General features: G+C 47.2%; 4 protein-coding genes and 2 long non-coding RNA genes across 9 annotated transcripts; 1 reads left to right on the forward strand and 5 right to left on the reverse strand.

Annotated features, from left to right (window-relative positions):
• Positions 1–435: 435 nt before the first annotated feature.
• On the reverse strand, positions 436–1105 carry LOC127339037 (uncharacterized). The gene has a single exon (XM_051364941.2). The coding sequence runs from the start codon at positions 1055–1057 to the stop codon at positions 518–520; it is 540 nt and encodes a 179-aa protein (XP_051220901.1). The 5' UTR covers positions 1058–1105; the 3' UTR covers positions 436–517.
• A 7620-nt stretch (positions 1106–8725) lies between these two features.
• On the reverse strand, positions 8726–10474 carry LOC127338025 (probable E3 ubiquitin-protein ligase ARI7). The gene has a single exon (XM_051364310.2). It carries the CDS (start codon positions 10316–10318, stop codon positions 8858–8860), a length of 1461 nt encoding a protein of 486 aa, XP_051220270.1. The 5' UTR covers positions 10319–10474; the 3' UTR covers positions 8726–8857.
• Positions 10475–33218: 22744 nt separating this feature from the next.
• LOC127340665 (metallothionein-like protein 2) lies at positions 33219–34058 on the reverse strand. Its single transcript, XM_051366400.2, has 2 exons — positions 33902–34058; positions 33219–33613 (listed from the first exon to the last, which is right to left on the reverse strand). The coding sequence occupies exons 1-2, from the start codon at positions 33964–33966 to the stop codon at positions 33442–33444; spliced, it is 237 nt and encodes a 78-aa protein (XP_051222360.1). The 5' UTR covers positions 33967–34058; the 3' UTR covers positions 33219–33441.
• A 7132-nt stretch (positions 34059–41190) lies between these two features.
• On the forward strand, positions 41191–49263 carry LOC127339036 (probable ribose-5-phosphate isomerase 1). Its single transcript, XM_051364940.2, has 2 exons — positions 41191–41280; positions 48659–49263. The coding sequence occupies exons 1-2, from the start codon at positions 41191–41193 to the stop codon at positions 49133–49135; spliced, it is 567 nt and encodes a 188-aa protein (XP_051220900.1). The 3' UTR covers positions 49136–49263.
• A 3192-nt stretch (positions 49264–52455) lies between these two features.
• LOC127340663 (uncharacterized) lies at positions 52456–56384 on the reverse strand. Of its 4 annotated transcripts, none has more exons than XR_007874704.2 (4): positions 55933–56384; positions 55440–55828; positions 53916–55241; positions 52456–53579 (listed from the first exon to the last, which is right to left on the reverse strand). It is a non-coding gene; the product is annotated as an uncharacterized lncRNA (long non-coding RNA). The 4 variants fall into 4 exon arrangements; XR_007874702.2 differs by having other exon boundaries at positions 52456–52772; positions 53522–55241; XR_011754772.1 differs by having other exon boundaries at positions 52456–53296; positions 53522–55241.
• Positions 56385–65906: 9522 nt separating this feature from the next.
• Positions 65907–67322, reverse strand: LOC127340662 (uncharacterized). Its single transcript, XR_007874701.2, has 3 exons — positions 67103–67322; positions 66348–66462; positions 65907–66245 (listed from the first exon to the last, which is right to left on the reverse strand). It is a non-coding gene; the product is annotated as an uncharacterized lncRNA (long non-coding RNA).
• Between the last annotated feature and the right edge of the window lie 4201 nt (positions 67323–71523).

Consider the following 71523-nt stretch of genomic DNA (forward strand, 5'->3'; position numbering starts at 1 on the left):
TAGAAGATGTGGAAGCTTAGTCTAGGTTTGCTCAACTGATCTTGGGATACTTTGCGATTTAAAAACAAAGGGAACACGGTGGATTCATCCATGTAAAAAAAGGATTTTCATTATCCTTTTTCATGTAAACATATTTTTCTTTTATCCTTTTTCTATTTATTTTTTATATTTGAGGGTTGAAATATACTAAAAAAATACGGCAACTTTCATGGTTTTTTAGAAGTCGTCAACATAAACATATTTATACCTATATTGAGTAAGGGCTAAAAATGAAATATGAGGTATCTTTTAAATGTGGTGACGTGGCAACGCACGGGTTTTGTACTAGTAATAACTAAATATTATTTGTCGCAACTAGTCTCTCTGATCTCTAACAAATATCGTGATTTTACTTTAAATTTAAACTAATTTAAATTGAAACCAGGACACTTATTACAAATTGGAGGTAGTAGAAGAAATCGACTCCCTAGGTAGCTACCCATTCGGTTCAAGTTCTATATCTTCACAATGTGTATGATCATCTCGCCTTTTTCTTGGCGATGAGCTCGATGATGTCGTTGGCCATGCCGGACAGCAGCTGGTTGCTGAAGTTCTCCTCCCACACCGGGTCCTTGCCCGTCTTACTCTGATCCATCGCCAGCTCGCAGAAATTCGGCCTGTACGCGGCGTCCTTGAGCTTGGGCCACGCCGCGTCTGTGCGGCCGGCGCGGAGGTCGTCGAGCGCGCCGGCCACCGACCCGTTCATCATCCTGTACATGGTGATGCAGTGCTGGAGGGCGTCGACGAGGTTGGTGAGGACGTGGATCGTCGTCGTGACGTTCTTGGCGGTGATGTTGGCCGCGGCTGCGCCGAGTCCGCGCGCGTCGGTGGCAGCGGCGGCGGCCGGGATGGCGGAGAGGGTGCGCACGCAGTAGTCGTAGGGAGTGAACCACGTGGAATTGGTCGCCGCCGTGCACGTCGAGTTGATGAGCGGGGTAGTGGCGAGGCCATTCGATCCAGTGGCTGGTAGGAGGAAGGTGAGGAGGAGAAGGGAGATGTGCTGGTGCTGGATCGCCATTGTTCAGTTGCTTCTGTCTGTCGCACTCGCACAGTCCAGACGAAGCCTTTATTGATGAGATGCCGTTCTAAACATTTAGTGGAAAATTGGTCGAATCTAATGGCGCTAATGGCGTTACACCAGCCACCTCGCGCTAAGATATAACGCCGGGTCTGGACTGGCCCAACTTCCACGGCCACGTCCGTTGCAGGAAGCCGTCTTCACTAACCACTGTGCGGCGCTTATTCCCTTTGATCCGTCCGCTCCGGACCTAGTGTGCTCTGATGATTATTTATTACTAGGAAATATACCCGTGCGTTGCAACGGGAGAGAAAAACACGGATAAAGTACAAATTTATCTTACATCCTTCATAAAATGTTTCTGTTTATTTGTTAAAATAAACTCTCCTTTAAAACAAAAAAGTGAGGAAATGACACAATAACTTGAAACAAACATAACACAGTTTGATGAAATAATCCATAAAAGATATGAAGAGTATTTATTCAAACTATGTAGCTTCAAGCTAGATTGCATATATTCAATTATTCATCGAACAAAATCTAGGTAGAAACTACTCAATCTACAAAATCAAGAGAAGTACGAAAAAACCTGCCAATATTTTTAACAGAGTAAAAGTATGAACTTACAAAGACCTAATTAGCGTAACTCAGCGAAACAAAAAGCTAGTACCTACATGTTGATATTTCCTGAATATTTTGTTATCTCGCCGATCAGTATCATAGCTTCTGCATGGTTAGGAACACTCGCTCGATGTTCCAAGCAGCAGCCAAAAATGATTTCTCTGTCTAGTACATTCTCAACAATTAGAGCCTTTTTACTCATAAAAAGCTGCATTGAAATTGATCTTTATTGGTGTGCTTGATATCTGTGAATATTGTGTCCAATGGCTTTTTTTCCCATTAAAATGATCTTGCCTTTGCTCAATTCATCAATAGTGAGATGGCGCTCCCTTTATTTGGTTTCCACCAGCACCATAGAAACAAGTCAAACAGCGGAGAGGGTTTGCACAGGCCATAAACTCCATCCTGACTTATTTATGCCCCATGGCTCTCCATCTCTTCTATACTTCAGAGCACCACAGATGTACCGTGCACATTGATGATACTACTGGTGATTGTACGCATCGCCCCTTGCAAGTCTGAATAGAAAATAAAAGAAGACAGCTAGAATTTTCTGCTTGCGATAAATGATGAAGCCGGCCAGGTCGCAGACAGCCCGTCAGAGGCACAAGAGAAAGTCAGCAGAGCTACGTGTGTGACATGTACGGCGAGCTTGGCGGAGCGGCACGCCGGTTCAGGATCCAGTCGACAGGTAGTTGGGGATTTACGGTGAGCAGCAGGGCGCGTCTACTCCTCTCATACCCCTCCCGTCTGGATCCGTCCCGTTGAGACCATCAGCAGCAAGCAATGGTGTGTGTGAGCAGGCTGATGGACGATATTTATATGCAGACAAAACAAATCCCTAGCATCATCTGCAACTTGTCCTCGTCCACCTTGCGATCACAGAGCCGATGATGATCTTGTGGATTTCGTCCTTGGTCACGCGCTCTTGACCGCTCGACCCCCAGACCGCAGCCTCACCTCCAGTCCTCCACCGCCCATCGTCCTTGCCGTAACCCGAGTTCGACCACGACGTCCCATGGCGGCGCTTGCCTGGACGACCCCCACCGCAGACCCGACCTCAGCCGTCTAGAGGTAATTGGCGCTAGTCAACGGGCACCGATGGATGATGTACGACGAAAAACAAAACAAACTCGCGGACGGATGTATCGCACCCGCTGCTGCATCCGCCTAGTTGACGATCGGTGGCCTCAAGGCGACGTAGGACATCATGGGGAGTAGGAAGGCGGGGTGCGGCGCCTTTCGGTGAGGCGGCGCACCCGACGACGATGTGCTGGCGCTTTTCACGGTAGCTATGGTGTGGCTTAGGATGACGTGCGTGCAGCGGAGATTTCTGGTTTGTTCGAGGGTCGGTCGATCGATCTCGTATCCTTGGTTTCACGTTGTGGTCGCCATATATAACGGGGGTTGCTCGTTAGGAAGGAAAAGCGCCACCTATTGGTTCATCGTGGAGTTGTTCTCCTCCACGGATCACGGTAGCCTAAACCGACAAAAACAAGGAAAATACTGCTGTTCCCCCGGGGGATCGGTCGTTCCTATCGTCCGGTTCCTTCCAGCGCGCTGCTCCGCGGGCCTCCGCGTGGACGCACACAGCTGTATACCACACATGCACATGCGTGGACCCCACCAGACTGGCCTCCAGACCTTATCTCTTCTACCTTGGTCATTCTCCGCATGCAGCTCCAACCCATGCCCCAATTCCCCTGATACTCGTCGCTTGGAGAGCTCGACGCGCCGCCGCCGTTTGCGGGTCCACCCACCACCTAGATTCTTCCCCAGGCCACCACCGCCGACATGTTCCCCGTTCATCAAGCCGCCGGCCACACCAAAAACCAAGCGCCATAGCTGGGCGTGGTGGCCCATCCCCTGGCCAGACGAGGTCCGCCGACAAACCCTTATGCTACTGCACCGCCGCTCGCCCGCTCGAGCTCCTCCACTCCAGCATCACATCGTCGTGGTCCCTGCTGCTGCCGGCAGTGCTACAAAGAGAAAACAGTGCTGCTGCCAAGCTTGACGACCGGAGCTACATGCCGTTGGCGGCGCTGCTGCGACCGCTGGCCGTCGGTGCTACGCAAGCCTGGAGGCGCTGCTGCCATGGTTGACCACCGGTGCTACGAGCGGCCAGCGTTGGGTGCGATTTCTGCTAAGCTTGACCACCGGCACTACATGCCGATGGCGGCGCTGCTGCGACCGCTGGCCGCCGGTGCTACATAAGCGTGGCGGCGATGCTTCCATGGTTGACCACCGGTGCTACGAGCGGCCGGCGGCAGGTGGGATTGCTGCTAAGCTTGACCACCGGTGCTACATGCCGCTGGCGGCGCTGCTGCGACCGCTGGCCGCCGGTGCTACATAAGCCTGGCGGCGCTGCCGCACCACTGACCGCTGGTGCTACAAGCGGTGGGTGAGATTGCGGCCAAGGTTAACCACCGCTGCTACAAACGGTGGGCAATGCTGCTGCGACCTCTCGACGGCGGTGCTACATACCACTAGCAGCGGTGCTGCGAAGCGAGTCGCCGGAGATGGGTGCGAGCTGGTAGCCGGAGATGGAGGCGGGGGCGACGTGCGGTGGCAGCTTGAGATGGGCGCGGGATGGGGTGTGCCGGCCGCCGGAGCTGGGGGCGGGGCGGAGCGCACGCACGGCTGGAGATAGTGGTGGGACGGAGCACGCCCACGGCCAGAGATGGAGGCAGGATTAGCGCGTGGGGTAGTGTACTTGGGGAAGGACGACTGGGTTAGAGGGCCAGATCAGACGGTCCACCCGTGTTGATCGTACGGTAGAGGACCCGGGGGATCGGGGGATTTGATCCCCCGGGGGACGCTCAGCGTTGTCCCAAAAACAATGCATTGTACGAGTAGAACCGATCGGTTTCCTCCTTAACTTTCTAGCGAGCGCGGCGGACGAAGGCGGTAATAGAGTTGGACGAAAGCACACTCGACGGACCAAACCAAGGAAACGTTAGCTCCTTTATTATTAGGTATAGATTTACTTTTACCCGAAAATAGTCTGATATTGAGAGCTTACACCAAGTCAAGTATCCACGCTTAATCCTTTAAAATGAAAATAGTGCCACAACTTGGTGCTGCAGGGCGAGAATGTCATCCGTCCGATGACTCCGATCAGAGTAGCAATTTTGTGTAATATTTTTTTCAGAATGCAATTTTTTTTGTAAATTTGTAAAACTTTAAAATATTTTGCAACATTTCAAACATGTCCATGTGGCCAAAACTAACATATGTTACAAATCCTCATTTGTTTGGAGGGAAATCCAAAAATCGTGTCGTAGCCTGCAACAAAAAAACCACATCCAAAAGACCAAAACCAATAAATCCAACAATTGTGCCTAATTCATACAACATTAAAGGAACACTTATGTAACATTGGAGCAATGTATCTATAGCATATGCACAGAAATCATCGTAGCACTTTGCACATGCTTACACAACAAAAATGATGCACACATCAAGTTACAAACACCGTATTATGTGACATCCAGAAAATCCAGAATAATGACTTTCACCAACAACCATGGAGGCACCATGGCCCATGAAGCTTGCCGCCACAAATTCCCATCAATGGAGGCCGAAGCGATAAAACCCTGACTAATCTGTGCATGAATGCTGTCTTCTCCGGGTCCAACGACGTTTGGCAAGGGTGTCATCCATGGTTAGCTCAACGCCCTCCTTCACCCGAAGATGATGTTGTCTTCAAATTTAGGCGTAGAGGTCGGTGAAAGGGTACAACGCAACATTCGGAGAGTAGGAGGATCAACGGCCGGCGAGCATCGGAAGGAGCAGTGACCATCGTGTGTGGCGGACGAGCGACATGCATAGCGGGAGGGGGGAGGCGATCATCATGGATCAGCGAGAGCGGTGAAGAGGTGGGAAGGGACTACGTCTGCCGCGGAGGAGCAGTGGCCGCCATGTGCCAGATAGCAACAATGTGAAATTATATAGAACCAATACGTGTTAAGGAACAAATGCGGTCTAGGGTTCCCGCCCGCCTTGTCGGTGATGCTGTCGGTTCGCTCAGCGTCTAGTGGCGTATGGCGGATCACTGACCCCTCGTCGCGGGAGGGTTCTCATTCTTTGTTTAGGTTGTTTTCGATGTCTTTTTCGAGATGGTGAGGCGGAGGCTACATCTTGAAGTCAGAGTAATGTCTACCCTGCCCTATCCTTGCTTCAGTTGGTGCGCCTAGCGCCGACGGAGGACGCGTGGAGTCATGTGCATGCAGATTTCCTTTTGGAATTTGATCGATCAATTTTTTTGTTCGTCTGTGTGATTTTGGGCCAGTCTCTTCCGATCTACGGTTATTGGAGATAGTTGTTGATGTAGTGCGCTGGTCCTTTGGAGTCTTAACATTACAACTTCCTTTCTATTTACTATGACAAGCTTGGCGGCGCTTCGGCAAAGGCTGCTCCCATATCGCGTTCAGGGGGCCTGGCTCGGGAACAATGGACGGCCTTACATGCTGAGCGTGGCATGAATGTTCGTAGCCGTCTTAAGCGTCGTTGTGGGTACCTTCTTCTCTATGTAGGGCTCCATGTGAAAACCCTTGACCGCTTTGGTCTCGACAATGGCGGCTCGTTGTGTTGTTAAATTCATGAGGACTTCGTTGTGGAGCTACGGTAAGCCTCAGCGTTCGTATATTTTTGGTGTCATGTTTTTTTTTGTTCTTACTTTTCTGATACGATGCAACACAATGGGCCAAATATGGTCGATTGTTAAAAGGGGCCTGCTGAGCGTCCCCCGGGGGATTAGTGCGCCTGATCCCCCGCCTCCTAAGCCGCACGATCGGTACACCTCGTCCGCTTGATTTGTTCTGGACTTCACGGTCATGCATCTGCACATGCCGTCTTCCCCCACGTGGGTGGGTCCCGCAGCCATGCCCAACCGAACCAAATCAAATAATCTGGAGAAAACAGCCTGTATTCTTCCTCGTCTTCGCAGTCCCCACCCGCTCTTCACCAAAAAGCACATCGCCTTTGCCCCCGTCGCAACGCCGACGTCTCCGACTCCCCGAGGATGAAGCTCGTCGCAGCACCACCGTTTCCGTGAACGAAGCTCGCCGCAGCATCGCTGTCCTCCATTTGCAGCTCTGGCGACCTGAGGAGCATGCCTGTATCTCCCTACCACCTACCCACCGCCCCTCGTCGAATGTTTCCGGTGAGAGACCTCGCCCGCGTTGACCACGCCTGTAGCACCGCCGCCGGCAGTTCGTAGCACCACCGCAGTACCTTTAGAGGCCGAGCGTAGTACCGAAGGCGGCCTCCTTGCAGCATCGATGTCCGGCTTGTAGCACAAGGCGCATGTAGCAGCCCCGTCGCCGCCGATTGTAGCAGCAGCCGCCACAGTATATATGTAGCAGCGGCCACCGCTGGCACCGATTGTAGCAGCCGCCGTAGTATGTAGCAGCGGCCGCCGCTGATTGTAGCAGCCGCCGCCGCCACATGTAGGCTGTAGCAGACTAGCAGCTGCCCATTGTAGTATGTAGCAGCCGCTGCCGCCACTAGAAGCAGTCGGCAGCGTCGATTGTAGCAGCAGCTGCAGCTGCTGATTTTAGCGGAGGCCACCGCCGGATGAGCAGATGCAGCCGCCGCTTGTAGCGGAGCCCCCCGCAGTATGTAGCAGGCGTTGCCGTCGCTTGTAGCAGAGGCCACCTCCGCATGTACCAAGCGTCGCCACCGCTTGTAGCGGAGCCCCCCGCAGTATGTAGCAGGCGTTGCCGTCGCTTGTAGCAGAGGCCACCTCCGCATGTAGCAGGCGTCGCCGCCGCATGTAGCAGGCACCAAGGACCGTCTTTTGCAGCCCGGCGACTGTTTGTAGCGGCGGCTCTGGGCATTTGCAGCAAGCAGTCAGGCGTCGTGGAATTCGCAGCACTCTTCTGTAAGTCTGTAACACTGGCGACTGGCTTTTGTAGCGGCGGCCCGTGGGCGTGTGCAGCACGCGGCGGACCTCTACAGCACCGGCGACCGTATTTTACACCAGCGACGGGAGATGGGGCATGGAGATTGGGAGGAAGCAGAGCTCAGGCGCAGCCGGAGGCGTTCGTGGAGGCGGCGGCGCGACGGGGCAGGGTGGAGGGGGACGAGGTCGCGTCTGTGCCGGCTCCGGCATGAGGACGGTGGCGGTAGAACCGGCGGGCTGCAAGCCTGCAACTCTGCATCTCCTCGGCGGCGGCTTGTGAGAACGGGGGATTTTATTTTTTGCCCCGCTTTACCTGAGGCTTCTACTATTTGCCCTCTTTTACTTTAGTCTCACCTTTTTGCCATCTTTTACTTTGACAATTAATAATTTGCCCCTTCACAAGCTGGGTCCAGACGTAAAGACCAGAATGCCCTGTACCTGTTATAGATCGAGTCAAGCTCGACTACCTCAAGTCCTCAACCATGTCGCCCCCGTCGCCGGTCGTCTCAGCCACCGCGAAAGCTGTTCTAGAGTGCAGCTGGTCCCTTCGATGGGGAGCTTTCGCGCGGACTGCTCGAGGTCGGGAAGCGCGTCCAGATCGGCGTAGTGCACGGCCGTCGCGGCGGCAAGGCGGTCGATCTGTCTGACGAGCGCATCGGAGAAAGAGGGCGCGAGGGCGAAAGCTGCAGCGGCGGAGCAGCAGCCGGCGAGGAGGCCCACGCGGAGCAGCGGCAACCGAGGCGCCCGACGACGGCGGCGACGCAGCTGAGCAAGTCGAACTCTATTCTCTCTGGCATATAGGTACGGGCCATTCTGGTCTTTTGGCATTGGTCCTGGCTGCTACGGGGCAAATCATCGATTGACAAAATAAAGAGTGGCAAAAAAGTAAGGCAAAAGTAATCGAGGGCAAATAGTAGAAGTTCAAGGTAAAGCAGGGCAAAAAGTAAAATTCCCCTGTGAGAACCAGGAGAGGAACGCGTGTGGGAGAAGGGATAAGGGAGGTGGTGGGCCCAGCAACTGTCGCTTTTTCTGGACGATAAGATGGGACACGTGTCTTGCAACCGAGGCGGAGGACGGGACGCGCTCGATCCCCCGGGGGAAAGCTAGCGTCAGATGCGTGATGAATAGAGATGGACCCTTAATTAACTTGATTGACTTCACACTTGACCAAAGTCCAACTACTCCAATTCGATTTGGAAAACGACACATAACAAAAATAAAAATGTACAGTAACAATTTCGAGAAATAAACTGAGGCAGACTTGACATGCAGCTCTATGCGAGATCGGTTTGGAAAGCTTCTGCCATGCTCTCGAAATAGTTGGCGGTCTGTTTGGTGAGCTTGGCGAGCGTCTTGAAGTAGGAGACGCCGCCGTCGAAGTCCATCTCGGCGGAGTTGCGCTCCAGCTCGGCGAAGCCGTGCAGGCGCTCGAGCGACGCCTCGGCTTCGCCCTGGAGGCACTCGAGCAGGGTGAGCTTGGCCCCCTCGGCGTAGAAGCCGTAGGCGTAGGTCCAGCGGAGCATCCGGCGGCCCTCGAGGATCTGCTTGTAGGCGTCCATGAGGAAGCCGATCTGCGCGTGAGCCTCGTCGGCGTTTTCGCCGCAGGCCTCCAGGGCGCTCTCGAGCTCGAACATGTCGTCGCGCGCCCTCTGGCGCGACAGCTCGTGCGCGGCCCAGCGCTCGTAGTAGTGCAGGTACCTGTCGAGGGACGCCTGGGCCTGCTCGCGCCGGTGGTCGGCGTCGTTGACGTCGACGTAGCGGTGGCACTTGTAGATTCCGGCCTCGTGGGTTCTCCAGTCGCCGAGGCAGAGCCAGCAGAACTGGTGGTGGCAGGGGCTGCTGCACGTCATGTGGTTGCAGCCGCTGCTCTTCTCAATGGGGCGGCGGCACTTGGGGCAGTGCTTGGCATTGACCAGCACCCAGTTGGTGGTCTCCGACTCCGAGCTGTTCTTGGCCATCCACTCGCGCACCGTGCCGCACGTCACCGGCCGGTGAGCCTCCTCGGCGCAGAGGATGCAGAAGCCGTGGCCGCACGTGCACACCACGTCGAGCGTCTCGCGGCACCGCTCCCCGTCCAGGTACTCCACGGCGAGGTCGCAGCCGCGGGGCGAGGGGCACCACCGCATCCTCTTGCTCTCCTCCACGAACGACCGGAGCGCGAACCGATCGTACCGGCCCCTGTCCTCCTCGTCGGCGACATCGTACAGGTCCCGGACCACGGGCGCCGAGCAGGACGGGTCCGGGCACCGCAGCGACAGGCACCGGGTCCCGTCCTCCACCGCCGCGTGGAGGTACCCGCGCCAGCACGCGCCGCAGTAGAAGTGGGCGCACCCCGCAGATCTCATCTGGCCGGGAGAGTACTCGTCGAAGCACAGGGCGCAGGTGATCGGCACGTCGTTGTGCTTGACGGCCACGGGGACGCCGCTCGAAGGCAGGCCGACGGCTTCCCGGACGCGCCTCTCATTCGAGAACCACTTGTCCTGGACCACCATTGAGCTCCAGTTGCAGTGCCGCAGAACAAGGGCCGCGAACGACGGCGGGACCTGGATCAGGTCGGCGACAGTGGCGATGCGGTCCTCCTGGATCTTGCGCACGGCGTCCTCGGTGAGCACTTGGTAGTTCTGCTTCACCGCCGGCGAGATTTCATCGTCAGAGTCTAGCTCGATCAGCGCATCCTCCTCGTCAAAATCGCTGTAGCCTTGGCCGTCGTCGTCGTCGTTGCTGCTCGACGCCATGGGTCGATCGGGTGAATCTTGGACGGCCAAGTTTCTTCTTTGTTATCGAGGGAGGAGCGATTCCTGGAGATCGATCGAGAGTTTTAGGGCTACACTTATACTAGCGGCAGTCGACTCCGATTAGGGTTCAATATATCTCCTCGTATGATACGCTTCCTAGATTAAAGCTCCTTTTCCTTTTTCAGAGGAGTCATTTACGCATCCAATCTCTTAACTGCACGGAGTCATAGATTGGAACGGTTGCGATTCCGACTCGTATACTGATTGATCTCAATTCTCTATCCACATTCGGGTTTATCTTTCTGACGTGACAGTGCGCCTGAACAAATTAATACGTGCCGGTCAGTGCGAGACACTCTGCGGCCGTGCGTGCTAAATTGCTAATACTTTAAAAAAAATGTAAATTGCTAATACTTGGTTGAACCTAAACCTTAATATTTTGGTGTCTAAGAGCATCTCCAACAGACACGCTAAAAAAATTATACAGCGCGAGTTATGCGGACGCGGCTAAAGCATTTTTAGAGGCCCAAAAAAAAAATAGTGTGCAGAAACATCGCTTTATTAGACGCGCTAAAATATAGCGCCAAAAAATAATAGTTTGCACACTATGCCATAGAAACGAGATCAAACATAGGGCCCTCCTGGGTGGCGCACCCACCTCAATTGGGCGCGCCACCTGGTCTCTTTTGGCCTTCCTAGCTCTTCTCGTGAGGTCCAAGTGCTCTAGATGTTTCTCTTGACGAAATATTGACATCCTCAGAATTCTAACTCCGTTTGACTTCGTTTAGGTCCCTGAAAGCTAAAAATACACAAAACAGGGCTTTCCTGTCCTCCAAGGTTATAACCAAAATAAAGGGATCATTGGTAAATTTCTAAAAATTAATATAAAACATGGATATAACATAATATATGTTGTAAAAATATGTAAAAATGTGTATCAACAAACTACAAAGTTCCTACATGCATTTTACATGCATGACCAGACAAGTGGGTCCTAGTCCACGTCAGCAAATTCACACTGTTGTGTCAATTCGAGATTAGGTACAATTAGTGTTTTTGGAGAAACCTTGGCAAAATGTGAAAGTTTTTTTTGCTTCCAAAACATAAAGTGGTACCAAACTTGAAATTTTCCATGAAATGTGGTGGTTTTATGTTAACAACTCCTTGCTAGTTGTACCCGAGAAATAGATGTCAGAAAATTATTATTGTTTTTGCGGCCATATCCTGCATTAGTGGATCCAGCCTAATTTGCTAGAATGAAGCATGCGTTATTTGGGTATGGCCTTTTAAACATTTTTATTCATTTATGTAGCTGATATAGGGGTTGTGCTAAATGTTAGGGCAGGCCCACCCTTACACCCCGCTGGAGCATGAGGGAAAGAAATGTTTTTTTAGAGAACACGAACACTTTATTGATCACATAACATTAATACAAAGAATTTACCGGATTTAATCTGGAGAAGAATTCGAAACAAAACCTCGACTAGATATATCACAAGTCCTAGCCAAAACATGCGCCGCCTCATTCAAAGATCGATAAACGTGCTTGAATCATAGCAGAGTCAAAACTCGCTAAGACTACTCACAATGGCAGTATCATAAGTAGTATCATGCACTACATGCATGCAAAATGCTGATGTGTCATATCAATTAATGATGAAAGGGATGATAGTGGTATCATAGGTAGATACCGTATCATAGCACGTAGAACTAGAAAAATTAATGCCAAACAAATCTTGTACATACTTTTGTATTGAGATTCTACAAATCATTAAATACATGTAACATATGATACTACTACATGATACTATGCATTGTGAAGATAATATCGTACACTAGTATTATATGCATGATACTACTATATGATACTCCCCATTGTGACTAGTCTAACAGCTGCTTGATGTCCATCACCACAGAGCCAACAGATGATCGGTCATGGCCCAAAGGATTGATACCCTGAATTAATGATAGACAATCTGAAGAGATAACCTTGCAATGTAGAGAGCTCACGCAAAAGCCACGTTCAGTGTGTCCGCTGCGTGCGTGAAAACTAGATCATGGAGATGCTTTTTGTATGAGCAGATAGAAATAAAACATATTGGCAGAAAAACAGAGAGCCCTTTGTAATTGTAAAATGGGCAAAAAGGAATAAGGACTTGTTCATGTGAATTATAATTATTATGTTGATTTTATAAAATCGCTAAACCAGGACATGTCGACCGTGACAGCCAGTTGGACTAGATGGACCAAAACATCTCGGACTAGTAATGCCATCACAGCAAAAGAAAAGGGTTTTAAAGATATGAGTCAATGTTAGATTTTCTACAAAATCTGGTGCAAAAGATCGCTTAGGAACAAATCCTATCCTATTCTCTATCGATAAAAAGGAAAAAGGTCCTAGTATTAAAAATAACAACGTACGGAAAGTTTCCATAGAATTAAATCCTATAATTTTTTTCCTATAGAATTAAATCCTACAATATTTCTATGCAATTTTTTTAATCAAACGGGCCTGTGTTGTTGAGCCGCTGGACAATGATTAACAAGATTATGTATGAAATCTTTACTATTATATGTGAGCCCCTACGTCGTCAAAAATATTTGATGTCAAAGATTGGAGACATCTTGACCGTCCAATCTTACTAAACGTCTCCCACTTGATATCTAGCCATCCATAACCAAAATGTCACGGAACCTTTCACTTCCAAAAATATCACGAGATTGCATCAATCTGTCTAGAAATATGGAAAGCAATCAGGACAGAACGCCGTTTACTGCCCAAATGTATCACGAGATCAAATCAATCTATCTAGAGAATATGGAAAGCAATACCACCGTTCACTTCCCAAGAATATCACAGGATCACATCAATATATCTAGAAAATATGGAAAGCAATAGCGCCGTTTACTTCCCAAAAATATCATGGGATCACATCAATCTGTCTAGAAAATATGGAGAGCAATACCGTCCTGATTGCCAACGCAAGGATTTGCCATAGTTCAAACAGAAAAAACCACCATCGTTCTGATTTCTCCCTAACCAGCTAGGGAGAAATGCGGTAACACGAATTGGTATGGTTAATTGTGCGCTGAGAAGAAAAAAAAACACCTAGAGATGCAGATAGCCCACCAACAATTTTTTGTGATGCTTTAAGCCTTGCAAATCAAGGTAATAACCATGTGGTGTTTTGGCTCATAGGTGTATATGAACCTATTATTGAAAATGCACAAACATTTTTTCTCAAAATTGTCGAAAAAATCTGAAACAAAATTCCACGTGTACACAAGGACATTCTTTGTTCCCGCACAAGTTTTTGGGGAAAACGAACATTTTACACGGCTTGTGTAAAAAAGATAAAAATCTTTACTATTATATGTGAGTTCGTACGTCGTCAAAAATATTTGATGTCAAAGATTGGAGACATCTTGACCGTCCAATCTTACTAAACGTCTCCCACTTGATATCTAGCCATCCATAACCAAAATGTCACGGTCATCGTTCACTTCCAAAAATATCACGAGATTGCATCAATCTGTCTAGAAATATGGAAAGCAATCAGGACAGAACACCGTTTACTGCCCAAATGTATCACGAGATCAAATCAATCTATCTAGAGAATATGGAAAGCAATACCACCGTTCACTTCCCAAGAATATCACAGGATCACATCAATATATCTAGAAAATATGGAAAGCAATAGCGCCGTTTACTTCCCAAAAATATCACGGGATCACATCAATCTGTCTAGAAAATATGGAGAGCAATACCGTCCTGATTGCCAACGCAAGGATTTGCCATAGTTCAAACAGAAAAAACCACCATCGTTCAGCTAGGGAGAAATGCGGTAACACGAATTGGTATGGTTAATTGTGCGCTGAGAAGAAAAAAAACACCTAGAGATGCGGATAGCCCACCAACAATTTTTTGTGATGCTTTAAGCCTTGCAAATCAAGGTAATAACCATGTGGTGTTTTGGCTCATAGGTGTATATGAACCTATTATTGAAAATGCACAAATATTTTTTCTCAAAACTGTCGAAAAAATCTGAAACAAAATTCCACGTGTACACAAGGACATTCTTTGTTCCCGCACAAGTTTTTGGGGAAAACGAACATTTTACACGGCTTGTGTAAAAAAGATAAAAAAATGTTCAGTGAATAGTCATGTTAAAGCATTGAAATTTGTCTTTTTTACATGGGACACAAAAAATGTTCTTTCTTTCCGAATATTTGTGTGTGAACGTGAAATGTCTAGATATACATGTGAAATTTTATTTCTAAATTTTTTGACATTTCAAATTGTGCTTTCACATAATGAGTTCATATGCACCTATGACCCAAATTGCATTTCCGTCTTATGCCTCTAAGTAAACGTAATTGTAGTGGGATGATCACTAAACATGCTCATTGCTAATTATCAGGAGCGCATACCACTTTCAAAAACCAGACAAACAATTTTAATGATGAAAATCAAGATCAGCAAAAGCATATTACAGCTCTAAGAGCATCTGTAGCAGAAGCGGCAAACCGCAAACCCCATATCGACCTATCCAGGGCACCCCAACGCTGTTTTGGGGATCGGCGAACATGCACGCAGAGCAGAAAACGGCAAATAGAACTGCATATTTTGAAAAAAATGGCACGCAAGATGGAATTGCATTGCATTTGGACAGTTCATGCATACATAGAGCTAAATTCAACTACATTACAGCAAAAGAAACTCGAATTTGCTAAATTGGAGCTAAAATCCGCCGCCACGGCAACCTAGAACTCAAAATCGGCTCTGGGATGCTCACCGGAGCCCTGTGCCGTGGCGGCGGCGCGTCGGCGGCCTCGTCTCACTCGCTGTCGCTGCCGAGATCGACGAAGACCCTGCCCTGCTCCTCCGCGACGCGCCGCCACTCCTCTGCCTTGTCCGTGTCGCGCTGGCTCAACCGCGAGACAAGGCCGACGACGGTGTCGAGGTTGTGTTCCTCGACGAAGTCGCCGGGCGCGAGCCCTGCGTTCACGCCGAGCTTCGGGAAGAGGCGCTCCAGCTCGGCATCGTCGAGGTAGTCGCCGGGAGTGAACATCGGCTGCGGGAGGCGCGGCGGCTCGGCGACTTCCTCCATCTTCACCACCCACGTCGTCGACGGGCGCTGGCGGGAGCTCGATGACAAGGATGCCGCGGAAGGGGAGGAGGCGCGGCGGCGGCGGTAGCGGTCGGCCTCCCGCTTGGCGAAGGCGGGCGGCTCCGCCACGCCGTAGTTGCGGTAGCGGTAGCTCCTGCGGATGCGCGCCGCATCGGAGCGGATCTTGTCAGCGTCTGTCTTCTCGCCGGCGGGAGGAGGGGTGGAGCTTCCGCCGCGCTCGGTTGAGCTTCCGCCGCGGCCAATCTGGCCGCCCCCACGCCCGCTGGAGCCATGCCCCGCCACCATCGTTGTCGGTGGGAGGTGGGGTTGCTTGATCTACGCGCGGCGGTGCCGATTGCTCGCTGGCGGGGCCGCGATTTGTCGTCGGCGGGAGGCGGAGAGGCGGAGGAGCGGATGGGGTTTGGCCCCCATCCGCCTCGCCGACCGCTATATATGCGGACTTTTGGAGGGTTTGTGTTGCGGCCTGGATCCATTTTCCAGGCCAGACCACCGATGCGGGGTCTGGTTTGGCCAAAAAAATGGCCAAAACCCCCATATCAGCCTGAAGTTGCGCTTCCAGGCCGATATGGGGGGTCTGCTAGAGATGCTCTAACCCACGGCAATTTTGATGCACCATAACAGATTGCAATGTCATGATTTATACTGTCCAGCTAACATTAATTCACTCATGTTGGCTCTTTACAAGAACAGTGTAACTGGTTTGTAAAAGCCACTTAGCCTCTTGCTAGAAGAATGATGTTTCACTGTTTTACAACTCTGAAGTGTGTACTGTGTAGAATGGCCAATTACCAGAAACAACTAATGTGGTGTCAAACTTCAAATATTCATGTGGCAAGTACGAAGAAAAATGACCGATTGTCCAAGCATGACTAACACGTACATGCTACGTACATTAGATGAAAAACAGGATGTCCATGTGGCAAATATGAAGAAGATTGTATACACATTTGATAGATTGAAATTCTGATTATACTTAACCTTGCTAAGACACTAGAAATGTTTGAATCACCTCAAGACAAATTGCGGCTTCTTGAGAACCAACCTAAGGTTGTGTGGCTAGGAGGGTGGTTGTATCCCAGCCCACAAGAGTTCAAATCCCAGGTTTGATATTTGTGTGTCTTATAAAGGCGGAATATTTTTTTTAGTGGGAGGCGACATTCCTGTCGACATCGAGACGTGTGTGGTGATTTCATCAATTTCAAGATCTAACTCACCGATTCAGTCTTCCGAAGGTGCTCATAGGGGTAGAGTGTGCGTGTGTGTTCATAGGGGTCAGTGTATGCGCGTGTATGTAAGTGTTTGCGTTTGTACTTTGTTTCTAAAAAAAATTTGTGGCTTCTTGTGGGAGTCAGTTGGCAGCTCGCTGCTATATTTTTCTCTCTCAGTTAAACTATCCGTCTCAGTAAAGCATGTAATCATAATTTTCAAACATGTTAGGCAATTCATGCGTCACGACATAAGTATAAATATATTTACCCTGCAACAAATAGAAGAATGTAAAGCTAAATATCGTGAATAAAAGTTCATGACCACACATGTGCAATTAATCGATTACTGAAAAAATCTCACAAGGATGATTTGAAGATCTATCTCCCAAGCTTTGTTAGCTTTTCCCATTCTTTTTCAGACTAATTGAATAGTATTAACTAGATTCACTACGTTTGAAATTGCATTCAAGTAGGAGACTTACTAATCAAGCAAATTCAGCAAGCGAAGATGCCAAATCAGCATAGGTGGAGGAGACAGGGGTGAAGTGGCGCGGGGCGGATAGTGTCGTTGCTTATTTGAGGGTACCTCGGAGGAGGGATCCTCACGAGGGGATGAAGGAGTAGGGGCCATTGGGCGGAGAGTCCTCGGGACGGTGGTATGCGAGTTACCTAACTTTGGAACACCTGCTCGAGGACAGGGCCCTTTGCTGCTTGTCTGGAATTATCTGGGCGCTTTCGCGTTGTTACAATGAGTTGTGGTTGTGCCTCTAGGGCTCCCGGGATCCGGCTTATAAAGACGTCCGGATCTAGGGTTTACACGGAGAGTCCTAGCCGGAATACAAGATGCCTAACTACGGAATATTACATTGCCGTGCACGTCAAGGATCCACCTTTCCTTATGCGCCGTATTGGATCCGGATACTTCATGGGCCTTCACAGATCCGACCATCTTCGCATGGCGGTTAAGATCCGGCTCCTGTTATCTGGGCTGGACTTCATCCATCTTGATCTACAGCAACTGGGCCGCCCGATGGGCCGCATGCCACCATCACCGTCTATGGGCCACCCGGGCTTGCCGGATCCAGGCCATGCTGTTGATATACCCATAAAGTATACCCACAACAGTAGCCCCCGAAGTTCTCCGAGATTCATCATTCCTCCGATTTCACTCATCTCGGATCCGAAGAGAATCTTGAAGAGCTTCCAAACATTCCTTGTTTCCGACTTCATTCAACCGGAAATCATCTGTTCTTCTATAACGGTAACTTAGCAGATTTTTCGCCCATGTTGCGCACAACTTTCTCTTTTCCCGCGCTAAATTTTCGGAGATGCGAATCTTCAGCCGGAATCACTGCACGGTTAGGTCACCACTGCGTCATTTTTACCGCTTTTAACCTAAGACACGTGGCGGCCATCCAACGGTGCGACCGTTCCGTTCCCACCGTTGGATCCGGCTCACGAATCTCCGCGCGGGGTCTATAAATACCCCACGCGACCGGTAACTTTCATTCTTTTCACCGCACCTTCACTTCGTCTTCTTCCTCGCAACTGCGCCGCCCCTTAGATCCAATCTCCGGCGAACTCCTCCCCGGGAAACTTCAACCACCACCGCTCCAAGGCTGCCCTCGACCCGAGCTTCGCACGGTTGATCGGGAATTTGCGTCCGCCGCCGATTCGTGGTCATCTGGAGCCGAACGCGCCAAGTCCGACGACTTCGACCTCGCCGGCGCAACGGGGAACCGCCACGCCATTGCTGGTAAGCTCGCCGGACCCGTCGAAGAAGACATAGCAAGCTTAGTTTAGTTCCGGCTACTCAGATCATTTCACCACATGCATGCAGCCGGAAGCATGTCCACTAATTCACCTAAGTGTACTGGTAGTACTCCGAATAGTCCAGAACCAAGCTCACCGGAAGCAATATGTCCGGAACCTTTAGCTTTCCTACCACCACATATTACCGACACTAGACTGGCTTAACCTTTCTCCGCATCTTCCAGCAACGCACTAGGCCGGATCCCAACCCTTCAAGAGATCCAAGAAGAACTCGAGGGTCAAGCAAGGATGGCCGCTAAAGTGCAAGAAGCGGAGCAGAAGAAGGGTTCCAAGGCCCGGAACCGTGAAGGTGAAAAGGGGCAGTGGTGGCCATGCGAGGTCAAAGACTCGGAGCTCAGAGACCTTCAGAATGAGGGCATGATTTCTCCGCATTGGAGTTTCATGAAAGACTCCGTCACCCCCAAGCCGGATGCGGACGAGCGCGTCCTTACGAAAGCCTGGGTGGAGCGCGGCCTGTCGCTCCCCTGTTCCGAATTTTTTCTCTCCGTCCTCACCACCTACGGCCTCCAGCCTCATAACATATGTCCCAACTCCTACCTCCTCCTCTCAAACTCTGTGACACTCTGCGAAGGACATCTCGGAATTCGCCCCGACATCCATCTGTGGCAATTCTTTTTTCGCGTCAAGATGGAGACGAAGGATAAGGCGATGGTAAACTGCGGAAGCATGACCTTCATGCTCCGCCCCGGAAGAAGGTATCTGCCTCACTCATCTCACGAGTCCGTCCGGTATTGGAACGCCGGATGGTTCTATGTAAAGAATATCCCAGTTCCGAACGTCCACGAGGGGCTTCCCAAGTTTATCAACAAGCCTCCGGAAGAACTAGACAGCTGGAGCCTGGTCCCCACCCTCGCACAATACCCGGAGCTGGATAAAGCAGCGCGGAGGATTTCCTGGTTAGTCCACGATGGGCTAACCGGAAGTGATTTGACTCTCAGTTGGTTCTCTCGCTGGATCCAACCCTTGAAGTACAACCCGCGACTGATCTGCGAGTACACCGGGGTGGAAGATCAACTCCGAGTCACCCGCGACAATCTGCCGGCTGATTCTCTGAAAAGGAGGATCAAGACACTTGTGAAGATTACCTGGGGCCAACCGGTCCCGGAGATTGTAAAAGACATCAAGACAAACAACCAGTGTCCTCCGGTATGTATTCGTATCTCAACATTTTAACTTCTCAAATTTGAAGTGTTTTTAACTTCTTCACTTTTACCTCTCCAGCTCGATACGTTGGCGGAGGAGGATTTTAGAGCTGTACTCCGAGTACCTACGAGCGCCGAAGGGGCGGAGGAGGATCCGGAGGACGACGACGAAGAGGAGGAGCAAGCTCCCAAGAAAGCTGCTCCCCGAACCACCAAGCGTCCTCGCGCCAAGGTTTCCGGCTCCGAAGCCGGTGCCAGCGGCGAGGCCTCCGCCAAAAAGGCCAAGATCAAGCCACCTCCGCTCGACTCAAAGAAGGCGGAGCGTGAACGCCTCAAACTGCTAGCAAACGCAGGGAAAGGATCACACCCCCTAATTCCCGGAGCTGCGTAAGTATCCGAGAGCATCTCACTTTTTACTGTGTAAGTTTGTTACTTATGTTTTTCCCTTTGCTTGTTACAGGAGCCAGAAAATCCCGGCTTCACGGGCTAACACCCAGAAGCCCATAACCAAATATTTGAGGACATCTTCGGTCGTGCCTCCGATAACCCCAACACCGCCAAGCACCTCCAACCAAGCTCCACCCCCGTCTCCGCCTGAAGCCCAGCCTTCCCCCGACCCAGCCGCCCAAACTCCGGAAGTCATTCCTGTGAGCAGCGAGAAGGTTGGCGGAAGCTATTCCGCTACGAAGCAGGCAGCTTCGGAAGGGCCTTAGGACAAGACCCCGGAGGAGGCTGAAGTAAACTCCCAAAATAAGGCTGAAGCTCCGGCTAATGATGCCGTAAGTTTTCCGGCCAACTTTGGGGATCCAACAAACCTGTACTCCACTCCGAAGGCTTATTCACATAAGTTCCTCCACAAGCTGATGGAGGCGGAGAAGTGGGAGCTGGAGCAGGACCTGCTGAACTGTATGATCAGCAATGCCTGGGGCAAGGCTGATGTTGAGTCTTCCGAGATTCAACTCCACAAGAAGTAAATCAGCGACTTCTTCGACCAGCTCCTCGTCAAGCGCAAGGTAATCCGATATTCCCAGTAGCCCCCAAGTATCTAGGCGGAAACTAGCAATAGTTAGCGCTTTGATACTTAGAGTAATATCAACTGAAATTTTTTAAAGTATCGTGGTAACCCCCAAGCGTCATGGCGGAAACTTTCCGGCAATGATGCTTCGAAAAATCTACACACAAAATATAAATATCTCCGGAATCTGATCCGAACTCTGACTTTTACAGGAACAACAGGCGCTGCATTATGAACTAAATAAGAACATCTCCCTGCAGTGCCGCGTCACCTTGAGCCAGGCGGAAGATATCCAGGTGGGCAAAGAAAGAATTGCAGAACTGGAAAAACAACTGGCGGAAGCCCAAGGTATGCCTCCGACCAGGCTTATCACTATTTCCAAGTTCCAACTTTGAATTGATCTTGATTTATTTGTAATAGGTGCGTCTTTCTCCCTCGCCACCGCATCCTCCGAGCTCGAGAGCCTGCGCTCCGCCTATCAAGATCTAGAGACCAAGTTTGCGGAGGCGGAATCAAAGCGGGAGCGCGCGGAAAAGCAGCTGGCGGAGAAGAAAACTGAGCTCCTTCAGAAAGAGGCGGATTTTGTGATGAAGCGCAAGGTTGATAGCGACACACTGCAGAAGCTTCAGAATGAAGTCCATGGGCTCCGAAACTACATGAATTCCGCGGAGAAAGGCTGGGACCTTCTCAACGCTGATGTCATGGGTAAGAATCCGGAAGTCAAAAGTCAAACTAATCCGCTAAACTCAAACTGATATTTGACTCCGACCGTTTTTGTGCAGAGCCCCTTGGTTATGATGAAGACCGGCGCAACCAGTTCCCTCGTGACGATCTGATCCGGCTTGCTGGAGACGATTGTAAAGATCTGATCTCCGCGAGCCGGAAAATCTGCCACAATCTGAACATTAAGGAGAGCAGAACCTGCGATGTCCGTGGCCTGATCAAAAGGGTGGACCTTCTCCTGGAGCTGGTTGTTGACCTTCAAGCCTCGTCTGCCAGGGGCGCCGCCCAAATGTCTCTGGCCATGTGCTTGGCACGCTCTCCCGATCTGGATATCGACCTCGCCACCACCGGAGTTCCTCCGAATGTGGATGTAGATGCACTACTAGATGCATGCAGTGGTTACGATACCTGGATCGCGTGCCGCATCCGCCACGACGAATTCTTCGAGAAGGTGGTGCTTCCTGCTGATGAAGTCCTCGAGGCAGAATATGCCAAGGAACGAGCAGCGGAGGCGCGACCCACCGGATCCGGCGACGAAGGCCAAATGACATGGACCAGCTCGAAGGATAAATCCAAGGATGGTGCCAATTCTCCGACTGAGGAAGCCGAGGATGATGATGAAGATGCTGTTTCTTCTCCGGCCAAGGAGGCGGAAGATGAAGCAGCGCAAACTGAAGATGGAACCTGCTCTTCTCCGGCTAAGGAGAAGTAGAAAACTTGATCCTGCGGAAAAACAATGCATCATTTTGGCCCCATCGAGGGTTTGTAATATATAACTTAAATTCTTAAGTAGCTAGGAACGAAACAATTGCATGGGCGGAAAACTTATCCTGCTATCCGTTTAATATATATGCATGTTTCGTTTGTTGGAAAAGTAAGTGCTAGTTTCTAAGTTTTCCGGCTTGCTCACTTGACCTTCCACGAGCCAGAAGACCTTTAGCCGGAAACGCTCTCCTGCGGCGACGAAGCCCAATGGCGATCCGTCAATAACCGCGGAAACAAGCCCCCAGCCGAGGTGCCGGAAGTCGCTACCAGGAATCCGTGAGTTCGCAACGAAAAACTTGTCTACCAGAAAACTTAAGCTCACGTCCTAAGGGACGATTTTAAAAATCACAACTTTCATACATGCTTAGGCGGAAATATCCAGTTCTGCGGTTTTAGTCGGAAAACATACACGATCCAAAAATGAAAAACTAAAGGAGGTAAAAGACTCAAAGAGTGAACCATATGCTTTATTTCATTGATCATGTATCATAAATATTACAAGATATGTAATATGGAAATTGCTAAGTGTAGAAAGGACGTAGCTGTGCTATATTCCAGGGATGATCTGTTTCATCATATATGTCATCTGGATCCTCCCGTTTGCGTTTCCCGTACCAATTGGCAGGTCTGTCCTTTAGCTCCCGGAAATCGACGAGGTAGTAAGATCCGTTGTGAAGCACTTTGCTGATGACGAAAGGTCCTTCCCATGGAGATTGCAACTTATGGTCTTTTACCTGTCGAAGGCGGAGGACCAAGTCACCTGCCATAAACGAGCGGTTCCGAACTCGACGACTATGATAGCGTCGGAGCTTCTGTTGGTAAATGGTGGAACGATGATCAGCTAAGTTCCGAGCTTCTTCAATCAGGTCCACAGATAGCTATCGAGCCTCGTCAGCAGTTTCTTCATTGTAGGCGGAAACTCGCGGTGAATCGTGGATGATGTCGGAGGGGAGCACAGCTTCGGATCCGTATACCAGGAAAAACAGAGTAAATACAGTTGACCTGTTAGGGGTAGTTCGCAAAATCCATAGAACAGAATCTAACTCCTCAGCGCAAGCTCCGGCTGCGCGCCGCAGCGGCTCTTCGAGGCGAGGTTTAATTCCGGCTAGTATGAGGCCATTGGCTCGTTCGACCTGACCATTGGATTGTGGATGCGCCACAGATGCAAGGTTAAGCCGGATTCCTACGTCATTGCAATAATCCTTGAGTTCTCCCTACGCAAAGTTCGTGCCATTATCTGTGATTATGCTGTGTGGGATGCCGAATCTCGTCACGAGGCTGCAAACAAATTTTAGTTCCATAGCACCATCGGCTTTTCTCATTGGCTTTGCCTCGATCCACTTACTGAACTTGTCAATAGCGACCAAGAGGTACTCAAAACTGCCAGGAGATGATTTCTTTAATTTCCCGACCATATCAAGCGCCCAGACCGCAAACGGCCAAGTAATAGGGATGGTCTTCAGCTCCTGAGCTGGAGCATTTGGTTGAGTAGCGTAGTACTGGCAACCTCGGCAAGTTTTCACCAGCTTATCAGCGTCTTCTTTAGCTGTGAGTCAGTAAAATCCTAGCCGGAAAGCTTTTGCAACGAGGGACCTGGGGGCGGCGTGATGCCCGCAATCCCCTGCATGGATCTCTCTGAGGATTTCAATGCCATCTTGACTTGAAACGCACTTTATAAACACCCCATTTGCACTTCTTTTGTAGAGCTGTCCATCAACAATTGTGTAGGATCTTGCTCGCCTGATGATCTGTCGTGCGAGGACTTCGTCCCCCGGCAACTTTCGATCGATAAGGTAATCCAGGAAAGGCTGCATCCAGGCCGGAATGATAGCCATTACCTCCTTAGCCGGAGACACTGCCATATCTGGGTTTTTCGGGTTAGCACCCTTCACCGAGGGTATCCGTAGGTACTCTAGGAAGATTCCAGGCGGAATTGGTTTTCGGCTGGATCCGAGCTTGCATAGCATGTCTGCCGCTGTGTTATCGTCTCTCCTGACGTACTTGACTTCATATCCGAGGAAGCTCTTGGCGATCTCGTTAACTTCGTCTCTATAAGCCGCCATAACGGAGTTTCTGGCGTTCCAGGTTCCGGCTACTTGTTGTGCCACCAGGTCGGAATCTCCGCAACATATGATGTGCTTGATCCCAATTTCCTCAGCGATGCGCAGACCGTGTAGTAGAGCCTCGTATTCTGCCATGTTGTTTGTAGCTTCGAAGTGAATCTGCATGACGTACTGCAATTCTTCTCAAGTTGGAGACTTCAGGGTAACTCCAGCCCCCGAGCCTTGATGTTGCTTGGATCCATCAAAGTGCATGATCCAGGGTTCAGGTTCCGGCTCAAGTGTGCCCTCCGGCGCTTCAGTCCAATCGACGAAAAAATCCACCAAAATCTGAGATTTGATTGAAGTTCTGGCTTTGTAGTTAATGTCGAAGGTGGAAAGTTCTATTCCCCACTTCGCTACGCGCCCTGTTGCGTCGGAGTTGTTGATGATCGTCGACAATGGAGCTTTGCTCACAACTGTCATGGGATGCTCTTGGAAGTAGTGTCTCAGCTTCCGGCTACCGAGGAAAACTCCATAGGCTAGCTTCTGAAAGTGAGGGTATCTTTGCTTGGATTCCGTCAGGACCTCGCTGATATAATATATTGGTCTCTGGACTCCGTGCTCATATCCTTCTTCCTTTCACTCCACCACGATGACGAGACTAATGACCTTATTGGAAGCTGCAAGATAGAGGAGCATAGGCTCTGACTCTCCCGGAGATGCCAACATAGGTGGGGAGGAGAGAATTTCCTTCAACCCCTGAAGTGCTGCGTCTGTTGCGTCGTCCCAGACAAATTTGTCTGTTTTCTTCAGCAGCTTGTACAAAGGTAGTGCTTTCTCACCAAGATGGCTAACAAATCTACTGATTGCGGCAACACAACCAGTTAATCGTTGCACATCTTTGAGACAAGTTGGCCTCTTGATGTTCAGGATAGCCTTGATTTTTTCCGGGTTCACTTCAATGCCTCTGTGAGACACAATGAAACCAAGGAGTTTTCCGGCTGGCACGCCAAAGCCGCACTTCAGCGGATTCAACATCATCTTGTATCGCCAGAGATTATCAAAGGTTTCCTGGAGGTCGCTGATCAAGTCGGATCCTTTCCGGGTCATGACCGCGATGTCGTCGACGTAAGCGTGCATGTTTCGGCCAATTTGGTTCTTCAGGCATCGCTGCATCGTACGTTGGTAGGTGGCACCTGCGTTTTTCAAGCCAAAAGGCATGGTAACATAGCAGTAAGTGCCAAAGGGTGTGATGAACGAGGTTGCCTTTTGGTCGGACTTCTTCATCCGGATCTGATGATACCAGGAATATGCGTCAAGAAAACACAAAAGTTCCGCCCCAGCCGTTGAATCAATGACTTGGTCAATGCGCGGCAAGGGGAACGGATCCTTTGGGCAGTGCTTATTCAAGCCAGAGTAATCGATGCACATTCTTAGTATTTTAGAATTCTTTTTGGGTACAAGGACGGGGTTTGCGACCCAATCAGTATGGATAACTTCTACTACAAATCCTGTCTCTAGTAACTTTGCTAATTCCATCCCTATGGCGCGGCGCTTCTTGTCTCCAAAGCGTCGCATAGCTTGCTTCACCGGTTTTGCACCCGGATTTATGTTGAGGTAGTGCTCGGCGAGTTCCCTTGGTACTCCGGACATGTCAGAAGGTTGCCATGCGAAGATATCCATGTTAGCTCGGAGGAACTCGACGAGCGCGCTTTCCTATTTGGGGTCCAAGCCAGCTCCGACAGACACTTGCTTGGAATCGTCGCCTTCCTTGAGGTCGACCTTCTTAGTGTCTATCGTGGCCTTGAACGAGTTCTTCTGTTTGGAGATCTGCTTCTTGGTGGTGTGCATCTCTGTCGGATCCACCGCGGCCCTGTAGCCTTGCAGCTCCTCTCCAGATATAACTGATTCTGCAAAGGCGGCTTCGCCCTCCTCGCAGTCTTGAGCTTTCTTGTAATCTCCGGATATGGTGATCCAGCCGTTAGGACCCGGAATCTTGAGCTTATTGTAGATGTAGCATGCCCTTGCGTGGAACTTGTGGTAGGTGGGCCTGCCGAAGATGACGTGGTAGGAGCTCTTGAAGGGCACTACCTCGAACGTGATCATCTCTTCGCGGAAATTATTAACATCACCGAAGGCCACGGGAAGTTTGATGCTACCCAGGGAGTTTGCCTTTTTACCCGGAACTACACCATGAAACTCAGTGGTGCTGTGCTTAAGCTGTTCCTTGGTAAGGTTCATCCTCTCCAGGGTCTCCAGGTACATGATGTTCAAGCTGGCTCCGCCATCCATAAGGCACTTGGAGAAGTCATACCCGTCGATGCGGGGACTCACAACCAGGGCGTAGCACTCTTTTGGGATGATGGTCGGGTGATCCACCCTATCGAAAGTGCAGGGTTTTTCCGATCACTTAACATACTGCGGCACAGCCGGAACTGTGGCGTTTAGGACCCGGAGGGCCGATTTCTTTGCCCGGACCGTTGGCGTTCCGAGGAAGGTGTGGTATGCACCAGCACTCTTTTTGCCAAAGGGGTTGGATTTGTTAGCTGCGGAAAGCCTCTTTGGGATCCGGCGAAGCGTCGTCCTCATCCATCGCCTCGGAACTATCCTCGTCTTTGTCCTTGTTCTTGCCCTTGCCTCCTTTGCCGCGAGGGCGGTGCTTCCGGGCGCGCTTGTATCCTGCTTCTGGGTCAGTTTTGAGATCATTGACCCACTTGCAGTTATGGTTGGTGTGGGAGGATTTGCCAGTAGCCGGATCCATATGGGCTAGACATGGCATATCCCTGTATTCTTCGTACGTCTGGGGAGCGCGGGTTCCGGCTGCGGTGACCTCGTTAGCTCGCTGCTGGCCCCTGCCGGCTCCGCCACCACGGCCGCGGCCTCTTCCACCTCCTTGACCTTCGAGCTGGAACGTCATGGCGACCATGTCGGATCCGCCGCCCTTCTGGTCTTCGGAGGGGTTCTTCCGCTTGTTGTTGTTGCTGCTGCCGCCGTTGTCACGGTTCTTCTTTTGCAGGTGCAGGGGTATGGCTGTGGCTGCGAGGTCTCCGCCTGCATCATCGTCGGCGGCGGTGTGATCACTGGCGATGGTGATCATGTCATCCAAAGTCAGTTTGTTCGCATTGACCAAGCAGGTGAGCTTATGCCGGAGCAGTCCTCCCCTCTGCAAACCACCTATGAAGGCGTGCATAGCTGTGCGATTATCCACGTTCTCGCACTCGTTTCTGGTTGCTAACCATCGGGTGAGGAAGTTCCTTGATGTTTCACCCTTCTTCTGGATACATGCCTGTAGATCGCTTGTCGTGGCAGGTCTCTTGTAGGTGCCCCTGAAGTGTTTCTCGAAGGCATTCTTCAGGTCAAACCAGCAAAAGATGGAGTTCGCCTCGAGGTCACTGAGCCAGGTACGAGCTGGACCAACAAGGTACAACTGGAGCATGCGGCAGGCTATGTTGGGGGTTCCTCCGACGAAGATCAGTGCATTGTAGTAATCCTCGATCCAGGTATCCGGCCTTTCAGTGCCATCATAATGCTTCAGGTTTTCGGGTAGCTTGAGGTTCAGGCTCTTTGGCTTTGGCTCCTCTCGGATCATCCTGCCGAAGCACTTTGGGCCAATGTAGTCAGATCTGTATTCATTGAGACGTTCCCGTGCGTCACGCGGGCCGTTGCGAGGGGATTTTGAGCGGGAGCGGGATCTCCGGCCTCTGCCTCCACCTCCACCTCCTCCACTGGGTGGTGGGGAGGGAGATTTGCGAGGGGGCCTGTGGGATTTTTTGCTTCCGCCCTCCGATTCTCCGCGCCTTTCTTGGTGCTGACACCGGCTTCGGTGACTACCTTCTCCGTGATGGCGGTCGTCTCCCTCGTTCCGGCTTCGGCGGGGCTCAGGCTCGCGTTCTTCGTTCCGGCTCCGACGAGGCTCCGGCGTGCGCTCCGTGTTCCTGTTCCTCTATGGTACCACGTTGTCGCGGATATTAATTCCACCAGGCCCATGGGGTCTGGTGTTTCCGGCGGGACTACGGCGGCGAGGAGGCGGAGGACGCGGGATCCGGGGCGGAGGTGACGGGTTCCGGTACTTGTCCTTGCCAGCGTACATCGGATCCTTTCCCTTCTTTGGGTTCGTCGGAGGTGTCTTCGATGGAACCGGGATCGGATTTGGATGTTCTCTGGTTCTCCTTCTGCGCTCCGTGGATCCGGTGCGCGATTCATCATCATGATGATGTCTTCCGGGGGCGTCCTTCTGCGCGGTGGACATACAGTGTTCCGGGTTGGATTCCAACCTGCCCGAAGTGTCTGCCTTGCTCTGTTGCTTCATTGCTGAGGCAACGAGCGTGCGGACGTAGTTGATATCGATTTCCTCATCTTTCTTGGTTAAGAGCTCCGCAACCTTCTTCATGTTGTCCTTTGGAGTTGTGAGCGGCTGTTGACCAGTGGGGGTTGCAAAGTTGATCTTGCGAGGGGCAATAGCTTCCCGCCGGATCCTATTTGCTTCCTTGTGGGCATCGCCCATCATGGATTCCCATTGTTGTCGGAGTTGCTTGGCCTTCTGTAGCGATTCTATAGCTTCGCGCTCTCTTTTGAGGAAATTATTCATAACGCTTTTAGCCTCTTTCCTTTCCTCCAGCATCGCCATTGCGGTGTTTGAAAATCTCTTGGCGGTGGCCAGCATCTCCTGCCTTTTGGCTTCTAGAGCCTCCGGATCTGCGGCATCATCTGGAGTTATTGATTTATTGAGGATTGCTGAATGCGCGATGGCGTCTATGCCTGCTTGCTCAATTAGCTCTTCTGGGGACAGGTACTCCCCGTGTCCTTCTCCGGAGTCCTGCGCAGCACGGTGATGAGACCGTGAAGGCGGAGTTTCCGAGTTGGATGGGCCCGGAAGCTTGGGGTCAGTCGGAGCAGTTTTGTCAGCCTGATCCAGCCCAGTTATGGTCGCAAGGACCTCCCTAGGCGGAACAGACTCTACCTCAGCTTTCTCCCCATCTTCGAGCTCCTTCATCAGGCGATTGTACTCTTCTGTGTCCATCGAGGAGCCATCGTCGGAAGTTGGACTTAAGTTGCCAAGGATTGATTCTTCTTTTTCTCCGGCATCCTCTTGCTGATCCGGGGCGTCGCTGTCTCCAACGGTCTCTTGCCGATCCAGAGCGTCGCTGTCTCCGGAAGCCTCAACCTGCATGGGTCCGGCTCCTTCCTGTGGAGGGGCGGTTCCAGCGGTATGTGCGAGAAAGTGCACGAAGTGACACCTCTGCTTCTCTAACACCTGGGAGACCCAAGCGGATCTGCATTGGTCTTCCACCGTAATTTCCTGCTCAGGGGCGGATTGGGTGGATTTCGAAATTTCCAGATCTAAGGCGGAATCTTCCTTAGGAAGCTCCTGCGTCTCAGATCGGATCTTCGCGACAACGTCCTTCTCAGCGGCGGTCGCGTCAGCGTGACTTACCAGGGCGTTTCCGTTGGAATCGACGATCTCGCCGATGAAGATGTGAATGCCGCCGATTGGGATGATGGAGAGCTTGATGGGGTCGGTTTTAGCCGGAATCCAGCACTCGTCCTGAGGGACAGTCGGAAAATTTCCGGCGTAAAGGACACGCCCCACCGCGATGGTTTCGTCGTAGCTTCCCATGGCGGAACCCTCCCGGTTCTGGCCTCCAGACGCCGCTGGCCCCACGGTGGGCGCCAACTGTCGTTGCTTATTTGACGGTACCTCGGAGGAGGGATCCTCACGAGGGGATGAAGGAGTAGGGGCCATTGGGCGGAGAGTCCTCGGGACGGTGGTACGCGAGTTACCCAGCTTCGGAACACCTGCTCGAGGACAGGGCCTACTGCTGCTTGTCTGGAATTATCTGGGCGCTTTCGCGTTGTTATAATGAGTTGTGGTTGTGCCTCTAGGGCTCCCGGGATCCGGCTTATAAAGACGTCCGGATCTAGGGTTTACACGGAGAGTCCTAGCCGGAATACAAGATGCCTAACTACGGAATATTACATTGCCGTGCACATCAAGGATCCACCTTTCCTTATGCGCCGTATTGGATCCGGATACTTCATGGGCCTTCACAGATCCGACCATCTTCGCATGGCGGTTAAGATCCGGCTCCTGTTATCTGGGCTAGACTTCATCCATCTTGATCTACAGCAACTGGGCCGCCCGATGGGCCGCATGCCACCATCACCGTCTATGGGCCACCCGGGCTTGCCGGATCCAGGCCATGCTGTTGATATACCCATAAAGTATACCCACAACAGATAGTGTGAAGCATGGGAGGGTCCTGGCGCCTGCTTGGGATGGCATGGTCAAGGCAGCGCACGACCGACGTGAAGCAAGGGTGTGTCATGCCCTTGCCACCAGCAGGATGCCGGGAGTGAGTAAGGGTGGCGGTCCACTCACTGGAACACGCTCCACGATGCGGATTTGTTGCCGGACCTTTGAGGTGGAGTGAGGCTGCATCAGCCATGGCCTAGCAACAGTGAAGCCCTGGTTGAACAGGGTAGTGGGCGTGAGGTATTAGAGGGGATTAGTAGGGGTTGTGCTATGGTGGAGGTAGGGCGGGTGGAGGAGGTCTTGCTGTGAGCGGCCAAGGGTGGAGGAGCTTGGTCGGGTCGAGGCAAGAAAATTGTGTGAGAGAATAGAGTAGGAGAGAGATTGTCAGTGAGGACGTGAGCTTTGTTTTGGACGGAGCATCAGTTCTCTATCGAATCGAACTCTACTACATTGGCATGAGCGGCCAACGGTAATTTAGCTCAATCAATACTTCGTCTGTTCAAAAACAAGTGATTTAACTTTTTACAGATATAAACATATCTACACACTAAAACGCGTCTAGATGCAACCGTATTTAACCAAAGTTAAGTCACTTATTTATGAATGGAGGAAGTTGTGTGTGTGAACAGGTTAAGAACTATAAAAGGCTATATTAATCCTGGTGAGACATTCACGGACAAGATATATGAGTATTTGTTAGAATGGATCGGCTAGCTGGCCTAGATATTCATTGGAAAGTAAAAATAAAATACATAAGGTTTTACAGTACTCACAATATTAAATTAAATACATATATGAGTAATTAAATTGAGAGATGTCATGGATGCGCACTTGTGGCGATTTTGAAGGCAGACTCCATTTCAGTTTGTACATCATCCCGACTTTTTGATAGGAAAAATATTGTTCACTTTTGGTTTATGTACGACATGACGTTAAATTTTTTTTTGTTGCGTAGACATGATGTTAAATTGATTTAATTTTTTTTACTCCCTCCGATTCATTTTTATTGACTCAGATTTAGTACAACTTCATACTAAATCCGAGTCAATTAAAAGGGATAGGAGGGAGTACTAAATATCACACAACTATCTTTTTCAATGTACTTCCATATAAGTGTATTTCATAGTTAGGCATGTGACGTGGGTAATAAAAAAATAAGCCGTAGCAACGCACGGACATTCAACTAGTGCACATAGAAGAGAAGTTTATGAAAAAGGCACCTGACAAGAACTTGGACACCAAAAGTGGAACCTCAAACGTTTGGATATATGAAGTCAATAGTTAAGACATAACAGTACCACATAGCTAGGTTACCCGGATACGGTGATACGGATACTGCGATACGCCAATACATCCATTTTTCAAAAACACGGATATGGAGATACGTTTGTATACATATAATTATAATAACATATACTAGCACTATGCCCGCGCGTTGCCGCGAAACAATACTAACTTAATAAATTTAAATTTCTTAAATGATGAATTTGCAGTATGCTTTGCGTGTTTACCATACCTTATAATTTTTCTAATAATATGCACTATGAACAGAATTTCTCTTTTATAAAAATTATTTCCTCCATTCCAAATTATTTCCCATAGATTCGTCTAGAAACACATGTATTTAGACGTGTTTTGTTCAGTGTGTAAATACAAGTGAATCTAGAGAAACTCGTGTCAATTAATTTGAAAAGGAGGAACCATTTTTTTGAATAAAATTATGTATGCTAGTTAGGCATCACAATGCAACCAAATTAAGGTGAACCATATTTTTTATAAAACAACAACATGAGCAATACAACCAATTTTCTGTCAAATTCATTAGGGAATACAACAACATTCAAATACGTAGACCTCCACCAGTTTTCTCTTGCGTTTTTATTCAATCCGGATGCAAACCAACCTCACTTTACATAGACAACTTCTTCAATCATAGAGGGCAAATGCATGGAAGTACTTACATATGTCCTCTCGTTATTGAAGGCATACAAGTCCTGGTTGACATTCTCTACCTGTTCGAGAAGTTCGTAACATGGATCAGTTTTCTCCAGCTGGATTAAGATTAATCCATCTACCTGCTGTGGTAAAAAATTGAGGGAAGAAATTTTGTCGGACATGAAAACTCCACCCTGAGGTTTGGACATGGCCTCTGCTGCGACAGCTCCGGCTCCGTGGCATAATCGCGATGGCTCCGGCTATGTAGTGGTCGTGACATGGCATCCATGGTGGCTACAGTTGCGTACGCGCGGGCACGGCGCTTGGCCTCAACTGCGGCACCGTGCTAGGCAGGCGAGGCCAGCGACGCGAAGAACTGCTCGGCGTGAGATCAGCGAATTCTGCGGCTGCCGTTGAGCTCCTATCTGCACCAGAACATGGACCCCAAGACAAGGGTGTTACTATTTATTTTCCGCAAGAGATGGATTTGGAGGGAATCTCGAATCATCGCTCATAGGCAGCTATGAATCGCGCTCGGATGCGGCGCGTGCGCTCGCGATTAGCGTTTGGCTTAAGCTCACGCGTTGGATGCTAGCTCTTGATTGGGCCGGGAGAAATTGACGCACCAAATTAATAGAAGACATGATGGACCGCTAATTGGGCACCAGATCTTGTTTAGAAGACACGATGGTCCACCAGGCCTTGTTTAGAAGGCGTGATGGTCGCGATCGATCGCTGATGGTGCGGCGTCAACGACGGATCCAAATTTAATAGTAAAGATAGAGATTAGGATTAAAAAAACATATATACAGATTACTGATTTTTTTGCAGTATTCGTGCAACGTAGCGACATAGTTGGAAAATCCATATTATTTATCAAGCCACATGACGGAACGGTACGGTCTTGGAACAAGTACAGAAGTTGCTGGTAGACATACATAGGTGTACTTATACGCCAATCGACCGATGGATCTCGTCTTATTCATGACACAAGACACAAACCACGCGCGACTCATACTAGTACCGGTCCACTCATCGATGATCCATCCATCGTGCTTAACTGAAATCATATGGATCACTTGCAGGTGCACGGGTTGCAGGTGCACGGGTTGCACTTGCAGCCTCCGTTCTCTGCTCCGGTGGCGGCGGCCGCGTCCTCGAACGATGCCTTGGAAGAGGGCGCAACTCCCATGATGAGAGTCTGACAGGTGGTCACCCCCTCGTCCATCTCAGGGTACATCTTGCACCTGCATACATATCCACACCACCATCAGTCACAAAGTCATGAGGCCAAAATTATTAATTTCTGTGAAACGATAACTGCTTTAGGCTCATCTCAAAAGGGGATCTATTTTTTAATGCATACACGTGTGAGATCTCTACGCATATATCAGAAAGAAATTAAAGACACGACAAATCGATGCAACCCATGTTAATGGATCTTTGATTTAGCAGATCAAACGGCCGGATCGAAGAACAGAGTCGCCAGAAGATGAAGGGGAGACAAAAAAAGACAGAGAAAGATTAATAGTTACCCTCCGCAGCCGTTGCCGCACTTGCAGCCGGATCCGCACCCGCAGTTGCCACCACAGCACGACATGATGAAGCTCTCAACACAGCACCTGGATCTGCTTCTCTTCTCTCTGGTGAACACTGAAGAACTCGCGTGCTCTGCCCTGATCCGCTTGGCAAGGTGTCATTTATAGCGCAGGGAGATAGGCCATCCACCGTCCACGTCTCGGCAAGACCGATCTCTCTAGCTAGTGACGTGCGTGGCGCGGACGGTACCGCTGCTGAGGTGCCCCTCAATTTTGGCCCCTCACTGATTGAAACGAACAACTCCTGGCGACCGTCCATAGGACGCGGACAAAATGCGTTTGGCGTAGAGTGCATGCATGCAGTCGTGATCCACGATCCTACCGAGTGTACTGTATATTTTCTTTTCAAACCTTTTTTTTTTCAAATATGGAGTATCGAGTGTGTTACGAGTCTGATAGTAGTACTAGTATATTTTCTTTTCAAACTTCTTTTTTTTACTCAAGAAGCCATTTTTCTGTTCAGATGGATACCAATATGTCAAGTCAAGGTAATTAAGATGCATGCGAAATGGTATTTAAGATGAGCATGACTCTTGCATGCATGCATCCATCAAAGAGGCTTCACGAACCAGAATAGACAAGAGGAGGGGAAGCAGAATATCTGTTGTGCTTATCCACTTATGAATGTGTTGGACCTAATCCTCCCTGTAGGTCCATTCTACGATGTGCTAGGTACCTCAAACACAGTATAGACGTAGACGTTTACATATACGTATATTCACTTATACTTATAAACGCACGTACGCACATCCTACCTCTATAATCATCTCCGAGAAACTGAGTTCAAGAAACTGATTTGACGGGTCTTGAGATTTTGAGATTGATGAAGTCCACGGCTGCCTTGTTATCGACGGAAACGTCACCCCCTCCTGAAAAATATTATGCCTTTTAATGAGACACCAAACTGTTAAATCTAGAATTTAAACTCTGATAAACTGGGGCTGACACTGCCCTCCTAACCACCCAACTATTTCTACTTCGATCTCATGTCCCAGCGGTAGAAGAGAAAATGGCATGGAATTCAAAAGGGAAACCATTTTTTCATGCACTACGGTCGAGACAAGTGTAATAAGATATCTTCTAGCTGTTGGGCTCTGGCTACGTGTCCATTGACTGTCTCCTTTAGATATGCACCACAGCTAGTGTGATCACGACATGAATTGTTAAAAGTGATATCCTGAGACAGAGACACATGACCTGGCGCTGAAGCATAGCTACATAGACAGGCACGTCAGCAGCGGATGGAGAAGAGTAACGGACATTGCTAGGCGCTCCTAGTACGGTTTTTGAAATGATTTTTTTGCAGGGTGTGTAAAAAAAAAGATGAAAATCGTTGCAGAAAACTCTTTACGAGATATTTTCTTATTCTATTACATAGACGCAAAAGAAGTCAGTTATCTGCACAGAATGTGGAGACATATGCACAAAATCTTTCTAGATTTTCTTTTACATTTTACCAATGGTAAGAAAATCGGTAATCGTTAACTACTCGGTCGGTTTGGGAGTAGTGAATAATCGGAATTCGGACGATTAACTGATTTAATCGGTCGGCTATTAATCGACGCAACCTGCACAAATTAGCACACAAAACACGACTATATAAGAAATAAACAAATAGTATATGGGTCTCTAAATGTCTGCCCTACTTTTCTAGAGCCCCAAATCTCATTAAAACATGTAAGCTTCTGATGTAATCTTCTAGGTCATTAGCGACAAAGGAGCCACCAACCTCCGCCATGTTCCTTCTTTTCGCTTCTCCTATTTTGCCCTCTGAAGTTTCTCTTCTCCCGCCACCTACCTAGGGTACTGTCCATGTTGCACCTCGACCATCTACCCTATTTGAAGGCGTCCTGGAGCTCTTCGACAAGCTCCTCAAGGCGGTCGAGATCTTGTATCCAAGGTCTGGTCAGCAACGGAGAGCAATTGTTCAACGACGGCGGAAATCGACCTCTCGGAGGCGAGAATCGAGTTGAAGCTTCCGAAGCCTACTTGATTTGGACGGGGAAGCTGTTGGAGGGGCAATCTGCGTTGAAAATTTTACATCTTTATTGATCAAAGAGGACTAATTAATCGGGAACATTCCTAGTAATTGGGCTGTCAAAGCAATTAATCGGGTTAAAGGATTAGCACAAACGAATAGATGTAATACACACGGTCAGGCCCCTAGTAGCGATTAATCAGCCTATTAATCACTGATTCGGTCTGGTTTTTGAACAGTGCATTTTACAATATTTTTCATATGCACCCGAGGTAAAAGTAGATTTCCGAAGAGAAACACTCTAGTCACAATTCCCAAGAACAACAGTGGATGATTGGTGCACTCTAGACACAGATTACTTTTAGCAGCGTCAAATTACCCAAAAGGGTCATCTCGCTCGATGTTTAATTACCTCAAGCTCAGAATCTAGTTTCACCTTTGATTTTTTTTTCTGAAGCGATCTTTCCTCTCAGTTGTGGTAGCAATCGATCTGAAAATACAGGACGTACGTTGTACAAGCAGACCTGCGTGCCGGACGTACGGTAGGTGCTAGCCGATAAGATTTGTGTAGTAATCGTCCCAGATATACCCTGTTTTTCTCTTCCAACTAGCCGGTTGGAGTACTATACTGGGATCAGTGGTGTTGGTAGATAAAAAAATAGGTTCAAAGCTTGGTACGTCAAAAAAGCCGGTATCTTTATTCTTTCCATGCGTGTGTTGTTCGACCAATTGATATCGTCAAAAACCCATCGTACCGAGAAAAAGTGACCAGTTCTGAAAGGGAAATTGGGCAACGAGTAGGAGTTCATGTCGGGATGAATTCCAAAGTTAGATGAAAGGGAAAGTGGGCAACATATACGAGTAGCCGTTCGTATCGGGATGACTATCCAAATTAGATGCTGCTTTATTTAATCCAACAATCAAGAGAAGAATCAAAAAATCAAAGTTGATTGCCAAGGTGTGGCAGAGGAGCCAAACACGGCTAATCAAAAAACAATCGACCAAAAAATCGATCGACGAGCGACGCCATGGCCGGATCGCCGGCGTGCCGTCCACTTCGCCCTCCGCGTCTAGACTGAAGGGAAACGTGCCCCATGATGATTTTTTTGAAAATAAGTTCAGAACTCAGAACTCAGTACATAAGAGACTCCTCGTCGCCAAGATGACGCACAGCACATTCAACCGTCGGCAAAGAAAGATCATGCCGTCATTGCCACATCCCGAAATTTTCTAAATTTTGGAATGTAAAATATAAATAAGTTTAATGTTTGATTGTTTGAACTTGATTAAAAATTCACAAAGAATTAAAACTTTTAAAAGTTATTTACAAGTAAATTCCAAAATGAGGTTTTCAAAGACTTTTGATTTCAAAGTATTTTTCAAAATCAAACATAGCTTGGCTTTCAAGGTTTTCAAATCCTTAATGGATTTTTATTTGAGAAAAACAAAACCGAGAAAACTCTATTTGCAAAGTAATGCCCAAGTAGCCATATAGGCCAATTGTATAAAATGATTATTTTATTTTCCCAAATGGATATTAAACAGGTCACTTAGTTTCCTAAAACACTATTTTGATTTTTACAAATTTTTATAAACTTGTTTGGTATGCGTATGTTGAAACTATCTCATATGGCCATAATGGCATAGTTGTAATAAAATAATATAAAATAAAAAATTGTAAAATTTAAGTTCTTATGTTACTCTATACTGAGAAAAATAATTTTACAAATTTATTTCACTCAAATTAGAGCTATGAAACTCATTTTATAAAAGAAACAAGTAAAAAAGAAAAAGGAAAAAAAACAAAGTGGGCCGGCCAGCCGGACCGACCGGCCCAGCTGGCAGCCAGGCCAAGCCCACCAGGCCGACCAAGCGGCCGACCGGACCGAGCCAGGAAACGACCGAGTCGGTCGTGTCTACCGTGCCACGAACGATTTTCGTTTTGGTACAAACTATGTCCACTTAAACATACTTTTCTTGAGCTACACAACTCCGAATCTATATCCATTTGTTTTCACGCGTTCCTAACTTCGAGGCCCACCTTTTCCACCGACTTATGGTCTATATAAACCCTCCACCACGCTGCAGTTTCGTTTTCCCTTTGTTCCTCTCGAAACCCTAGATTAACAAATTTTAACTCGTTAATTTGACCACCAAAACTACCTCAAATTGCTTCGGCCTCTTAAAAAAATCCCGACCAATGTCAAATCTTTTCGTCCACCACACACGGAGAATTTCGCATCGCAAGGCGTCAGGTCTGACAAAAGGAATCCTCAATTAGTTCGCGTTCGTTCCACGAAATCCAAATTCGTTTGATGAGTATGTAGATTCGACCACCCTCTACAATTTTCATGTTGAAAGTTTTTCGATTTGAAGTACAGATTTGTCTCTCATCTACAGATCTATTTCGAGTAATCCGGAGCCAAATCGAGTTTCAAAACGATTCCGAATCGTCGTACGTTCAATACGGAAGTTGTTCCTCTCGTCAAGATCTTTCAATTGCCGTAAGTCTCACCTTGTTTCGTTCATCGAGCAAGAAGAAAATCGTGTTACAAGATTCAGATCTCATAAGGTATAACCCAGATCTTGTCAAACTCATTATTCCGATTTAAAAATTAATCTGTACTTTAGATAGATCTATTAATTCTATAGAATTTTGATGTAGAAAGTTTTTCCATTTGAGTAAATTTTTCTGTCAACCTTTATGATATCATCATGACATCAGCATAGTCAACTCAGCCTGGTCAAAGTCCATTACAGTCAGCGGTACGGTCAGCGGTACAGTCAGCAGTACAGTCAGCGTCTCAGTCAAACTCGGTCAAACTCGTTTTAAATTTAATTTTAAATATCAGATTATATGTCGAACTTAGAAATTCAATATAAAAACATCTAGATATCCAAAATTTATGATTTTTATATCATTGGAAAGCTTGTAACCTGTAGAATCCAAATATGCAAGAATGTTGTATATGTTATGTATTACTTTTCGAATCATAATTCAAATGGTTTAATTGACTCTTTTTCACTATAAAAATTATATCAAATAATCCACTGGTCCAAATTTTATGATTTTATAGTCTCTGGAATCCTTAGAACTTGTAGAACATCATGGAATCAAAAAACATCAAAGTTGTTATGTGTACAAACTTGGTGGGTTCAAATTAATTCAAATCACTATTTTGATCATAACTTAAGTTCTAAAAATGATTTTGGAGTGAACCCAATTGCATAAGTCTTGTTTTACAGTACTCCATCCAGTAGCACCACTGTCCAAAATATTTGAATCACTTTACAAATATTCAAATTCAAATATGAGAATTTGAGTATATATCCATTATTGATTTCTATAATCCTTTCCCAATATGATTCTTTTGTGAAGGTGAAACTTATGATCACATTCACACACCAATACCACTAGACACTTTACCTTGAATCAATATCGTGTCTATTCAAATTCTTTTTCATTCACTCCTTTGACTTAGTTTAAAACTATTCAACTTACAAATGAGTAAATTGAGTAATTCTATATATCATTTGTTTATACCCAAGCCTATGTGTAACTCATACTATCTTAGTAAGTGTTGTCACACTTTACTAAATAATATTTTGAGTTGCGCCATTTGAGACTCATGTGATTTTATCACATGGATCATTCCATTTACCCAATCTTGAGTAGCAAACAACCATTGACCATAGGTTCTTATCAATCACTTCCTTTCCAAGTATTTGACACATTCATTCAATACCTCCAACTCATATCTTGCAAGCCGTGCCTCATGCCATATCTCCTCTATCCTTTGAGCACTAAGATAAATAAAGAGTAAAATAAAATGATCAACAAATGTTTCTAAATTGTTGCCTTGTTTGATTGTGTTGTTGTTGAATTGTGTGTTTATGTTGTGTTATATTTTATCTTATAGTTTGTACGGAGAGGCACATATTTTGTTTGAGAGAAGTGAACGCACTTCGACTACCAAAAAGGCAAGTGACATTCAAATCCTATCTATTTTAATTATGCATTAGTGTTTTTCAACTAGTATGCATGGTAGGATTTTTGATTTCAAAACTAAAGTATTATGCTATGCTTAGCAAACCCTAGTAGTGTATAGCTACTCCTGAACCCATTGCTAGGATGCCTTACTTTTGCTAGCAACATCAAATGCCAAGTGCTGTTTCATTGTTGAATGGGAAAGTTTGAAAATTTAAAATTTAACAACCTTAATGAAACACCTGGGTGGATTTGGTATTGCTTGGTGGATGATTGTTGAGTGGCTACTCAGGGCCACATGACTCCTGTCTAGTACTTGTCATGTGGTTGTCTTCGCCTGAGAGTGCACTTGTGGTTGGCCACCCAGGAATAAAGAGATTATTATGTCGTCCATGTTTTAGATAGCTTCCAGTGCAGCCTTATGGTATTATGGGCTCTGCCGGAATTAAGTAGGTTGCGAGGTCCAACTTGTTTGCTAGACATGCGGATGTGGCGATGGCCAGTGGAAACGGGTCTAGCTACTATGGTTGAAACCTTCTTCTGAAAGATCTTGTCTCACTCTTCTCTTGGGAAGGGTGGGTCGTAAGGTGAAAGTGCACAACCTCTCGAGAGTTAAACCTAAGATCTTAGCCGTGTCCTCGGTTATGGACATTTTGAGCTTCTAGGCAGGGAATGTACGGAAGAATCTCATCATTGTTTTCTGAATGTATTTAAAATTGTGTATCAACCTTCGAAAAACTCATGGGAGATGTAACCATGTGATTATTCTAAAACCCATGGAGGATTTAACCATGGTGTGGTTTATAATGTCATTTAAGGATTTCAAAATGTTTTGTTTTAAAAAAATATAGGATAAAATTGGCTTTATGCAAATAAGCCTACTCCACTAGCCAAATATCATGTAGATAGACATGCCATAATTGCCACCAAATAAGTGTCATTTGCTAGTACATCATTGTACTGACCTCCATTCGTGGGGCTGCATATTCAAACGTGCAGGTTCGTCTGAAGATGATTACTAGATAGGATCTCGAGTCTACATTCCAACATGTCTGCCTGTGGCACATGAAGATGATGAAGGCTCATTGATGATTTACTATCCGCTGTGTTTGTTCTGAACATTTTATTTAAGCTAGTCCATGTGACTATGCAATTTGTAAGGTTTTACTTTACCCTAATAATGTGTGTGCTATCAGTGATCCCGTGAATAACACTATACACAGGTATCTTGCCTTTATTAAAAGCTAGAGTGCTACAGTCATGGGCGACAACAGCGCGACGTACCTACTGCTGCCGAGCAGGATCATCACGTCCTACAAGTCAATCATGCCGCATGGCATCGCTGCAGAGGTGCTCCACGGTCCAAACCATTATCGGCGAGGCCTCCAATGGTCGGGCCATCATCTGCGGCAGTATCTCCATTGACCTCAGATGCGCACACGGGATCACCAGTCAGGCGCCGTCATCATCGTCGCCTAGTGGGCGTGGTCGCTCCACTCCACAACATCACTGGAGCACCCACCCCCATGATACGTCTCCAACGTATCTATAATTTCTTATATTCCATGCTAGCTTTATGATAATACTTACATGTTTTATCCATACTTTATATCATTTTGATGCATTTTTTGGAACTAACTTATTAATAAGATGCCGAAGCGCCAGTTCCTGTTTTCTGCTGTTTTTTTGTTTCAGAAATTCTACACAGGAAATATTCTCGGAATTGGACGAAACAAAAGCCCAAGGCCTTATTTTCCACGGATTGTTCCAGAACACCGAAGGAGAGACGGAGAGGGGCCACGAGATGGCCACCCCACCTGGCGGCGCGGCCAAGAGGGGGGGCGCGCCCAGCTATGGGGTGGGCCCCTCGGGACCCCTCCGACGCCGCCCTTTCGCTTATATAATCCTCCAGATACGAAAACCCTAAAACAATCGGTCTTCCGCCACGAAAAGTTACGTAGCCGCCGCCATCGCGAAGACAAGTTTCGGGGGACAGAAGTCTCTGTTCCGGCACGCCGCCGGGACGGGGAATTGCCCCCGGAGTCATCTCCATCGACACCACAGCCATCTTCATCGCCGTTGCTGTCTCCCATGATGAGGAGGGAGTAGTTCTCCCCCGAGGCTGAGGGCTCTACCGGTAGCTATGTGCTTCATCTCTCTCTCCCATGTACTTCAATACAATGATCTCATGAGCTGCCTTACATGATTGAGATCCATATGATGAGCTTTGTAATCTAGATGTCGTTATGCTATTCAAGTGGATTTTACTTATGTGATCTCCGGAGACTCCTTGTCCCACGTGTGTAAAGGTGACAGTGTGTGCACCGTGTGGGTCTCTTAGGCTATATTTCACAGAATACTTGTTCACTGAGTTATGATTTGAGTTGGATGTCTCTATGAAATTGTGGTGTGTTAGTACCTCCTATGAATGCTCAAAGTGACAGCGTGGGGTGTTTATTAGTACTTGGAAATGCATCTTTAAGGTTTGCTTTTGCAGCCCTACACGGTGAATTAGTGTTCGTTATCCAGCCAGAGAGTAGTTAAGAATAGCATAGTGAAGTGCTTATATTTATATTCCTTTATGATATCATTGTTGAGAGTAACCACTAGTGAAAGTATGATCCCTAGGCCTTGTTTCTAAGCATTGAAACACCGTTTCCAACAAGTTCTGCTACATGTTTACTTGCTACCATATTTATTTCAGATTGTTATTAGCACTCCTATTCATCCATATTACTTGTATTTCACTATCTCTTCGCCGAACTAGTGCACCTATACATCTGACAAGTGTATTAGGTGTGTTGGGGACACAAGAGACTTCTTGTATCTTAATTGCAGGGTTGCTTGAGAGGGATATCTTTGACCTCTACCTCCCTGAGTTCGATAAACCTTGGGTGATTCACTTAAGGGAAACTTGCTGCTGTTCTACAAACCTCTGCTCTTGGAGGCCCAACACTGTCTACAGGAATAGAAGCGTGCGTAGACATCAAGCTATTTTCTGGCGCCGTTGCCGGGGAGGTAAGGTAAAAGGTATTCACATCCTCCGACTACTAAGCTATTTCCTAGCACTGTTGCCGGTGTGTGAGTGCTCGAAGCTATTTTCTTTAGATCCTGCAATTATATCTTTTTGTTTCTTGTTTTTATTTTTCACTAGTTAGGCTTAATGGAAAACAACAAAAAAATTAGAGATCTTTATGAAATTTATATTGAATTAGGACATGAGGTGTTTGAAGAGAAAATTAAAAAACCTATGGAACTTTATATGCATGCTAATGGCAATGTTATTAGTATGAATGCTTTGAACACCATTGTTGTCAATGCTATGGAAAATTCTAAGCTTGGGAAAGCTGGTTTTGATGAGCATGATATTTTTAGTCCCCCAAGCATGGAGGAGAAAATTTACTTTGATGATACTTTACCTCCTATATATGATGATTACAATGATGACTATCATATTTTCAGTCCACCTACTATTGAGGAGAAAATTAATTATGATTACAATATGCCTCCTATATATGATGATTATGGGGATGAGAATAATAATGATAGCTATTTTATTGAATTTGCTCCCACTACAATTAATAGTAATGACTATGCTTATGTGGAGAGTAATAATTTTATGCATGTAGCTCATGATAAGAATGTTTCATGTGATAGTTATATTGTTGAGTTTGTTCATGATGCTACTGAAAATCTTTATGAGAGAGGACAATATGGTTGTAGGGATTTTCATGTTACTAAAACACCTCTCTTTTTGCTGAAAATCTTGAAGTTGCGTTTGTCTTGTTTTCCTATGCTATTTGCATTATGCTTACATAACTTGTTTATTTACAAGATTCCTTTTCATAGGAAATGGGTTAGACTTAAAAGTGTTTCTTATTTGCTTTTGATGCTCTCTTTTGCTTCAACTCTTATTTCTTGCGAGAGCATCATTAAAATTACTGAGCCCATCTTAATGGCTATAAAGAAAGCACTTCTTGGGAGATAACCCATATTTTTATTTTACTACTGTTTTGTTGTGTCTTGGAAGTTGTTACTACTAAAGCAACCTCTCCTTATCTTTATTTAATTGCATTGTTGTGCCAAGTAAAGTCTTTGATAGAGAGTTGATACTAGATTTGGATTTCTGCGCAGAAATAGATTTTTAGCTGTCACGAATTTGAGCTGTTCTCTCTGTAGGAGAATCTAAAAATTCTGTAAAAATTCATGAGTAATCATCAGATATGTACGCAACTTTCATTCAATTTGAGCTTCTTCATCTGAGCATGTTAAGTGCCTCGAAAAAATTCGTCTTTACGGACTATTCTGTTTTGACAGATTCTGCCTTTTATTTCACATTGCCTCCTTTACTGTGTTTGAGTGGATTTCTTTGCTCCATTAAATTTCAGTAACCTTGGGTAATGTCCAGAAGTGTTGGGAATGATTGTGTCCTTGCTGAACATGTGAATTTTTGATTATGCATTAACCCTCTAATGAGATTGTTTTGAGTTTGGTGTGAAGAAGTTTTCAAGGATCAAGAGAGGAGGATGATATAATATGATCAAGAAGAGTGAAGAGCCTAAGCTTGGGGATGCCCCCGTGGGTCACCCAAGAATATTTCAAGAAGACTCAAGCATCTAAGCTTGGGGATGCCCAAGACATCCCCTTCTTCATCAACAACTTATCAGGTCACCTCTAGTGAAACTATATTTTTATTCGGTCACATCTTATGTGCTTTACTTGGAGCGTCTGTGTGCTTTTATTTTCGTTTTGTTATCTTAGTTCTCTGAATAAATTGGATCATATCATGCTTGTGTGGGAGAGAGACACGCTCCGCTTTTTCATTTGAACATTTGTGTTCTTCGTTTTACTTTTAATGTTCATGGCAAAAGTTGAAAGCTGCTGCATTTATTGCTATTTGGTTGGAAACAGAAAATGCTTCATGTGGTAGTTGGTATATTGTCTTGAATAATTTGATACTTAGCAATTGTTTTGAGCTCTCAAGTAGATCATGTTTAAGCTCTTGCATCATGTAGTTTAAACCTATTAGTGGAGAACTACCGTAGAGCTTGTTGAAATTTGGTTTGCATGATTGGTCTCTCTAAGGTCTAGATATTTTCTGGTAAAAGTGTTTGAGCAACAAGGAAGACAGTGTAGAATCTTATAATGCTTGCAATATGTTCTTATGTAAGTTTTGCTGTACCAGTTCATACTTGTGTTTGCTTCAAACAACCTTGCTAGCCAAAGCCTTCTACTGAGAGGGAATGCTTCTCGTGCATCCAAAACCTTGAGCCAAAACTTATGTCATTTGTGTCCACCATAACTACCTACTATGTGGTATTTTTCTGCCATTCCAAAGTAAATTGCTTGCGTGCTACCTTTAAAAAAATTCACTCCTTGTATTTGCAATACATAGCTCATGGGAAAGTAGCCTAAAAACTATTGTGGTAATGAATATGTCGCTTATGTATCTTATTTCTTATAAGTTGCTTGTTGAGCGATAACCATGTTTCTGGGGACGCCATCAACTGTTACACCTTTGTTGAATATCATGTGAGTTGCTATGCATGTTCGTCTTGTCTGAAGTAAGGGAGATTTGCCATGAGTTGAATGGTTTGAGTATGCATATTGTTAGAGAAAAACTTTGGGCCGCCAACCAAAGCCATGTATCATGGTGGAAGTTTCAGCTTGGACATTAATCCTCAAATCTCTTATGAGAATATTATCTGTTGTTGAATGCTTAAAGCATAAAAGAGGAGTCCATTATCAGTTTTCTATGTTGTCCCAGTATGGATGTTCTCAAGTTGAGATCTATCAAAATTGAGAGATCAAATGCGATCTATCTCCTTGGACCTTTGTACAGGTGGCATAGAGGTACCCCTTTGTGACACTTGGTTGAAACATATGTAATGCAATGATAATCCATGGAAATCCGAGCTAATTAGGACAAGGTGCGAGCACTATTGGTATTCGATGCATGAGGCTTGCAACTTATAGGATGTTTTATGCATAACACATATGAATTATTACTACCGTTGACAAAATTATTTCCATGTTTTCAAAATAAAAGCTCTAGCACATGAGTAATCCCTGCTTCCCTCTGCGAAGGGCCTTTCTTTTACTTTATGTTGAGTCAGTTTACCTACTTCTTTCCATCTTAGAAGCAAACACTTGTGTCAACTGTGTGCATTGATTCTTACATACTTGCTTATTTGCACTCATCATATTACTTTGCGTTGACAATTATCCATGAGATATGCATGTTGAAGTTGAAAGCAACTGCTGAAACTTATATCTTCCCTTGTGTTGTTTCAAAACCTTCTATTAAGAATTTATTGCTTTATGAGTTAACTCTTATGCAAAACTTATTGATGCTTGTCTTGAAAGTACTATTCATGAAAAGTCTTTGCTATATGATTTAGTTGTTTAGTCATTATCTTTACCATTGCTTTGAATCACTTCATTCATCTCATATGCTTTACAATAGTATTGATCAAGATTATGATAGTAGCATGTCACTTCAGAAATTATCCTTGTTATCGTTTACCTACTCGGGGGCGAGTAGGAACTAAGCTTGGGGATGCTTGATACGTCTCCAACGTATCTATAATTTCTTATATTCCATGCTAGTTTTATGACAATACTTACATGTTTTATCCATACTTTATATCATTTTGATGCATTTTCTGGAACTAACTTATTAACAAGATGCCGAAGCGCCAGTTCCTGTTTTCTGCTGTTTTTTTGTTTCAGAAATTCTACACAGGAAATATTCTCGGAATTGGACGAAACAAAAGCCCAAGGCCTTATTTTCCACGGATTGTTCCAGAACACCGAAGGAGAGACGGAGAGGGGCCACGAGATGGCCACCCCACCTGGCGGCGCGGCCAAGAGGGGGGGCGCGCCCAGCTATGGGGTGGGCCCCTCGGGACCCCTCAGACGCCGCCCTTTCGCTTATATAATCCTCCAGATGCGAAAACCCTAAAACAATCGGTCTTCCGCCACGAAAAGTTACGTAGCCGCCGCCATCGCGAAGATAAGTTTCGAGGGACAGAAGTCTCTGTTCCGGCACGCCGCCGGGACGGGGAATTGCCCCCGGAGTCATCTCCATCGACACCACAGCCATCTTCATCGCCGTTGCTGTCTCCCATGATGAGGAGGGAGTAGTTCTCCCCCGAGGCTGAGGGCTCTACCGGTAGCTATGTGGTCCATCTCTCTCTCCCATGTACTTCAATACAATGATCTCATGAGCCGCCTTACATGATTGAGATCCATATGATGAGCTTTGTAATCTAGATGTCGTTATGCTATTCAAGTGGATTTTACTTATGTGATCTCCGGAGACTCCTTGTCCCACGTGTGTAAAGGTGACAGTGTGTGCACCGTGTGGATCTCTTAGGCTATATTTCACAGAATACTTGTTCACTGAGTTATGATTTGAGTTGGATGTCTCTATGAAATTGTGGTGTGTTAGTACCTCCTATGAATGCTCAAAGTGACAGCGTGGGGTGTTTATTAGTACTTGGGAATGCATCTTTAAGGTTTGCTTTTGCAGCCCTACACGGTGAATTAGTGTTCGTTATCCAGCCAGAGAGTAGTTCAGAATAGCATAGTGAAGTGCTTATATTTATATTCCTTTATGATATCATTGTTGAGAGTAACCACTAGTGAAAGTATGATCCCTAGGCCTTGTTTCTAAGCATTGAAACACCGTTTCCAACAAGTTCTGCTACATGTTTACTTGCTACCATATTTATTTCAGATTGTTATTAGCACTCCTATTCATCCATATTACTTGTATTTCACTATCTCTTCGCCGAACTAGTGCACCTATACATCTGACAAGTGTATTAGGTGTGTTGGGGACACAAGAGACTTCTTGTATCTTAATTGCAGGGTTGCTTGAGAGGGATATCTTTGACCTCTACCTCCCTGAGTTCGATAAACCTTGGGTGATTCACTTAAGGGAAACTTGCTGCTGTTCTACAAACCTCTGCTCTTGGAGGCCCAACACTGTCTACAGGAATAGAAGCGTGCGTAGACATCACCCCACGGCTCCATCAAGGTTGGAGCTCTTGATGGTCGAGCCGCCGGGGGGCAAGGTGCGTGGTGACGCTGCGCCTGGAGGCGCTGGCGTCCGAGCTCACGTTCACAAACTCTGTGTAATCCTCTTCTTCTGCAGCATTGTCAGCTATCGCCGGCGCGCTAAAATAATGCTGTGTCAGTGGTTAATATCGCCGGCATACCACAATTTTTGTGCGCCAACGGTACTAATATATCGCCGGCATATCGCCTTGTTGATTCGTCAGGGATAAGGACGGGTCAGGTTATAATCACACCCCTGTGTACCCCAGCGAACTAAAATTCTAGTCCGCATGTGGTAGATATGTATTGCCGGCGAGCAAAAATCATGGTTCGCATGCGGTATTCCTGCGGTCCTGCTCTGTAAATGACTTGCACACCGACAGGACAAATTAAAGGATGAACCACGGTCTGGACATCACGTGGCAGTGCCACCAGCTACCAATCCAACGGCCATCTCCTCACCCCACCTAACAATGCAATGGCTAATGTCTCACAGTGCTGCTCCATGATGTGATCGGTCGAAACCCAAAAATAAAACAATTTGCAGCAGGCAGAGCAGATAGGATTCCTCTATCGTTCCTCTTTCACTTTCTCCCTCTCTCGTTATGCTTGTACCCTCACACCACTGCTCGAACGCCGATGGCCCCTTCTGCTTCCTTTCTAGCGCGCGCTCCCTGCGCCGTCCTGCACGGGCTTCACCGCCGCATACACGTTGGGCCGCCTCCGGGATCTCCTCCGCACCGCCGCGCTGCGCGGGGTCGCTGGGGTGCCCACTTCCCTCGGGACGGAGGCGCATGCGGCGCACGTTGCGATCCCGGTGCTCGCGTTGGCGAACGCCGCGGAGGTCCACCTCTCCATCGACGGCGCCGACAAGGTCAACCCGGACCTCAACCTCGTCAAGGGCCGCGGTGGCTCGCTCCTCCGCGAGAAGATGATCAAGGGCGACGGAGGCCGCTTCGTTGTCGACGAGTCCAAGCTCGTACCCTGCCTCGCCTGCACGGGCGCTGTGCCCGTCGAATTTGTCCCCTTCCTGCAAGTCGGGACACCCCGCGCCACAGGATCTTCATCGCCGTCTAGGATGGCCACGGCGGTGAGCTCCGACGCGGCAAGGGCAGTGACACGAAGCTCCGGCCAACGGTGAAGGAACACTCGTGACTCTTGATTGCTTTTTTATTTTCTTCTTAGGGTGTTCTTTGTAAATTTCCTTACGAGTTGTAAATGCTCTGTTAAAAGTAATCATCACATGGACTGCCTGCAGTTTGCAGCCATGTGCAGAGATGCAGGCGCTGGACAAGCTATTTTTTTTGTTTCCAAAATAATATAGCGCCAGCGAACCTAATTTGATGCACCGGTAGTATGCTCATATATCGCAGGCAAACCAACTGGTGCGCCGGCACTAAACAGGTACCACCGGCCTGTAACCACTGGCGTGCGTTAGTGCACTGGCTATAACGAAAATTGGTGCGCCAACAATAGGTGTTTCCTAGTAGTGACTTATGTTGTGGCCCGTGGGGCTATAGGACTAGAACTTCCATACGAGGGGAATTCAGCATCCTCACCCCAGCTACCGATCTGGATGGTGACGAGAACTACGACTACAAGCACCTAACGACATGGCACCGGTGGTACATCAGCTGGACGGTGAAGAGGACGGCGACTACAAGCACCTAGCGGTGGAGCTGTGCCGGATTTACAACCACGCTTGTAAAGAATTCACCGTCATCAACACCTAAATCCTGCTAATACCCTACTGTTGTTTGACACAATGCATTGCAGTGATTCGAGGGGCTATGTTGTACGTGTGCATCGCCCCATCGGGGCTGCGAAACTCAAGACTGTAATAGTTGCTCCTAGAGCTAACATGGGAAAAGGGCAGCCCAAACTGTTGACATAGGCTGCTCCTGATGATGACGCATGCACATGTCACACACATTATTTTTACACATATATTGGTCATGGGAAAAAAATATATGTGAATCCACTTGGTCTTGCTTTTTTTTCTTTGAGAATATCCACCTGTTCCTGTTGTCTCCTTGCTTGGACATGCCATACCTGAAACGTCTTAGTAACTATGTTCATATGTTATTTTGTGTTTTAAAGTAATCTATGTTTTGTTGTTCCACAACAACGCGTGGGCATGGTGCTAGTTTGTTATAAACACGACAAATAAATAACGAAGAACGAAAAAGGAAATCGCATCAGAGACGGAAGATTTAATGTGGAAAACCCATCCAACAAAGAGGGGGAAAACCCACTGGCGCCAGGAGCAAATATTTTACTATATCGGGAAGTGTTTACAAAAGTCGTGGGTTATCTTATATTCTGATAAACCCTAGCTAGCGACTTACAAGATGTATATATAGACGGTAGCATTGATCCGTACTACGGCCCAAGCCTCTGCTTCGGCCCAATACTCTGGCGACAGGCCTCGCTCCGCTCATCAGAAGTTAGCCTCCCTTTAATATAAATTTGGATCACAACCTAACACTATTAATTTGTTTGCTTAGGTTCATGCTGCCAACCATGTAGACTATGTGCATGCCTGCATCGCCGTCCCTGAAATTGAAAGGAAATTCTCTCTTGCGATATCAAGTTAAGTTCACGCACTATTGAAGATTTTAAGAAATTCTTGCCCACGAAATACCTACGTGTTTAGTATTTAATTTATACACGGGTAATGGTATACTGCGCTTCCTCTGATCCAAATAACTTATCCAGATTTAGATGAAGGAGTGGTACTGTTTATGCCATGAAAACGTGACCAGTTATCGCTTATTGGGATCCGTCTAATCTAAAAACCATCCCATGACTCTAAAACAGTTTTGGTGTGGCTCACGAAAACGGCCAGAAAACAACGGGCTCCCATGATGTCCCAAAAAATAATTTGCCAGGATCCACGGGACCAAGAAATACTACTACAGCCACAAGTTGGTGTGTTGTAGGCTTAGCCCATGAAATAGATTGATCATGACCAATAAGTACTATACTAAATGGCAACTAACTTCATTTTTCTCATAATTTTGGATTTAGTTTTTGCATGTCTATCCTGCTGACACGTGTATTTACATGTTCTGTTATTGTTCCATGTACAGCTCTGGGGTGTCTTGCAATTTCTATATGTTCTAATACGGCCTGGTTGTCACGTGCCTGGTGTGTGTAGCCTATTCATTTTTCTGTTCGGCTGTTCTTTTTGTCGGATGGTGGGTCCCAACCATATGCTACAGCGGTGCGGTCACGCCGCTTTGACTAAATTTTAGCCTTTTGCAAGCAAGCACGTACGCGTGGCCTTTCTCGAATTGTCCTTTCCTAGATTCTCTCCCCACCCGCACAAAAGAAGCGGCAGCGGTGGGAGGCGCATCCTCGGCTCTGCGGCGTCCGTCGCGATTACTTCTGCACGGGGAGCGGCAGCTACAACGGCGGGCGGCGTGTCCGGACTCCACGGCAAGTGGCGGCGGCGGACGGATCTAGGTCGGCAAGGAGGAGTGGCGCAGGGTTGACTACCATGGCGGAGTGGACAAGATGCCCATGTGCTCACGGCTGCTCCATGTGCGAGCTCCATGATGGCCAATTCCCCTCCACCGAGCAGAGCTGCCCTGACCACTCCTAGGTCCGACCGACCTCCTTTTTTCTCCATCCCCTGCTCGCCGCGAATTCACCCGCCGACTGCGCCGATTCTCCCAACAAGCAGCGATGTTCAGCCGGCTTGCCGTACTAGCTCCTCGCGGCGGCGCGCCGGCTGCAGCACGCCGCCGACCCGGCCCTGTAGCTCGACGAGGCCGACATCATATGGGGCGAGGAAGCGCGGTGGCATCCTCCTAGGTCGACATGTGCGGGCACGCTCGGTCCGCTTCCGAAGCCTCTCAAACGCGCCCCGCGGCGCCGCTGGAGGCCGTCGATGGTGGCGGCTTGGCGGGCCGGCCGCGATGCCCCTGAACATCCCGGACTGGTCCGAGATCCTCGGCACGGAGTACTACTGGGGAAACGCTGGTGCAGGGCAGTGGCCGTCGGACAGCCACAGGGACGCGTACCTAGAGCACGGCGAAGGCGGGTGGGTGCTGCTGCACGAGCAGCTCATGTGCCGAGAGCGCGCCCCGATGTCCTTATCCGTGCACGAGGGTGCTGCCACGCTCAAGGTCAACGACTCAGCGGCAGGCGGACAGCGCTGGAGCTTGAGCATGCGACGCGAGGGCCGGCCGGCCGGGCCAGCGCAGCGTTGCGAGCAGAGCGGCAGGCGGCCAGCGCGAGCGCGCGCCGGCCGGCCGGAGCAGCAGGCGACCGCGAGGTCAGGTCACTTCAGCTTTTACTAGATCATGATAGCGCGCGTTGCGGCGCCCGTCTATTTTAATGATATTTTGATAGTCATCTATGTGAGATCATATCATATATTTATGTCATAGCTTATGACCTGCATCACAATTGAGGATTTTAACTACAAATTAATTAGTGTAGGACAGACAACTATATTTTCCAACCTTGTACATTACAAATTATACTTTATGCATCAACTTTGATTATTACTTGTGCCCAATTTGAGCCCAGTACAAACACATACATAGTACAATTTGTCGTATTTGAGAATTATGGCGAACATACAAAATAAGTACCTAAATTACACTTGTTAAAAAATTGAGATCATGTGATCCTTTGCTCCAAGTATTGGAGTATGAGAGATAAACAAAAGGATGCAACAAGCACACAGTAACTATGTCTTCTATATGCTGCCCTTCCAGTTCCGCAACACTACTTCAAGTTGTTCAAGTGTATATCGGGTTTCCCATCTAGAAATCAAAGTTCCCACAACAAATCAAAGAGAAATTGTACAATTCAAATCTTCACCAGAATGACTAACAAAACATGCACATCGAGTCAGTTAAATGCCACAGGTTTACTGCTAGATCTAACAAAAAATGCTTAGCTAGGCAAAACTAAGCCAAAAAATGGTAAATAGCATAAACAAGCTTCACCAAAAAGCTATTACAAAAAAACCTACTCATATTTAAAATATTATCTATGGGATTTTTGGCATGATAATGAAAGCAAACCATATACAAACCATATAGAATATGTTCAGGACATCTAATTGGAATATGTTTGGAATATTTAAACTGAAGGGTCCCTTGAAGTTTCAGAGAATATGAGTGGTATTGTCTACCTTGAAGGTACCATCATACTTCTTAATTGATGGAATATATTCATTGGTGAATGAATGATGTATGACACTTCCTTGTATGTTCATATTGAGTTCAGAAGCTATTTCCCAAAGCAAGAAGGTGAAAGCCCTTATAAGGAGTTCAGGAAATAACTACACAGGATAGCTGAGTAAATATTGGTATGAAAGTGTTGTGATAAATAACATGTCATGCATTTTAGTCAAGGCAAAAGATCAGACACATGATGTGCACAGATTTTGCAAACCGCCAAAAACTTCAGCATGTGAAACTGTTACACGACAAACCAGGAACAAAAAATGCAAGGAACAATAGACCAATAAATTTGTAATATGATTGATTTTCGAGAGAGTGCGTACCTTTTGTACATTTAGGGAAGATGCAAGACAAATTAAACTGTGTACTTCTCACCCATAACTGCAGACACCACAAAATGGCAGGCACGAGCATTACACAGCCCAACACAAAAACCAGATCAAACTTCTGGAAATAAAGAGACATATACCTTGCAGGCTCGCAGTAAGTAAAAAAGACACAAACTGATGGATAACAACGAACCTCGAATATTTGGATAGCTAAGTTAAGCACTGTATAAATATCTCAATACAATTAAAATTCTGACAGGTGATATTCATTATCTCAATAAGAAAGATAGTTAATATTAAAATTAACTACACTCTGTGATACCAAACTGTTCAAAACAACAATGGGAGTAGAAAATTTCTTACATATTTCTACATCATTTCTATTTACCTGCAGTAGTCTCAGCATTCCAGCAAAAAAAAGTCATGTAATAGAAATTTCTTGTATCTCCTTCCAATAAACGAAATTGTTCTCTCACCCCTTTTCTGGTGAGCTACCTGTCTAACCAAAAAAAAAGATATCAAAACAGGTCCACTGACGAACATAGAACATACTGATTTTCAATTGTAAATATAGCATTTAATAATAAACTTGCACCAAAATTTCAGACGATTCAACTCATAGGAGGAAAATGAGTAACTTAAATTCTTCTTTATGCATGATCAGCAATGCACACCATGGCACTATGGCATCTAAATATACGGTGTCAACCCAGATGTTGGGCAGGCTAGAATTTCAAGCAAAAAACAAGAACTAAAGGCAAGCACAAATCTCCAAGAACAGCCAAGAAAAAAATGTAAGAACAATATGGTGATCAATCTAATCCTGAAAATATGACGACATATGTGCCCTAGCAAACAGAGGCAACACATGTAATATAACGACTAAAGGTATCAGCCAACTATCTTTTAAATGTGTACAAACTGTAAACAACTGTCCCATTGACCCATTGCATACACGCTTAATTACTTGCAACTCTTCTTTGATAGCCTTCTCTTTCCCTAGACTGAGTTGCCCAATTTCACACACGACCTAGATCACCAAAGGAACCAACATGAACACCCAACATAAAATGGCAAAAGGTAGTACCATGAGTTCAGACACTTGAATGTACGGCGTCGAAAAGATCAAGGCAAGACAAATGTTAGCACGAACAGCGTTTACACACAAATGATTTTATTTTCTAAATTTAAAAGCAAAGTAGGGCAGAGAGCCGCTGATACTGCCAAGAACAGGCAAGATTCTAGATCCACCAACATTTCAACAATATTGCAGAACTTTGTACACTGGTCAAAGCTTGAAGCACTCAGAGATTAAGTGAATAAGTATTTACCTTCTCGACATCATATTCTTACTAACCTGTAGCATGAAAGAAATACTCCAAGTTCAATGCAATAGTAATGTCAGATGCTATAATTCAGTCAAAATTTACATTAATTAGCTTCCCAATGAATAAGAATAAATACGAACGAATTTCTAAACCAGCCGTTGAAACAACAGTTTTACATCTAATCATTTAGATTGATTGCATAACATGTATTTTCCAGAGGTTGTACATAAGTCAAAATACAGCCGTTCTGCATACAAACATTGTCCAACTAAAAATGTGGATCGGTTTCAACTGTACAACATTAGAAGTATTGTGCAATCTGTATGCAACCTCCCACCATGGTCTGTATATTAGCACTGATGTAGTTGTAGTTGTCTCCAGGATGCCTAAACAAGAGATAAATTCCAATCATTACTCAGTGCACAATTATAACCCAGGAGCAGTCCTAGCCAAATGAGTAGATGAAAATCCATTTAAATGGATAACATGCTGAACGCTGAAAAAATGATAAAGCTTCGACATTCTTGTAAAGAAAGTATGACACAACATATGCAAGAAAATCAACCGGATCGAGAAGCATGGACCTCGAAGTAGTCGCAGATCACATGGACATTTTCCCAGTATTCTTCGAGCAGAGGTGCGCGTGCTAAGTTGGGTTTGCTCGAGAACGCTTTGTCATTATTTCTACAGAGGCATATCCTGTGATATATGCACGGATACACTGAGAACGGAAGCTAGGTTGTTCACATAGAAGGATGTACTTAGATGGAGATGTTTGATTAATTTTTCGAAAGTATGTATTAGCAGACAGTATTAAGCTAGTTTAAAGGAGAAGTAAGGAACAAATAATCTCAAAAGAATATGTCAGCAAATGTACTTGTCCAACAACCATTGTGAAATAATAATAAATAATGGTCACACTGGTGAGATGAGTCCGGGAATAATAATCTGGAAAATAGGATGATGACAATCCCTGGAAGAAGAAAGCAAGCACGAATATGTTGGTTAGGTGCGTAATTTTCGCTATAGTGTAAGCAGATATGAAGAACATGCAATCAGGAAACCAGAAAATCCAACCTAAGCAAGCAGCATCTCGGATGAGTAATGGGACGTCGAATGTGAGATGGGTGTTGTGAGGAAAGATCGTTGGCTGTGTCCACATATTTATACTTGAAAGAGAAGGGAGAACTGACAGTAACGCTCAGATTAATGGTTCCAAATTACCAACGCCATGAATCAATCATTACAGCGTTACCAGCGTCATGAATCCATGATTACGGCGGCATGATGTACAATTAATCCGTGTAGAAGGAGAACCGGTTTTCCGATCCGGATGGGCTTGGTGCCGTTTTTGCGATTCCGTTGATCGGAGCCCACTGGACGGCCTGAAGCGGGAGGCAACCTTCGCCGGCGGCGAGGCCGGACAAATAAAATATTTGGTCAACGCTAATCTACAAATCCAGGTTAAATTAAACCAAAAAATCGTTTAATCTACGTCTGAAGTTACAGCGCAAGATCGTGAATTTCGTACGTACCGTCGTTCTTCATCTGCTCCGGTAGCACGCGTCACAGACGGAGGAAGAACGTAGGCGCAGGTGGAGGACGATTTGGGGGACGGAGGAGAAGAGGAGTACAGGCGCAGGGGGAAGAGTTTTTTTTTCTGCCTCAACCGGTATGTTCGAAGCCCAAATGCATAGGCCCATAAACCGTTTCGGGGCCCAAGTTTTGTGCTGGTACCTAACTAAATTTTGGGAGTAGCAGCCCTAGAACGAAAATGGGCCGCTACGACGACAGGGAGGCCTTTTTAACGGGGGAAAGCCCGTCCTGGTCGCTCAGGACGGTCTGGTCCGTCAGATTGGCCGATCGGACGGCCATGAAACTCTAATCGCTGTGGAGAGGCCATACTAGTTCCATTGTACTGTTAACTAATTCATCTTAATTCCTTCAAATTTCAGCCGTATTTGGTCACATTATCAATCTAGCAGATTGGCGGTAGCTGATTAGCACTACAGCTTTAGGGGAGTATAGAGACTAACTACTAGCACTAGCTGGAGTAGATCTAATTTTCTATATTTCATCACTGCTACATTGCAAGTTTCTCTAATTGACTAATTTCTTGAATCTCCTCTTGCTTTTCTTGTTATCTAGAGGACCATGTAAGCTGAAGTCCTGAGATTTCCACCACATACTTGGGATTACTTTCTACAGATTGGTCTACAAGTTATTGGAGGAAAATTGGAGCGATGGAAAATATTTTTCCTCTCCCCTACAGATGTACCAATAGGTATGCTTATTTGCAATCTTTTAAGAAATATGCTTATTTACTTTTAATTATTTGGCAGTAAGTAATATACAGATCTTTTTTTTGGTGAATATATTACTGAGGCCTTCTGCTAAAAATCATCAATCTCAAAAAGAATCTGTAAGCTCTTGGTGTTGTTAGAGTCATATGTAGTATTAGTTTCTAGGGTATTTAGCTCATGAATTGAACGTATGATGGTTCTATGCGATTTAGGTCTATGTATTATCTATGCACTACTTGGGCAAATTATCTTTCTGCTATTTTTATTTGCTCTTAGTGATCCCGTGTTGAGCTTACTTTGTTGAGTTTAAGAAAATTCAGCTAAAAAATGCTCTATTTCTGGCAGCTTAACAGAATGCTAATCCTCAAATTTCTCTTTAATTTATTATGTTATTTCCTGTCTTTGTACAATTGCATGGTCAGTCGCGCAAACGGAATGGGAGGGGGGAATCAGTGTCCTGCGCTTGAACAACTTGAACAACACCAGGAGCAACAACGAAGCACAACATGGAGGAGTAGTGTCAGTACAATTGCAAAAAATGACAGTACTGGTCGGTGATTTTGTTGTTTGAGTTCTCTACTTCTCTGGATGTCAGCTGATATCTAGATGACAGAAGAAGCATATGTGACATTTTCTGTAGACTAAGGGAAGGTGAGTAGTGAATATTGCATGATCGATTACATCTTGACTATTCGATTTGTTAATTCCCCTTTGCAGTCTAAAATAATTTTAATCAAAAAAAAATGGTTATTTAAGTAGAATATTGGCTGATGATGACTTCTTCATCTGAGCATTAGCTGGGATACCTTCGGATCAAGGAGAACAAATATATTATAGGCAGCGCAACATGTATATATGCTCCTCCGGTGTGACCTGCAAGGTCTGCTGCTTCATGCAGATATTGGCTGCGGGGCTACAACGGTTGGTGATCATGGACGGCATCCTGGAGGAGGATGTGCTCCTACTATGGATCGCTGATTGAGAAGGTGAGCTGCGTGCACATGCCAAACTTCTCATTGAAATACTTCATAGCAAGTTCTACTTATGCCCGAAATGTTGTTCTTAGGTATGGTAATGTGTTCCAACCTTGGTTCCGATGGGTCTCCCCGTCTCTGATGGCTCCGAGAACAACATCACCCCTTGGTGCTTTCTTGAAGATGAAGACGAAAATAAAGAGGAGGACGAGCACATGCATGGTGATGAAGACAAGGACGACGAGGAGGATGAGGAGGAGGAAGACGAGGATGACGAGTGATTCCCTTGGGGCGCTAGCATGCTTCCTCTCCCTTTTTGGTGTTCCGATGCCAAAGGGGGAGAAGTTGATCTATTAGGACGGGTATTTGCATGGGGATGCCAAGGGCTTGGTGCTTCATTTTGGTTTTTCGGCCTTGGCATCACTTTTTATCCCTAGTTATTTGAGAATCTTATTCGTATGCTTGCTACTTTGCTACTCTATTCGTGGATCTCCCGGTTTGTAATAAGACCTATTCGTGGTAGCCTATGTTGGTTTTCGGTATTCATCTATTGTGGCTACACCATCTCTATGGAGGCATTTTTATTGGAACTTTGGGTTTTCTCAAGACAAAGGTATGACACATTCACCCAAAACTCCTTGTATTGTCATATGTTGCCTCCATAGTGTGCATATGCTATATGAACATGTCAAAATATCCTTGTTGCATATGTGCATGGTTTGTAGAATCTAGGGGGAGTTGTTTCTCTAGGATGTGTGTATTTGTATTCAAATGCATATTCTAACTATGCACACATCTAGGGGGAGCTCCATCTAGCTTTTGCAAATCTAGAACCTTATCATAATATCTTATGCTATGTTGCAAATTCTTGTGTTGTCATCAAACACCAAAAAGGGGGAGATTGAAAGAGCAAGGTCTATACCTCGTATTTTGTGTGTTTGATAACAACACTTGAATGAATTTAACCATGTGGATAGATTGTCTTTGATAGATTTGCAGGTGCACGGTGCCCTCGCTGAACGCATCATGATCGGAAGACTGAAGCGTAGCTTATATGTTTTCTGGTTTTGTGTGTGTGTCGTGAGGTGACGTGGTTGGAGAGGAAAAGAGGAGATGCAGGATCTGCCTAACCGGTACTACCGGTACCAGTAGCGGTAGTACCGCTACCCTATTGGCACCAGTCCAAAGTACCGCTCTGGGAAATTGCACGCAGAAAAGCCCACAGAGCGAAGTGCGGTACCTCGACGGTACCTCGACCGAAAGTACCTATAAAAGGGCCCCTTCTTCTCCAACTCGATTTTATCCCTTCTCTCTCTCTCTCCTCCATTGTTGCTGAGCTCAAACCTTGAGGATCTCCCCACCTACCCAACCAATCTTGCCCAAACTTTGAGGAGTGGTGGAGGAGGCCCCGATCTATAGTTCTACCGAGAGAGATTTCACCAATATCACCTAGTCCTTAGTGGATCTTGAAGTTAGGGTTCCTATGGTGGGATCTTGGAGGAAGTGCTCCTATGGAGGCTAGCTTGGAGTTGTGCTAGCCCCATAGGGTGTTGGGAGCCTCCGGAGTTGTGGAGCTCGCCCCAACCTTGTGAAGGAACCGCCGCCTCGATCGGCTACTTAGTGGAGAAGGGGAAGCTCCTTTGTGGGGCTTTCTCGAGGAAGAAGGTGAGGTCTTCCTTCGTGGTGTGGCCGTCTAACCTTCGTGGTTAGCACCTCCTCAACGCAGACGTACTCCCTTTTGTGGGAGGAACTGCGGGAAACACACCTCGCCTCGTCTCCGCGTCCCCGGTTGTCCCGCTCCATATCTCTATTACCTTGTTCGGTTCCTTTGCTCGTTGCACTAGTCTAGGATCATACTAGGAACACCTTTATCATCAAAGGCATCACCTTTACTTCCGCATCGCGCTTAAAATTGATAAAAAGTTATAAAACTTCACCGGCCCAAAGTACCGCTCTGGGAAATTGCACGCAGAAAAGCCCACAGAGCGAACTACGGTACCTCGACGGTACCTCGACCGGAAGTACCTATAAAAGGGCCCCTTCTTCTCCAGCTCGATTTTATCCCTTCTCTCTCTCTCCCTCCTCCATTGTTGCTGAGCTCAAACCTTGAGGATCTCCCACCTACCCAACCAATCTTGCCCAAACTTTGAGGAGTGGTGGAGGAGGCCCCGATCTATAGTTCTACCAAGAGATATTTCACCAATATCACCTAGTCCTTAGTGGATCTTGAAGTTAGGGTTCCTATGGTGGGATCTTGGAGGAAGTGCTCCTATGGAGGCTAGCTTGGAGTTGTGCTAGCCCCATAGGGTGTTGGGAGCCTCCGGAGTTATGGAGCTCGTCCCAACCTTGTGAAGGAACCGTCACCTCGACCGGCTACTTAGTGGAGAAGGGGAAGCTCCTTCGTGGGGCTTTCTCGAGGAAGAAGGTGAGGCCTTCCTTCGTGGTGTACCGTCTAACCTTCGTGGTAAGCACCTCCTCAACGCAGACGTACTCCCTTTTGTGGGAGGAACTGCGGGAAACAAACCTCGCCTCGTCTCCGCGTCCCCGGTTGTCCCGCTCCCTATCTCTATTACCTTGTTCGGTTCCTTTGCTCGTTGCACTAGTCTAGGATCGTACTAGGAACACCTTTATCATCAAAGGCATCACCTTTACTTCCGCATCGCGCTTAAATTTGATAAAAAGTTATAAAACTTGACTAGCGACAATTCAACCCCCCCTTGTTCGCTACGATCCATTCAACTTCACTTAAGGTTTTGCTTGCTTGTTATAGTATAGTACAACAGTTCGCCGCATCCCACTCAATACTAGCACCTTATGCGTGAGATGCAAGGATTATTTTACAAAAATAGCCTATGTGAAGTGTCCAAAACAAACATTACCAACATAAGTATATTATAATCCTCAAAGAAACTGCCTACTTTTTATCTTAGTGATGGAAATACAAGCTCAGACAGAAAAGCAGAAAACTGATAAGGGAACTATAACAGATTAAAAAATCGACAACAATGATGCTCTGTACTAACCCATGTGTCAAATGTAAGTACTTTCTTACATAGTTAGCCTACGTGGAGCGTCTAAAACAAACATCACCCAGAGAATTCTATTAGATTTCTCAGAGAAGTTGCCTACTTATTTTAGTAAAGGAAATGAAGCTCAAGAAGACGGCTGTGCGCCATTGTCTGAATTAAGACTCGGACCAATAATAGACTGATAAGTCCGGTTTTAAAAGGAGGCCATAAGAGACAGTCCTGCAAAACTTCAGCGATATGATATCATATCAGGTTTAGGGATATTTTCAGAGAGATTAAATGCTAGTTCAGAGAACAAAAAAACCATGGTCCAAAACTGATACTGCACTGCATGATACAACATGTTACTAAGCACCATCTGTTAGAAAGAGCCAACAAGGGTAGTGGAAACCTAATGTGCAGCGAACCTGGAGGCAACAAAGCTGTGATTTCTCTTTGAGCTGATCAAGATAGTAACATGGTGATCAACTTAATGTCTTAGGTCAATCTCTGAATTTCAAATCCGAATTTCCTGCAGCACGATGCTGTGGATATACACTATTTGATTTTATTTGATGGCAGGTTTCTGAAGCAATTTATTAGACTTATGCTCAAACTTGCTCTACATCAGAAAGCTTATGGCATCATTGAGGTTGTTGATTCCAAACTAATGAACTGCATACCTCCAAGCACCATTTCGTCGGCCTCCTCCCACATCCTGCACCACCGCCGAGATGACACCGGCAGCGTGCCGCGATAATAGCCAGGTACCGTTCCCGAAACCGCGTGGTGGGCTCTCGACCGCCTTGGCGAGCGACGAGGATGGCACCGTCGATCTCGGATCCACGTCGAGGCCAAGGGCCAAGGCCGCCGCCGCCGAGACTGTATTGGGGAAGGATTCAACAGACAGTGGTAGTCATGCCGTCATGCCGGCTGGAGGGGGCGAGGGGCGGTGGCGCCGGAGTTGGGGAACGGAAGGAGAGCGGCGGCTCTCCCAGGCCATGGAAGAATGAGCGATCCGACTCTCCCATTACCCGTTGCGATCGGCACATGTTGGGCCTGAACCACTCTATTAGGCTGGGCCCGTCTATTGGGCCGAGCCTCTTTTAAGGTTTTTTTTCCAAGGTGCGAAAACTGAGAGAGGTATGTAACATACCGGTGGAATTTTGAACTGTGGTATGGAACTTTTTGGGCCATTAGATGAACAAAAATAAAGGGCTGTCATTCATTTAGGGGTACCACAAAAGAACTCCTTCTTTATCCCTCTGCCGTGGACGTCCGTGAGTGGGATCCATGATAAAAATAAAAATGACCAAGAAAATGGTTAGAAAAGGCGTAATGGACTATTTGTACGACGTGATACTCTGAACAATGTGATATATCCCACAAAAAGATCAACAAATGCGGAAACGACAAGTTCTAGGGACATTCCGAAGCTACAATTGAAATGTCCATAGTTTATATTCAAATTATGTTTCAACGTAGATAGGTTCAAAAGATATTCATAGGATTCTTTCACATCCACTTTGGTGAAACAACTAATCAAAAGAAACAATAACTTGGGTGGATTTGAACTGAATAAATGCATTCGTAATGTAACCAATATGATAATTTGGTTCGAGTGGTGACCATTACCTTGCATAAACCATATTGATTTATCCAAGAATGAAATTGATCATATGAATGATGTTCATCATTTAGAGCATTTTTCACCTTAGCGGCGACAAATACAAAAAAAAATTATATTCTTATTTTTTTTAAATAGGCAATGCCTAGCCTCTGTATCAATCGATGCATACAACCTTTTATTACATTATTAAAAACGTATGTAATATTAAGAAATATGAATGCATTTGTAAATGTACTAGGAGGTGGTGGAGCGGCGCACGGCGCGCCCGTAGCCTTTTGTGTGTAAAATGCTATTAAACTTGAATTTATGCTAATCGTGTAAACACTATTAGGGGGTTTATTTTTATTAAAATGTGAGCAGTGGTGTTAGGAGAAAGTAGTCTGTCGTTACGTGGCTAGGGGCGCCACCTGGGCGATGCCATGAACACGTGGTTCTGCATGTTGTTTGGGCAGAAAGCAGCGACAACCAACCATAAGATATGTAGATAGCATGCCCTCGGCTAGAGCAGACGCCTTGTTGAGGCTCACATCTTCAACGCCGGCCGCGCCGCTGGCCCGTTCTCCACTTTACAGGTGCTGAGGCTGGCCTCTGCCAGAGTAGGCGCCTTGCTGCAAGTGCTGAGGCTGGCCTCCCCTAGAGTGGCTTGCTGCAAGTGCTGAGACTGCTGCTGTACAAAGAGATGCGGGGGATTTCAAGTCGATGAGAATAAGCTTGAGCAAGAATGGATTCAGTCGTCCATTGCTGGTATGCTGTCTTTTCCGGTCGCGTCCCAATAGTCTTGTTTCCGTTCAGATAGCACCCAAATTTAAACCGAAATTGTGGTGCTAAAAAAAAGCATAGGCGAGAGACACAACAGTTAGAATGGCTTGAAATACATCATCATTTTGTTCATCCGGTGAAATTCCTTGTTAGTACCGTGATTTGAAACTGAAAACCGAAAACTGAAAGCAGAACAAAAAGCACCGATGGCTGACCTGCTCCCGCGCCGGCCGCCGATGGGTGCGAGCAAGCCGGCCGCGCCTCCGCCCCGCGTCCCACGTGCCTGGCCGCACCCGCGAAAACTTCTCTTCCCGCGCCGGCCGCCACCCCCACGTCCCTTACTGCGACCTCCTCAACCCCTGCTGCGTCCTACTGCCGCTCGTCGCCCTGGCCAGCGCTTCCCCCCGGCTGCCTGTGATCCGCCCCTGCATGAATCATGCGCGACGCGCCTCCCTTCTGCGACACCCCTGCATGAATCCTGTGCTCCCATGTCCTCTCCAGCGCGCCCGCAGCAGCTTCCTTCGCCCGCTCATCTCCTGCGCATGGCGTGGTGACCCACGCACTCGCGTCCCAGGTCCAGCACGCCTGGCCTCGTCCTCGCACTGTTGCCTCTAGTGCGAGCCGTGCACCCGCCCGTCCTCGCCCTGCGCCCGTGCGGCCTCGGGGCTACGTCCTCTGGTACCGCGCGAGGCCGCTGCCCGCCAGCGGCTCCCGCGTGCGCCCCTGCAGCTCCCTCCTCTGGCTCCGGCCAGCCGCTACCTCGAGCGAGCCTCGCCCTGTAGCTTTCCTCGACCTGAGTTGCCCCGCGCGTCCCGTGTCCGTCGGACGCCACCCTCTCGGACCCGCGATGACCTTCGCACTGCAGCGTGCCGCCGTGGATGGCACCGAGCCCATGCTCCTCCCTCGCGCCGCGCCCCGCTGCCGGCGCCCCGCTCGTCGTGTCCGGCTGCGCACCGTGAGTCCCGCACCTCTGCCACTCCGGCCACACACGCTCCCAAGGTTGCCGCTTCGCCCGCTCCGCGCCCGGCGCCGGCTGCTCCGCCTTGATGCACCATCCAGCTGTCTACTCCGCCTTGATGCACCATCCAGCTCCTCCGCTCGCCGGTTCCGCCCCTTCAACGCGCCTGCCCGGCTCCGGCACCCTGCTCCGGATCATGGCCCGGCCACTCCTCTCGCGCCATGGTCAGCCGCTCACCGACGACCTCTAGAGATTGGCAGAGAGAAGGATCCCTCCACCGATGTAAGCTGCAGCCAAGCCTCGGTAGGGCCATGGTTCTGCTCAGCACCGCTGTGCCACGGCAACATTTTTGTGAGGGAGAAAGATGAGAGCGGCGACTGCGATGGCAGGAAGAGAGGAAAAAAGAGAGTTGGTCGGTTTGGGTTACCGATTTCTCTGATTTGCAACGCATCAGAAAGGTTCGGGTTCTCTATCTGTCATACCAAGCGGTGGAGGTGGGTCCAGCAGCACCGCTTTGACCCAAACCACCGGGAGCAACCACATCAATATAGGGAAACCGGTAACTGGTTGCCCACCAGGTCAAAAAAAAAAGGAAACAGAAAATAGCCATGCCTAGACCAGGTAAGAAAGAGAAGAGAACGTACGTGTCTATACCTAATTGGAGATAAATATCCCGTGAATAGTAGCCAAGCAAAGAGGAGCCCTCTAAATCAGCTAGCTTTTATATAGGTTATAATTTAACCAAAAACCTACATCACTAATTTAATAACCAAGAAAAAGGGACCATGCAACCGTGACTTGCATCTTACACACGCCGACATTAAGGGAAGAAAATCCTACACGACATAGGCCAGTTCGCTGGACCACCTTCCGCGGCATACACGTAGCCAACCGAATCTCAAAGCAGCATGGTAAAACCGGCCCTGTTTCATGCCTACCAAAATCCAAATCCATTGCTCCGAAACTTCCAGGCGTATTTGCGCAGCCCAGCAGTAAAGCCGACGGGGACAAGCACGCAGAGCGATCGGCCGACTGCCGCGAGCCACGGCGGCTCGCCAGTAGCCGCCGGCGGGACAACACGCATGGGGGTCGGGGGAGCGGTAGACTGGGGATTCTGAATCGGGGTCAATCTTGCCTATGTGCTTTGAGATTCGGTTGTCCACGTGTCGTCTGCTGAAGGTGGTCCAGCGATCTTGGCCATAGGACCTGGTCGTATAGGATTTTCTTCCGACAATAAGCACACCACAACTTCTCCCACATATTTCTTTGGAGTGAATACTACATCATCTCTTGTAGAAACTCGTTCATCCCCTACCTCACAAAGTGCCATAATAGAAACCTTCAACTGTTCATTTCCATCATCACTAACGGAAACAACATGCCGTGAAAGATTGATCGTGCCATCGAATTTACCCTCCCTGAAATCAAGCAACATAACTTCAAACATCATCTATGCTGGCGGTACTTGCGGTGAATACACCTTGAAAACCAATTGGTGCCAACGATGATCCAACATCGAGCCTCACGCAAATTGTTGCCTCCAATGTGGTGGAATTCTAACTTGAGCGTGCTACGCTTGCTAGGGTAATCTTCGTGATAAGAAATATACATACTGCTTTTCAATGTTAAAACTATGAAACTTAGGTCTACATCGTCGGATTCAGTTGCGCCCTTGACTTTGAGCGTGATCTCGATGTTCCCAGGGTCGATACATGTCACAATAGCACGGGTCGGACCCGTGAGTGTTAGATATGGATGCTGCACATACAAGGGTGAACTAATTCAGTTATTATATTTCGTCGGCAGATATTGATGAAAACAAAAGAAACACGATGTAAAATAGGAACACATATAGATTACCTCCTCTGAGATGGTCTCACAATTACTTCTTGCACGGGAGAAGATAATATTGCGCTTGCGACCGTAGTTCTTCCGCCGGAAGGGTGGTCGGTTAAATACATAGGAGGGACATGCGCTGCATTGATGGATTTCATACATGTCATATATAGCCGGTTATATATACATTGGAGTGGGATCAAAATTTTCTAGTAACATGCGCAGTTAGAGAAGTCCAACAGGCCCCCTAAATTTCTCTCCCTACATCTCCAGTCTAACCTTTTCTTGTTCTAGTGCCAAGTGTTGCTCTTTTATTGCAGCAACAATTGGACAACAATTTGTATAAAGAATTTCCCCAGCAATTGGACAACAATTTAAAGCAATTATCCAACTAGCAACAATAAATTTCAGAGCAAAGTTGACACACGCAGTAGAACGAACACAGGCGCAGCAGCAAACTCTCAATCACTTGCGCGCGGGACAGAACTGCAGCGGCCGCCGCCAGCCCTTGACCTCGTCCCCGCACGAGCTACAGCTCCAGCGTGTAGACCAGCCTCTCACCGGCCGTCGCCCCGCGCCCGACTTGCCCCTGCAGGCTCTGCCCGACTAGCCCCTGCGCGCGCGCCCGGCTCGCCCCGCCGCGGGTGGCCGCCGCCACCCCTGCTCGTCTAGCTCGCCCCTCCCTCCCCTCCTCTCCCAGCCGTCCCCGCTCACCATCCCTATCTGGATTCCGCACTCGATTTCGAGTGAAATCGAAGAAGAACAGAGAGGAGACGTACCTGCTCGGAAGAGTGGTGGCGGGAGGAGGCTTCCGGGAGCCACCGATTGGTCGGGCCGGCCGATAGGGGAAGCCTCCACCGCCCCGATGTGTAGGGGGAGAAGCGGGATTGGGTAGGGGAGGCGGATTGCTAGGGGCGTCGGTAGGGGAGCTGCTGGAGACATCTTTTTGCCTCTCTCTCCCCTATATTTTCTATCGGGGGTGCCATAGGGTAACCGTTGGACTTGCTCTTAGGACTTAGGAGGGCATGGTACCTACTGTGATCTCGTCGGTGTCCCACGTCCTGCCGCCGGCGAAGTAGTCGCCAGCGTTCCATCCTAAATTCTGGGATTCCTCTTGGTTAGGGTACCAAAACTCCTCCGCGGAGCTCCGCCGGCTCAAGTCCAGCCGCCGCTCTTCTCTCTTCCTGTTCTCTTCTTCTTTCTTCCGTCTATCCTCCTATTTCTTTGCAGCGGCGGCCATGGTAGATGTGGATCGTAGGTCGATCTCCTGGTGCTGGGTTTTGTTTGGGATAATATGCAGCAAGGATCGTTATTTGATACAGACTCTCCATTTACGCGCGTGTTACGAAAAGAATTCAGACGTTCCGGGTCTGAATTTACTGTGTAAGATCCGTGTATAACCCCAACTCCTACGCACAAGGAAAGCTTTCCCTGCCATGCACGATCCGTATCACCGCCTAATTTACGCAGTCCACCTGGGAGGTGCTGCCGGAGCTACACTGCGACAGCAGATTCGGCCCTTCCGACGGTTACGGCAGGGACATCCTACCGAGCATCGGCGGCGACGACGACGGGCCGGCCTACAGAGTGCTGCTGATCGGCGCCGACAAGCACAAGTCGCAGTACAACCTGCACGCCTTCGCCGCCGGCGAGGCGAGCTGGAGCGCGCCCGTGATGTGCTTCGACATGATGGACCGCCAGATCTGGTCCATGGAGGAGTCGCACGCCGTCGTGTGCGGGGGCCAAGCGCACTGGCTGTTCGTCAGCAGGTCGAACCACTTCCACGTCCTCAACGTCGACATCAACACAAACCAAGTCTCCTTAACCGAGCTCCTCCTACCAACGCAACAGGAATTCGTCCCAAAAGATCTGGTCGACTCTGTCAAACGTGGCGGCGGCGCAAGTTTACGGGAGGTTATTATGCGCGCGCTACGTGACCTTGCATGTTTCGACCTTCTCGCCACCACGGCAGACGGCGCGCGCCTGTCCCTCCTCGTGTACCGGGGCGGCCGACTAGAGGTCTGGACGGAGCAACAAATGATCGACGGAGATGGCCACCACCGCAAATTTGGCGGCGAGACGGAGTGGCTTTACACCAGGGAGATCGACCACAAGCTGACCGAGCTGCTCCAGCAGCTTGATCGGCCGTCGTGCTTTTGGTCAGGAGAGAAGGGAGACACGGCGCTCGTTCACTGCGAGGAGCGCATCTACGTTGCTTATCTCGACACCGCGGCATTGCAAGATGTGACGGAGCACTTTGATGACCTTCCTCGTGGCATGATTCTTCCCATGGAGATAGACTGGCCGACCTTCTTCATGTTACGTCTTGGTAGCCTTTCAACAGAGTAGCATAGAGAGTTTTGTTTTGCGAAAGAGTAGCATAGAGAGTTTATTTAAATTAGAATATTTTTTAATGTTATAAACACATTGATTGATATTATGCCTTTTGCATTTGGTTAGCATGCTTTATTTGATACAGATTTACTGGGTCAACATATGCTTCCTGACATTACATCTGTTATTAAGTGCTGAATTTTGGCTTGTGCTATTCCCACGCATAGCATGCATAACTTGTGCACTATAGTACTGCACTCAACACTCATTTAATTAGTCACTGATACTTTTACAACATGAACCTTAAGAGCTAAAACATAATACTAGCTAGTTAGCCCAACGACCTTTGATTATCCTGTTAGAGTGATTTTTTTCTGAAGCAATCCATCTCTCCCAGCTGTAGTAGCAATCAATCATTCAATCTACAAAAGGAAAAAAATATACGTATGCAGAAGCAGCAGTATTAGGGCACGTACAATGGGGTGATGTCAGTCTTCCCTTATGCTTGCCACGACAAATTTTTGCTTAGTTGGAGGGGAGAGAATGAAGAGAGAGAAGGTTGTCTTCCCCTAGCTAGATGACATGGACTACTAAGAGAAGACGCGCCTTCCCTACCATTGTACATGCCCTTACTAGAAGACCTACCTGTAGGCCTGGTAGGTGCACGTGGTGATGATGTGTGGAATGTTGCTCTGCATAATTCTTTTCTACTGAGCTGAAATTGAAATGTCAAAAGTTCATGATTCCTGTCTTAATCATTCTATATATGCAATTTTTTTCCTTCTTCCAATTAGTTGGTGCAATTATTTTTTGTCAGTGCCGTATCTAACTTCTAGGAAATTTCTCCAAAGAATTACCGGTAAAGGTTGAGGGTTAGATTAACTTCTGGAAACTTTCAGGAAGTATCTATCAGCTGGATACTCTCGTATTCTTAATAGGAATCGGCAAGCAGATACAACCACTAGGCCATTGCCATTCGACTAGTCTATCAGAGTATCCTACGAAGTCGGGTCTAGTAGGCGCAGGATGCGCTAAGCCATTCGATCTTCCTGCTGGTGGTCCACCATAGAGCTCCTACATGGTCTCCCCTGTCCCCTTCCGTTTTCTGAAATATTTGAGATTAACACTTTGCAGCTAATCAAGACCTATACCTGGAAGCCTTGTCACTAGGGATGTCCCAAATTTCCATATTTTCATTCGCAGAGCCTTAGCTTTTGGTGTATTCAAAGATGGCGGTGAAGCTACTTTCCTCATCTGAACCACACACTGGGCAAACTGAATTAAGCTCTATTTTCCCTTGCATTTGTTCTTTGTTGCAAGGTTAGCAGCACGCTAACTAAACACACAAATTTTATTTGGTACTGGAGCAGACCATGTGCTCTTCCAAATGTTCATAGAGTCCACTCTAGCGGTGATACTCCCTGGATAATTAGCAATATTGTATTTGGGGTTATAAGCCATCTTACCAAAAACATGTTAGAATATGTATAAAACACAGAGACAGACTAGAACTCTAAAGATATCATCTTGTACTTTAAGTCTACTCCCTCCTATACTTCTATATATACCCCATGAGGGTCACCGAAATAAATAACGAAGCGAAACAAATATTAGAGTTCTACAACTTTCTACATGGTATCAGAGCGGTTAGCCTCACGGCGCCGATCCTAGGTCCTCCCACTACTTCCGCTTCGCGCTATCTCCTCGGGGCACAGCACCCGGTTTCGATCAAAGATCGGATCAGTTCTATAGATTAGATCTTAGATCGTTTTTCAAAATTCCTATTTCAATTCCTAGATTAGATCCAACTAGCCACAAATAAAATCCCTAAATCCTGCGAGCACCCTCCAAATTCCGGTGCAGATCGGCGGGGAAGCTCCACGGACGGCATACGCAGAAGACGGCGCGCAGAGGTCAAGCACAGCGAGTCCCTCAGCTGATCTACATCAACCTGTCTCAAATCAATCTACTCAGGGTGTGGTGGAGCACGGCAGGCCGGCCGTCCGGCAATCCGTGTCCGCTCCAGCCGCGTGTAGGCCACGTCGTGCGCCAAGCAAGACCAGAGCCTCTCCCCGAGAAGGGCTGGCCACTCGGGTGTTGGCTGGCTGACCAAGAGCAGGATTTCAACGACCAGGCAGCCGCCACAGCACAGAGATTTTTCCTTTCGCTGATCTGCATCAGGTACATCCGAGGTCGGTGAATCGGCGGCCCTGATGAGCCACGCGCCCACACGCACAAACGTGAGGTCGGCTAGAACTCCAGAAGAAACACGCTACGAGCCGCGAGCAACGACGACACGTCCGAACAGCTCTACGTGACTTCGCCCCAGCACGTCTAGCTGCACCATCATCAAACCGGACTACATTGGGCCAAACAACATCAAGCTGTATGACTACGCAAGATCATCACCGAGCACATACACGAGAAGCAACATCATCATCCACATGCCAGGCCGGTGTGGATTCTTCAGGACTTCTCACGCGCAGCACGACATCACGACATCAACATATCAGCGAAAAGTAAAATCTCTGTTTTAAACAAGTGAGTTTACACCTTAATCCTTCCCGTCGTTCATTGATAGAGGAGTTTGAACATTCCACTTCTGTTTCTTCCAGCAATTGAGATCTCTATTTAGGAATAATATCTCACTAGTGCTTTCTTTGCAAGGAAATTGCTTTACTTTTTCCAGAGATATCTATTGACGCCGGGATATCTTTTTGAACCATGAAGTCATAGTATCGCTTTTACATATTTTATCAGTACTTCCACACCAAGAATTAGTACTTTTAAAATATTACCTCCATTTGAAGCAATAAGACGCCCTCGTTTTACGTGTTTTTTTGTTTGACCAAGAAGTACTTTAAAT

The sequence above is a fragment of the Lolium perenne genome, chromosome 3, assembly GCF_019359855.2.
Source record: "Lolium perenne isolate Kyuss_39 chromosome 3, Kyuss_2.0, whole genome shotgun sequence".
NCBI lineage: Eukaryota > Viridiplantae > Streptophyta > Magnoliopsida > Poales > Poaceae > Lolium > Lolium perenne.

Coding starts and splice junctions, on each gene's coding strand:
- LOC127340665 (XM_051366400.2), bottom strand. CDS start 33,966: ATGTCGTGCTGTGGTGGCAACTGCGGGTGCGGATCCGGCTGCAAGTGC. Junction 33,614..33,901: donor TGCGGCAACGGCTGCGGAGG/GTAACTATTAAT, acceptor ATATGTATGCAG/GTGCAAGATGTACCCTGAGA.
- LOC127338025 (XM_051364310.2), bottom strand. CDS start 10,318: ATGGCGTCGAGCAGCAACGACGACGACGACGGCCAAGGCTACAGCGAT.
- LOC127339037 (XM_051364941.2), bottom strand. CDS start 1,057: ATGGCGATCCAGCACCAGCACATCTCCCTTCTCCTCCTCACCTTCCTC.
- LOC127339036 (XM_051364940.2), top strand. CDS start 41,191: ATGGGCGACAACAGCGCGACGTACCTACTGCTGCCGAGCAGGATCATC. Junction 41,281..48,658: donor CGCATGGCATCGCTGCAGAG/GTGCTCCACGGT, acceptor CTTCCTTTCTAG/CGCGCGCTCCCTGCGCCGTC.